At 40.6% G+C, this 72,089-nt stretch overlaps 1 protein-coding gene across 2 annotated transcripts; it reads left to right on the top strand.

The window, feature by feature from the left end:
• The first annotated feature begins 11,587 nt into the window (after positions 1–11,587).
• Positions 11,588–45,571, top strand: SNX16 (sorting nexin 16). 2 transcript variants are annotated; one of them, XM_075549533.1, is made up of 9 exons: positions 11,588–11,736; positions 13,770–14,055; positions 14,143–14,282; positions 23,070–23,156; positions 26,920–27,068; positions 35,280–35,349; positions 40,653–40,789; positions 41,267–41,386; positions 42,231–45,571. In XM_075549533.1, exons 2-9 carry the CDS (start codon positions 13,908–13,910, stop codon positions 42,325–42,327), a joined length of 948 nt encoding a protein of 315 aa, XP_075405648.1. In that variant the 5' UTR covers positions 11,588–11,736; positions 13,770–13,907; the 3' UTR covers positions 42,328–45,571. The 2 variants fall into 2 exon arrangements, with proteins under 2 accessions (XP_075405648.1, XP_075405647.1); XM_075549532.1 differs by having other exon boundaries at positions 13,770–14,282.
• Positions 45,572–72,089: the final 26,518 nt, after the last annotated feature.

Genomic DNA, 72,089 nt, shown 5'->3' on the forward strand with positions numbered 1-72,089 from the left:
ACTAGTTTGGGGGAAGGACTGAAAATTGAAGTACAATATAATAGATACAAATAGATACCATTTTAATGGGTTGTGTTTGAGAGAGAGGGAAGGCGAGAGAAGAGTTTGTGCTGTGATGGATCTACTAGAGCCTTTATTCCCAGACTTGACTGAGCCTTGGGAACACCCGGGATCTGGGAAAACTAAAAACTCCTGGGTTCATTTCCTGAGAAATTCTGATTCATTAGGTTGCAAACAGAGCCCAGGGATCTGTATTTTCACCAGGTTTCCAGGTGATTCCAATGACCAGATTTGCTGGCGTCCAATCATGGTCTTGTTCTTTACGATCTATGTAATCTTAAATAAAATAATTTGTGTATAGATACATCATATATGAAATGTACATAATAATCTAGTTGAAAAGAAGATTAAATAATTCAATACAAGTCAAGATTATAGAACAATACTCAGCATAGTTAAATGCTTGGTAAGTGCTAGTATTAATAAGCACGACAATGGATTAGCCCTGGTGGTATAGTGGGTTATGCTTCCGACTGCATCTTGCAAGGGCAACAGTTCAAACCCAACAAACGCTTCCCAGGCGAAAGATGAGACTTTCTGTTCCTGTGGAGATTTATAGCCTCTGAAACCCACAGGAGCAGTTCTCTCTGTCCTACACGGTCACTATTTCAGAATCAACTTGATGGCACTGAGTACAAGAATGGGCTTGAAAGCACATCCTCAAGGTCTTTGACACTCTTCCCATCACGAAATATACTGTCCTGCCTTTTTCGTTAAACATGAGTTGGCCATAGCAAGGGACTTCTGATAAACAGGACACAGTGCGCTCAAAACTATTTAGAAAAGGTGATACTTTAACGTGGCTCTTTCTCGTAGAATGCTCATCTGTAGAACTGAACCATCATGTTGTGAGGAGCAGGGACACAAGGTTAGGTCAAGCTAAGCTTTAATCAAATATTGTGGACTATAGTTCATAAGAGAAATGCAAAATGTATACTCTGAGAACTACAGAACACCGTTGAAAGAAATTTAAAACATCTAGGTGAATTGAAAGAAATCCATATTCATAAATCAGAAGTCTTAAATGTTGTTAAATTACACTGGTCCACAAACACATTTTGGTACCTGTTTGTTTCTGGGTATACTTGACCTGCTGATCCCAAAATTGGCATCAGTTGCCGTTCAGTAGCTAAGGCGCCCCGGTGGCCAACTAGTGAGGAGTCGGTGTAGCTGGGGTATCGTTCAAACCCTTCTGCCTCTTGCTTAGGATTCACGTACAATCCTATTATTGACTCATTTCCCATTATGTCATTAGCTCGCCACATAGAGATTATTACTAATTGATTTTTGGCACTAATTCTTTATTCTCTCTTCCTAACAAGATGAAGTTTTTACTCAATTTTCCACTAGCGCCACTTCTCCACCCACCCCACCACCACCTCCTGTCCTTCAGCCCATGTGCTTTGAATACAGCTTATTTAAAGCCTCAACTTCAAAAGTGGAGACTTTGGTTGAAGCAATTCAGTAAGCATGTTCAGGTCACAGTCGCTTGTATAGTTTTGACCAAGAAACTTAAATGGTCAAGATGAATTCAAAAATACTATCTTAGAATATTCAAATAGATGTCTATTTTCTTAGGAGAACAAACAAAAATAATAAATAGGTAAACAACAAAGACACATTGACTTGGCTGCTTCTGGAAGACGTCCTACAATCATACACCGTTTAGTCTACCATCTCTGAAAGTGGAACATAATTATTAAGCCACTGGAGTAACCAAATCTGTCCTATTTCTAGAGTCTCAGGTTAATGAGCCAGTAAATGTTCTTATTTTATTGGAGTCATATTTTCTGTTACTTATACTCAAATGCATCCTAACAAATTCTGAACCTGGTATCAAAATCAAAATGGGCTAAGTGAAAGAGGCAGGACATAGAGCAATACCCCAGACTAAGAACCTGACAATCCTACTTCTGAGGTGTAAAATTGTTAGTTAAACTTCCATCTATTGAGACAGGAAAGAAAAGCTTCTCTTCACAAATATTGCCGCTCTAAAAGGGCACACCATCCTCTTCCCAGGCCTCCTCTAATATTAACGGTTGATTGGATAGCTCTGTGAACTGGGAGTTCTCAATAAAAATGGTGGGGGAAATTGCTGACCCCAGTATGCTCAGCTTTGTGCCTTACCTTCTCTTAAAATAACAAAAGCCCTTGCAGAGTAGCATAATTTACATATCTATATGTGTCCAAGAGGGGAATCTTTCAATAAGTTCCTTAAATTCTGCTTTTTCATGAACTGTTTGAGGTCCCTTCATATTTCTGTGACCACGCTTGTCTATTTTTCTGTCTGTACAGGTGCCATTTCAGTGTGACGTGCCTTTGACTTCTCACCAGGATTTATAAGGTAGGAATTCCCTGGACACAGGGAGAAGTTCAGATAGTTTGCAGCCAACAAATGTCCACTACAGAGCTGTTACAGAAGCATCTGCCAAATCAAGGGCCCAAGGGGTAGGGTGCTCTCTCGGGAAAACCCGGCTGTGTGAACAAATGTGAAAGGGCTGGCTAGCTAAAGTCTGTAACACTGCAGGATTTGCGCAAATGGGAACGAAGGGCCCCTCCTGCGGGGCTGCGGGTCCCTTGTTCAGCAGAGGTGGCCTAAGCATCACCGGGAGATCTCCAACGCACGTCAGTGGTGTCAGAGTTTGACTCAAGTGACAGGACGTGTCTAATCTCTGCTGAGAGAAGCTCCTGTAGAGCTTGTCAAGCAGGCAGTGACTCGGCTATCCGCCAAGGCAGTTCCAGCAGCTCACCCAGCTACAGTGACAGGGTGCTGACCTAAGGAATTCACTGGAGTGTGGGAGATACCCCCTCGCTTCCCCCAAAGGCATTTAGGAAAGAGAAAATTTAGGAGACTAGATTTTTTTCAAGAAGAAAGTGGAGGCTTGAAACTAGCAAAATCTAAGTCAAAATGTTAAAATCCACTCTCAGCGACATAGAGAAACCTCTGCCATCGCCTTTCCTGGAATGGAAGCTGTTAGGAGAAAGAAAGGGCGGCCCTTCTGCTCACCTGTTTCCGTGTCCTTCCTGTGGGACAGGTGAGGTAGCTTCCCAGAACACTGCCTCACCTGATTGTTAGGAGGCTCTTTTCTCTGAAATACTCATCAAAGGACACCTTCAGAGAGACCTCAATTGATGACTCGGTCAATCATTGCTGTCCTTCCCCCACCCCACCCCCAATTCCACCCCAAGCACTCTGATCACATTGACCTGGATTATTGTCTTCAAAATCAAAAATCTTGCTAAGTTTTGAAAATGCATTTCTTTCTGTCTGTCCCCAGTGTGAATTCCTGTGAACAATGGTACTGCATAGCTTGTTACTTCTTAGAATTATAACTGATACCTTTAATAGGTGCTCAGTTAATTCACATTGAATGAGTATTAAGATTTGGCTCCCTGCAGATGAAGCTATTTGATTTAACCACATAAAAATTTGAATGGTATGCCTGTAAGCCCAGAATTCCATCCAAAGAGTCTGCCTCTTGTTGTTTAATGTGTTGCATATTCAATCTTCTGGACTTCTTCTGCCTGGAATACTTCTCTCCCCAATGACACTTCTAAGATGTAAGCCAGTCCCATATGTCCCTTGTCTGGTTACCTTTGATTCAATCCATCCAGCTATCTGGCTCATCTTATTTCTGTCTTCCTTGTACAGAAGTAACATACCTGAAGCAATACCAGAGATCAAAACAGAATAAAAATAGAAAAGGTGGGCAGAACAGGCTACAAAACACCATCCACTTATCCAGACAGATCTTCTGAAGGATGCATTCATTATGTTAGGACTAAGGAATGGTGCAAGAGAGGAAAACAGGAGCAACGTCATTTGAACAAAATACCATGATGTTAAATGGGAGAGAGAAATGCAGGAGTTTCTTGGATCTAAGTCCATGGATTTCATTGTTTGCAACCAAGTCCTTTCCAAGTATACCTCATAGTGAAAGAGAATACAAGAAAGCTTTGAGAAGATCATGGAAAAGTGGAATTAAAGGATCATGTAATTTCCCCCACAAACTTTCTGAAGCCCTGCCATATGTGATGGCGTTGGTGATCTGAGCTTGGGCTATGGAGGTGACAAAACTGGGGCTAAGTTCAACTCTGCTGAGTAAGACGGAAGAGCAGAGAAAAACTTACCCAGTAAAATAGGCATGCTAACCCTCTTGATCTACAAAACATCAATGATAGTACTAGTATTTTTTCCTGGGATCGTTACGAGGATTCAATAAATTAATGCAGATTAAATGCACGTGATGCCCAGTTCCCTGCTCAGAGTAATTGTTCTCTCAACAAACATCACTGTGGCAGTTACATAATCTCCTGTTAACTTGAGTGACGTTATGGAGTCCAGCCTGTCAATCAGGTCATAGCCAATGAGGCCTCTGTAGGGCATAGTTTTCTCCTGTTAATCCCGGTAACTCTTGTCTTCCTCCCGGGAGGTGGGAGGCAGAACACTCAATCACCTTGTGAGATATTCTTGTTGATAAGACACATGGAGTTATGCTGATGGAACCAGAGCCCTGGTGCTGAAAGAGCCAAGTAGAGACCCACACCAGTACTGAGATGCTTCTACCACCACTGAATCCACAAGACTTTCCACCCACTGGCCTGTGATCTTCCTGCATTCTGCACCATTGTATGTGTTGCGTGAGTCTGAAGAGGAAATTATAGACTGATCTTGGACATATGGGCTAATATTGGAGTTATGGACTTGATCTGGACTGGGCTAGGATGTTTTCTTAATAGACAATTACTCTTTATAGAAAGCTCTTTCTAATACACACAGGAGTGTCTATGAATTTGTTTCTCTAGTCAACCCGGACTAGCACAATCTCATTCAACAAACATCTAAGCATACTGTTATTAATATTGCCTCTCTCTTGTCCAAGAAATCCCTTGGCGGCGCACATGGTCAAGCATTCCTCTGCTGGTGGAAAGCTTGTGGATTTGAACCAGAGCACTCAAAGAAGACGGGCCTACTGACGTGCTTCTGAAAGGTGACCGCTTTGCGAGCCCTACAGAGCAGAGTCCCATGGGTCAGAATTGACTCCACAAGGGCAACTCCCAATAACGCTTCTTTTTAAAGTAGCTTATCATTTCCCGAATAACAATATTAGCAAATGCAAAGCATGATCATTTTCACTTTACCCAACAACGACATGAGGAACGACTATTATTTTCCCATATTGTGCAAGAAAGAGTCAGACAAACAAGAGTAACAGGTAATAGATGATTTAAACACTCCATTAAGAGATAGCAACCTCACCAGGAATATAAGCCAAAGCCCTGGCATTGATGGGTTGAAGCTTTGCTTCCTCCTTCTAAGCTCTATTTTCTTCTAGAAATACTATAATTTGTTTATTATTCATTTTTTAAAGAATGAGCCTGTTTTTCTATGTTAGGTGTTGGACTGCTAATCACAAGATCATCAGTTCAACTCCACCAGTGGCTCTGAGAGAGAAAGATGAGACTTTCTGCACCCATACAGACCTGCAGTCTCAGACACTGACTGGGCACTTCTACTCTGTCCTATAGGGTTGGATGGCAACTCAATGACAGTGAATTTGGTTTGGGGTTTCATGCCTGTGGAAGGCATACCATTTAGGAATAGGCTTTTCCCCTATGTTAATGAAATCATATCAGTGTAAGTTTGAAAATTTTTGAGACATGAAAACTGGAGCTAAAACAAAGGAATGAGCAAACAAGTAAGAAAAAGTTGTCACGCGTAGCTCACCCAAGAACCAAGGAATGTAGGGGCTGGAGAAGTTGACACCACACACACACACACACACACACATATATATACACACACACACATATATATACACACACAAACTCACACACACATTTATATATACACACAAACACATGTGTATATATACAACATAATTATATGTGTATATGCATATATAATATATACATTTATATTTATAAATGTGTATATATTTATAAATGTGTGTATGTATATATATATATTTTTTAATACACACACACAGTATTTTTCCCCAGAGCAGGAAAAAAACCTTCTTTTAAGCTAGTGGTCTGCATTTGTACTTGTGAGTGGAGCTTTGGCGACATAAAGGCTAATCACTTGGCTACTAATCAAAAGGTTCCTGGTTCAAACCCACCAGTCATGTCAAGAGAGAAAGATGAGGCAGGCTGTGTCTGTAAAGATCACAACTTTGGGAAGCCCATGGGATTGTTTGCTGCCACATCCCCAAGGAACTCATATTGCATACAAACTGAGAGGCTGGCATCAGGCAGTGGGACCGAATTGAGACAACTGCTTCATTGTATACCAATGTCTGAGTTTGTACCTGTTTAATCCAGGAGGATTCGTCTTTGGTTTTGCTTTTGTTTTATTTGCGCTTGTTCTGGTGGTACTGTGGGGAGGCATTGAGATGCTCACCACAGGTCCGAAGTCCAGACCCACCCACCACTCCACCGGAGACAGAGGAAGCTGCCTGCTCCCATAAAGATTCATGTCCTCTGAAACCGTATCCAAGGTTGTCTTCGTGGGAATCCAACGGATGGCGATGAGTTCAGTTTTTGGGTTAATAACTTTTATGAATCCTAGCACTACTAAGTATGCAGTGATATCGTGTACTAAACATTAGATCACAGCGAAAAGAGTTGGTTTAAATTTACCTGAGGGAACCAGGGATGATGCTGCTGGTGAGATATTTGAAAGGGTTTTGAGGGATAAGCAAGAGCTCATCTCTCTACTTCCATGTGGCCCTACTCGATTCCATTCAATCACTGAATATTGCATCCTTACTTTCCCCAAGACCACAATCTCTGCTGTCTTCTTCAAGTCGGACTTTGCCTGATGTGCCCTGCCTTCATCTTCCACTTACCCAGTTCCTACTCAAATGCCCACTTCAAGATCGTGCTCTTGCATAAAACCCAAGAAGACTTCCCACGTCATCCACACTGTAGCGGAACAAGGTTGAGAGGAAAGCAGAGGGGTCACAGTGGAATTCAAAAAGCTCAGGAATCGCTTCCCAGAGGAAGGGCCTGCTTGTGTGTGGTAGCAGTTTCCTAGTTTGGGAGTCGGGGATTAATTAACTTCCCAAGCGCAAGCATATCATGTAGCGTCTGTTTTCTTCAGTAGCCTTATCTAGAAAATAAGTGCACATTCGTGTGATCCTCATAATTATGACTCTAAATGCTGGGGAAGGAACGTGTTCTCCTTGTTAAATGTTCAGAAGGATTTCCACGCATACTGTTAAAGAAACCCTTTCTAAAACTTTCATTGGTAACATGACGAGGAAAAAACCACTATTCAATTATAATAGTATTCAAGGTGTCTTCTAGTGCCAGTATTACGCACTGCCATTGAGTCAATTCTGACTTCTAGCATTCTTATAGGTCAGGGTAGAAGTGCCCCTGTGGGTTTCTGAGAATACAACCCTTTATGGGAGTAGAAAGCCTAATCTTTCTCATGAAGCTGGTGGTTATAAATTGCTGCCCTTGCAGTTAGCAGCCCAATATCATGTAATTTCTACCCTGGCTTTAGAAAATTGAATTGGTCACAGGGCTAATTTAATAGTCTGCTGTCAGGTTAGTCTGCCACTACTTTGTTCACTTCCACTGATTCTAAGAAACATTCCCTGTGATTCTCTCTTTGGATGGATCATACACGGCAGAAAGGAAAGAGAGGAGGGGCGGAGGACAGTTCCTAAATAGAAAATGAAAGGCAAACCTGCCTAAACAGAACAATATACATGAGTTAAGGCACTCATTAATTTAAGACAAATGCATCGCTGAAAGACCCCTCGTAAGTTATTTTAGCTATTATAAATGATTGATTAAAATGTTTCTTGGTGTTATGAATAGAAAACACATTATGAAATACTGTGTGCACATATGAACAGTTGGCAGGTATTCACAAAAACGGGAAACGTATTTTACAGCTTCTCTCATTTTCACTTTGAGTCATTTCAACATGCCACCTTAGTCAACAGCAAAGAACCAACGCTGACTACATTGCAGCACAGAGCTAATTAGCTGGAAGGGTAACCGGTTATCACTGAGGTCAAGGAAAGTAATGGAGAAGAGGAACCGCCGGATCAACTCCAGGAATCTCAACAACGGGGCTGTGTAGACCTTCTCATCATAGAACTGCTTTAAGTCTGACTTGATTCTTCTGGCTTCTCTCTCCTGTCTCCTCTTTCCTAAATTTTAAATTTCTGGGAAAGAGAATCTGTTGGGAAGCCACTTCACAGGGTGTCTATTTGCTGCACATGCTTTATTCTGCGGTGGCTGTTAACACACAATCAGCGATGCCTGTGTTGCGCTGGGCACTGATGTGTAATCTTTGGTTCACAGGCGAGCGGTTACACCCACCCATTGCTCTTTGGGAGAAAGAAGGGAAGGATATCTGCGTGGCAAAGATTTACGTCTGGAAACTGTGAGAATCTGTGCGACGGCAGCGGGAGTTTGGCTATAGTCTAGTGGGTTACATGTTAGGATGCTAAACACAAGATCAGCAGTTTGAACCCACCAGTCACTACACTGGAGAAAGAGGAGGCTTTCTGCTCCTGTAGTAAAGATGTACAGCCTCAGACAGTCTATATGAGTCACTGTGAGTCAGCACTGACTTGATGCTGTTGCTAGGTGTCCTCCGGTCAGTGGAAACTCCCAGTGACCCTATAGACAATATAACAAAACACTGACCGGTCCTGTGCAATCTCCCATTTGTTCTCGTGTTTGAGCCCATTGAGGGCAGCCGCTGTGTCGATCTGTCTTGTGGAAGGGCAGCTTCTTTTTCCCTTCGCCTCTACTTTACAGGCAAGGTGTCTTTCTCTATAGACTGCTCTTTCCTGACGGCATGTATGACATGAGTTAATAGCAGTGGATTGTGTGTCAGTGGGGTTTTTTGTTTGTTTTTGGTTGGCTCAAAATGCTTTTCCGTAGGATTAATATTTTACATCATACTAAAACAATAAAAATGGGCAGGAAAGAAGTTTGCAGGTGGTGTAGTGGTTCCCCGTTGGGCTCCTAACCTTGAAGTCAGCAGTTCAAAACCACCAGCCACTCCAAGGGAAGCGAGAAGCTTTTCTACTGCTGGAGAATTAGAGTCTCAGAAATACATGGCCACAGAATCAGTTCTGATGGGAGCCCTACAGGAAAGAGAAGAACTCACCCGCGGTCCACAGTTCGAAACCACAAGCTCCTCTGAGAGAGAAAGATGAAGCTTTCCATGGTCTCAGAAATCCACGGGTCAGTTCTTATCTGTCCTTTGGGTTGCCCTGAGTCAGACTGGACTCAATGGCAGTGAGTTTGGGTTTTGTTGTAGTTACTGTCTTAGTGTAAAAGCATCCCTTTATTTTGACGAGACATAAAGATCCAGGAGCTGAACTAAAACAAAGCATTCCAAGGATGTCCAATATGTCTTATGACCTTGTAACTGACTATCCAAACACAGAATATTTTCCATTTTTTCCCAAGACTGTGAGTTGATTTCCTGAAACCAAGATCTAGACATTTTTCAATACAACATGATATTATGAAAAGTAAAGAAAATGCAAGGGGTTTGAAAAAGGTGGGGGAAAAGAAATCATTCCCTTTTAATTCTGATTTTCCACTACCTTTTTGAATCCCTCTCAGATGTAGTATAGATATTCTTGTATTGTTTACAAAAATGCGTGAAGGACATTCTCCTTAGGCAATTCCAGGGATCTATTTTTTTCTAAGTCTTTATCTTCCTAACTGTGGACTTTTTGGGTGTTTCACTTTCCTTGACTTCGTAGAAACCAAACTCTCAGGTTTACCTCATTACAGGTCTCTTTGCCACCACCTGCAGCACTAACCCTCAAGTAAGGGCGATACTCTAAGACTCACTTTTCTTTGCTCCGCTCTTGTCTATATCCCATAATTCACTTACAGAACTCACAATTTAATTACCCCCTTAAGGCCCATGGGTGTCAAGTCTATTCTGATAACTAGCTGGTAGTCCAATATTGCCATACAAGTCTATTGTATCTCATTTTCACTGGAAGCACAGTATCTTTCGAATTAAAATTGTGTTACAAAATTACAAAACAATATATTATTATGCTCTTTTTGAGATTTTTATTTCCCCCCAATCTTGTGGGTCTACATACTCCAAAGCTTCAGAAATCATGGAAGTATCTTTAAACCAAATCACACAAGGTGTTAATTTAGTCCACATGGAAGCACACAGGCCTGTGCAACCTAAGGATTATAAATGATAAAAATCCAAATCCAGAGGAGGGAACAGTATCAGGGCTTCAGTTCTGACGACCTGGTTGGCAGAAGGTTATGTATGACGGTGGAAGCACATAGCTCATGGATTCAGCCTCCAGTGAATTCCCTCTAAGCATGATCCAAGAATGTGAGTAACCTTGTTATCCGACAGAAAGCACTGGTAAAGGCAATTATGCCAGATGTACTTAGGCTAAACTGTAACACCTTATCATTTGATCTCTCTTTTGATCCATTTTAAAGTCGTTTCTGTTTTTATTGAGGGTTTTCTCTGTTTCATTCTGTAACTGTTGTTGGTTTTGTTGTTTTGTTTTTAATGATTTTCTGTATATGAAACTCAGGACAGATAAATCAACAGAGACAGTAACTGGATTAATAATTACCTCGCGGCATGGCAGGGGAGGTTGGGGGGAAATGGGGAGTTAACAACAATGGGTACAAGAAGGAAGAAAATGTTCTTAAATTGATTGTGGTGATGATTGCAAACTCTTCTTAATACTATTGACTTATTAAATTGTATATCAGAATCGTTTTTGCTTTCTTGTGCATAGGGCCGCTATGGGTCAGAGGCGACTCTGTGGCACCTAAAACAACATGTGAGTTATATATGCCTATAAAACTATTAAAAATAAATATAAAATAAACCAAATCACATCATTCTAATGATAAACAGGCCTGTAAACTGATCTGAAATTTTGTATTTGACTATCAAAAGTCAACTGCCCTGATAATCTCCCTGGTCTACTGAGGTGTTGACCCAACAAGTCTAACATGCAGTATAGCAACCTTGGGGTTAAACACCAAGAATTTCAGGGGTTCTTTGCCAATGAGGACTTCTAAATTATATTTGGCAAGTAGGATATAAATCAGTGATCTAGGTTCCCACTCTTCCAGTCAATCGCCTTCCTTCCACGCGCTGCTAATTTTGGAAAACCATCTACACTCAGTATATTAAGAACCACCCCCAAACTGATGGTGACTACAATTCCCATAATGCAACGCACGGGCCCAAACAGAGGTAGGCTGCAGACTCCTGGGAATGGGACCCTCGGATCACTCCTGTAACAAAGTAGGTATTGCAGACTCCACGCCTCCGCAGTATGGTTCGTAAAACAAAGCTAGCGCGGAGAGGTGGGGTTCGTACAAGACTAGGTTCCGCCAGGAGTTACAAAGCGAGCCGCCGGACTCGGGCTGCCGCTCAGGGGCGGCGCCTGGGGCTGACGTCACGTCCGGGATAGGCGGCCAGCCCCGCCCCCTCGCTGCGCTCGCTGCGCTCGCGGCACCCCTGCCGGGCAGTCGGGGCTGGGCGGGCGGAGGCGGAGGACGCGGTTTTTATTTTTTGCACCGGGATCACGTGAAGCCTCTCGGCGGGGTGGGAGGAGGCGAAAGCCGGGGTTCGCCTGGGAGCGGCTGAACCGTCGCCGAGAAGGGCTCGGGAAGAGCACTGCGGAGGTAGGAACCGGGCGGCGGGCGCTGTACCGGGCGGGAGCCACCTGTGCGGGGGGTTGGGGGGGCTCCCGGCCACCCCCGGGTCACGGACGACCCCTCTCTGAGGGTGGGGGGGTGCAGCCCGTGCCGGCACGCGGAGGGAAGGGTTCCGGGGTCCCAGACCCTCGGGCCGTGCACTCCCCGGGGATCGGCACCCTCCTCCCGCCCCCGCGTTTCTCGCGCGGCGGGGTGGCCGAGGGCCTGCGCAGGTCTCCAGAGTGGCACTGGGACGACCCTCCTCCGAGCGCGCCCAGCCGGGGCCCAAGTCAAAGCCGACGGCCTCGCTCCCCTGGGTCAGTGTCCAGGCCCGCCCTCCCAGTGCCCCGAGTCGTCTAGTGGCAAAGGGCAGACGGAGCTCACCAGCCGGAGGAAGGGTGAGGTTTCAGGCGTGTGACTTACATCTTTTGCCGGGGAGGCCCGTCAGGCGGGTCGCTAAATCAGCATCGTGAGTTTGTTGGATCTTGGATGACGTGGGAGGTTGCCCAAATTCACGTGCTAGGGTAAAAGTCGGTTTTCCGCCTCTTTCCCGGTTCTGGGGTCCCATTCGATTCCTACCTCTACCGCCGGTGGAGTTGCACAAATAGAGTTGGGGAGGCAGACTTGGTATCTGAAGTGTTGTCATTTCATGAGACTCCAGTTAATACAATTTCTCCATTACTTTTTAACAGCCTGGGGAAGAACCGCAGCCGCCCAGACTGTAGACTGAGGGAGACTAAATTTGCATGTAATTTTTCTATTGAGGAGGCTGATAAAGCTTTGCTTTTGTATTTTTATAAAATTACACCATAAAAGATTTACTAATCTTTTTACAAAAGAGTATGAGTTTGAAATATTGATTGAGTTCCCCAGTTGATGGCAAAGGAGAGCTCTGAAGAACATTTAAATCTTGATGAATATTTAATAACATTTAACCTTGCTGAATAATAATGGTTTAGTGTTCATTAGGCCTTATTTGACTAAATTCATTAAAGTTGTTTTGGATTTTTCCCCTAAATCTATTTGATCTTGGATTCTATAAAATGTTGACTTAAAGAACAGTTGCTATTTACCATGTGGCTGCTGAGCTGCTGCCTCATATATTACTGGGTATAAGTCTCTTGAGTTTCACTAATTCAAACGAAAGGTAATGCCCCAAACCCACTGCCATTCAATGGATTCTGACTCATAGCAACCCTAAACAGATTTCTATCTTACTGACCTCTGCCCTAGAGAATTCTCACTCTTTGGGCAACCTCAAGAGACTTATATTCCTTTTTAACTGTTCTCTGAGTTTAGGACACAAAAATAAGTCTAGAGGGGCAAGAGTAGAGCTGGAGGGTGAAAGCAGTAAGGTTTCCCAACCAAGTTCTCGTGACAGCCATTGATGCCCTTGGTCAATGAGCAGGTGTGTTGTCATGATGGAAAAGAATTCCTCAGGACTATATTCCTGGACTTTTTCTCACAAATGAAGTTTTCAGTAAGTCCCCATGATCTTCCTCCTTTGATACAATCTATCAGTATGAGTCCCCATAACCTGTGTTGACCTCTCTGCCATGTGGTTAGCTGTCCCATCAGATCTCCTCTGATTGGACCTTTTCTGAAGGCATCCAACGGAGACTAAGATGTGTGTGTTACTGAGATATTGAGAGAGTCCTTGCAGCCATCCACTGATTACAGATATGTTTAAATGCACTTGGAGGGGGGTGTGAACTCATGCATGTATGTACTGGAACCCTAGTAAAAATGTATATTTACTTCTTTGTGTGTAGACAAACATCAGAGAAACCTTTCATGAGTAATAAAGTAAAACAAAATAATAATAACATGTGACACAAGACCCATAACAGGGTGTGTAGTAAGTAGCTCTTGTCTTTTTACTAAGAAAATAGGAGACCTTAGAGTTGGATTTGAGATTAAAGGATGATTGACATTTGTCCATTCCAAAATGAACGAATGTTACACAAAACTAAAAATATAATTAAATGAATATTTTATTTTATTTTTGGATCATGTTCCAGGTTAAAGATTAATTTTTCATGATGTCCCTCTCGGTTATAGAGAGTGCATTCCTAAGAAGAAAATAATGGATTGCATGTTAGTTCTCTGAGTGCCTGGACCCACAGTGTGCGGGCCTTTGTTGCAAAGGCTGAAAGAAGATGGCAACTCCGTATGTCCCAGTTCCTATGCCCATAAGAAACTCTGCCTCCAGTTTCACAGCCAGCAGAAACCAAAGGAGTTCATCGTTTGGGAGTAGCTCAACAAGCTCAAACTCCTCGAAGGGCCAGTTAGAAGACTCAAATATGGGTAATTATAAACAGACAAGTGTGCCCGATCAAATGGATAGTGCTTCATCTGTCTGTTGCAGTCCCCTCATTAGGACTAAATTGACAGGTACAGATTCTTCCATTGAGTATTCTGCTAGACCAAGAGAAAGCGAAGAACAACATCCTGAGACAGCCAATTGGGAAGATAGACCATCTACACCTACTATACTTGGTTATGAGGTGATGGAAGAAAGAGCTAAATTTACTGTAAGTATTGGCTTCTGCAGTGCACCAATAGAAAGTGAAATATTGTCTGACCTATTGTATAACCTGGTTGTGAAATGTGTTACCAGTGGCCTGCTAGCCACAAAGTCAGTAGTTCAAAACCTTCATAGAAGAAAGATAAGGCTTAAGGAACCGATTACAAGGATCTACATGTGACCTCCTCCCTGGGGGACAGACAACAGAAAAGGGGGTGAAGGGAGACGTTGGACAGGGTAAGATATGACAAAACAATTCATAAATTATCAAGGGCTCATGAGGGAAGGGGGAGCGGGGAGGGAGGGAATAAAAAAGAACCTGATGCAAAGGGCTTAAGTGGAGAGCAAATGCTTTGAAAATGATGAGGGCAATGAATGTACAGATGTGCTTTACACAATTGATGTGTGTATGGATTGTGATAAGAGTTGTATGAGTCCCTAATAAAATGTTTAAAATAAATAAATAAAATTTTTAAAAAAGAATGATGAGGGCAACAAATGTGCTTGGCACAATGGATATATGTACGGTTTGTGATAAGAGTTGTATGAACCCCCAATAAAATGATTAAAGAAACAAAAGGAAAAAAAATAAAATGATAAGGCTTTCTATTCCTGTAAAAATTTCATCTCAGAAACTATCCTGTAGGGTTACTCATAGTCAGAATGGACAAGATAGCAGTGATTTTTTTTTCAATAGGTAGCCTAGGGCTACCATTATAAAATGCCATAAATTGAATTACTTAAAACATGAAAAATTTGGCCTTTCACAAAGCTGGACGCCAAAGTGTGACACACAATGTTAGCAAGGGTTCTTTCCTCTGAGCCAGAATCCGTTCTATGCTTCTCTCCTTGTTTCTAGTGAGGACCAGCAAGCCTAAGCTTTTCTTGACTTGTGATAGCATAACTCCAATCTCTGCCTTCACCTCCACACAGCTAAGTTCTCTCTATGTCTTTCTTTTTTATTTTAATTATGTAATAAGAAATCCAATTATATTGGATTAGGAGCTGCCCTACTTCAAATATGACTGTATTAACCAACTTAGTTATTATATCTACAAAGACCCTATTTCTAAATTACATATAATCGAGTATAAACCAAGTTTTTTCAGCACCTTTTTTTTTTTTTTTAATGAAGGAGTGGATGGCGTCTGTTGAGGAAAGGGGTGCCTTCTGGGAGACACTGTTTGAGATGAGTCCAAAGGAATGACTAAGAATGTATGAGACCGCGGTCAGAATTAGGGACTGGTCGTGTGGAATGTGGTGGTTGGAGGAGTAGGATGTGTGTCACAAGTCAATTCTGTAGCTGGAGCAGATGGTGAGTGTGTGGGATGTGTCCATAAGGGGTCTGGAGAGGCAAGACAAGGGGCAGTACCTGCTGGGATCTGGGCTACCTAGAGCCTGACTTTGCTCAGGCTGGAATGGGACAGGCTGTCAGTAGTGCTCATGGTGGGCGAAGCAAGCAGTGCCCAGCAGAGGGGAGTCTGGGGAGGAAGTGATGAGGGGTAGTGGGCGTGTGGTCCAGGCCAGGGCCGGAGGAAGAGTGCTGAGATGAGAGTGGTCGGTGCCTGAGGCAGTGTGAGGGCTGCAGGAGGAGGGAGGGTGATCCTGTGGTTACTGGCTTGTGTTCCCTGTGGACAATGGAGCGGGTCACCAAGATGAGGGCTCGGGGAGAAGCAAGCATGAGCAAAAGGAAGTGAGTTCTCTTTGTTCTTATGATCAGGCTTGGGAATTGTATGTTGGAAGTAGCTATCAGGTTTGGGGGCAGCTTTTTGAGGGACCCATTGAAGGTGGGCCTGGGAGGGGAAGTCAGAGCCAGTGGTCTGCTGGAACCAGTCCTATCAGCTCCAAGGAGCTAGTTGTTAAATTTCCAGAACTGAGGGAGTGGTTCAGTCTAGTTATTAAAACTCATCTGCTACTGCACCAACTAAGTCCACATGGAAGACACACACTGGCCTAGGCGATCCAAATCAAAAGCAAGGAACAGCATCATACTTTAAATGGTGAACACTTGGTTTGCATAAGGCTGTGAATAACAGTGGAGCCCCCAAAACCCCATTTTCAGGGTTCACATATGGATGAAGCCTCCCGCGAGTCCCCTCTGACCATAGTTAAGGGGGTATGAATAGCCTTGTTAACAGTCAGAGAGCACAGTAAAGTCAATTATGACAGACAGAGGTTCAAAGGAAATGTCTTATCATTTGACCTTCCCTTTGACCAATTTAAAAGAATAGAAGCAACCTTGTTGGAGACTGTGTGCCAGGACGGGCCCCTCAGGTCCTAGGGCACTTGAACTGTGGGTGAGGAGTTGATGTCTTGGGTGGAGTGGACCATGGCGATGGCAGTCCAGTAAAGCCTGTGAGAGTGGACCTTCAGGGCCTTCATCTGCTGATGGGGCACGACTTGAGGTCTCAGCACATTTTTTATCCCCCAAAAAGCCCCCCAGTTTTTTGTGGTAAAATAGGTGCCTCGGCTTATACTCGAGTATATACAATCAGTCACATTCCCAGGTCTAAGGGCTAGACTTCAACATATCTTTTGGGGAGACATAATGCAATCCATGACATCTGCATATGTTAATGATATTGTTCAAAAATGCCTGCATTGTATTGAGTCACCTTTCTTTGGAATGAGTTCAAATATGAGTCTCTTCTAGTTGGTTGGCCAGGTAGCTGTTTTCCAAATTTCCTGGCATAGATTAGTGAGTGCTTCCAGCGATATGTCAGTTATTGAAACATTTTAGTTAGTAAACTTAAATCAACTCCTTAATTTCCAGGAGTGCCTTTGGTGCAGCTTGGATTTTGCCTTCAAACCATTGGTTCATGATCATATATTAGCTCTTGAAATGATTGAGAATTAAGAAATTCTCTTCAGTAAAGTGACTACTCGGTCCTTCCATCTTTTTATGTTTCCTGTATCATTCAATATTTTCCCATGGAGACTTTCAGTATTGCAGCTCAAGGCTTTATTTTTTTAACCCCTAGTACTTTTGACTTGGGATATGAGAGCGTATCCCCCCTCTCCCTCACACACAAAAACCCAAAGCTCTGCCCAGCAGAGCTTCATTGAACGCATTCTCCCATTAGGCAAGCATAGAGCAGCTCCCTCTGAGTTAGTGCACCCAGTGGCATCACCTGGGAAGCTTCTCTCTAGTCACAGTGAATTTTGTCATGAAAGCAGTTTCATGTCAACCTCATTCCATGCAACTTCTTTTTGTTTCTGCAAATGAAGAAGGACATGAAAGGACAGGATGTGTACTGGTACAGATAGGAACTGGAAGCACAGGGAATCCAGGACAGATGATCCCTTCAGAACCAGTGGTGAGAGTGGCGATAACTGGAGGGTGGCGGGAAAGCGGGGTAGAAGATGGGGAACTGATTACAAGGATCTACTTATAACCTCTCTGGGGCATGGACCATAGAAACGGTGAAGGGAGACATCGGACAGTGTAAGATATAACAATATTGTAATTGATAAATTATCAAGACTTCATGATGGAAGGGGTAGCGGGAAGGAGGGAAGGAAAATGAGCTGGTATCAAGGGCTCAAGTAGAAAGAAAACTAGTTGAGAATGATGATGGTAACAAATGTACAAATGTGCTTGACAATGGATGGATGGATTGTGCTAAGAAGTGTAAGAGCCCCCAATAAAATGATTTCTTTTTAAAAAGAGCTATTGAAGCCCTCTCTTTTTAAAAAAATCACTTTATTGGGGTCTCATACAACTCTTATCACAATCCATACATCCATCCATTGTGTCAAGCACATTTGTACATTCATTGCCCTCATCATTCTCAAAACATTTGCTATCCACTTAAGCCCTTGGCATCAACTCCTCAGCCCTCCGTGTGTGTGTGTGTTTGTGTGTGTGTGTGTGTTTTCTCATATAGATAAGCTCTTGTGACACCAGTAACTTTGCTCCTTTTTCTTTTGGCATTATCTTTTCCATTTTGATTTGTGTTTTTCTAAGCACGTAGATATGTCTCTTTTCAGGGACATTTTTATATTGTGAGTAGCATCTCTTACTGTGTTGTTTGCTTTTTCCTCTCTCAATGATATACTCAATAAACAAAAGTTCTCAACTCTAAGATGGCCTTGATTATTAATTTTTCATTTATGATTAGCACATTTTGAAATGTTTGTGTACTCCAAAAGTTAAAATCATGTTGTCCTTTATTTTCTTTAAAAGCTTTATTGTTTGACCACTGATGTTTAAATGTGTAAACCATCTGAATTAATTGTTGTCCATGGTGTGTGCTAAGGGTCAAGATATAGTTTTTTAAATCTACGTGGATATCAGTTGATCTGGCTTTTCTGAAAAGGCTATTGCTCTACCTGATGTGTACTACTGCCTGTTTCATACATCAAGTGACCATTCAATGAATGTACAAGTGTGCTTTACACAATTGATGTATGTATGGATTGTGATGAGTTGTATGAGCCCCTAATAAAATGATTTAAAACAAAATCAAATGACCATAAATAGATGGGCCTGCTTTTGTACATGGGGTTCATTTTCCATCGCTGTACCAGTTCCACACAGCCTTAACTGCTACAGCTGTGGGTGGGTCTGGAGATCTACTCTTGAGATTCTTTTTCAGCAGCGCCTGCTCTCTTGGCCCTTTGCATCGGGATTGTGCTGAATCTACAGATAACTCTAGGGAGAACAGTGTTGACACTATTGAGCCTGGTAAACAAACGTAACTTATTTAAATGATGAGTTATGGTTTGTAATTTTCCGTGCCGAGGTCTTACATATTTAGTTACCTGTGTTTCCTGGTGTGGATGTTTCTGTTATTCTTGTGAGCAGTTTTTCCTTCTTGCTTTCTATCTGTTCATTGCTAATTGATGCATGTTGACATTGTACCTAGCAATCTTGATGTTTAAGTCAACATTTCATACTCTAACTTTGTGGGAGACCGGGAAGAAGTTCAAGAAAGAAAGATTGAGATACTTTGTTTAAAAATAGATTTGATCTTTGGAGTTATGTTTTCTCAAAACCTCTGATATAAAGGCAAACCTGTAGAACTGATTTTTTTTGAGAGATTCATTTTGGAAATAAGCTTGTGATTCATTTTTTACATCGATTTACCTTTATTAAGGAGAAGTGAATGTTTAACATTAATTGAGGTGAAATGTGTATAAATATAAGTTTGTAGGTATTTAATATAGCTGAATGCCAATATAGTTTTCCAGGACACTGAAGAGGAAGAAGCAAAGAAAGTTAAAAGAATAAGAAATAGGTAAATGAGCAGAGTCTTCTAACGTGTGGTACAAGGAGGATCTGTGCTACAGAGGAAATAAAGCATGGCAGTGGGGTAGGGAGTTTCTCCAACCCTGGGATGGTGATCGCTATCAGCCAAGGGCTCACCTAAAAGATTTTAACACTAAGAGGAAGCTATCACATAGGTTATTTCAGGAAAGACAACTGCAGAAAGGTCCTTGTGGCTGAGAGCAGAGTAAACAGGTGTAGATAATGAGATAACAGGTAAAGGTAAGAGAATGGCAGACCATACTGACCATTCTAGCTTACTGTAAGAACTTTGGATGAAATGGAACTCTTAAAAGGTTTTTTGTTGGTTTTTTTTAAAGAGCCATTTAACTAAATGTTTTAAAAGGCTTTCATGGGGGCAGATGGGACCATAAAGTTGGATTTTGCAGGAGTCCAGGAAAGATATGGTTGTGATTTGGCACAGCAGAGCATGTGATAAGTATTGCTGAATTCTAAGCATATTTTGAAGGTAGAGCCAACAATATTTCCTGATGACTTAGAAGTGGCACAGGAGAAAAGAAACTGACCCCATATTTTGTGCCTGTAGAATGAGAACAATAAGATTGCTATTTAATTAGATGAGGAAGATCGGGATTTGGTTTTAGACATGCTTAGGGAGATGTCTGTTAGAGTGTATTAGATATTGAGATGGTGATGTGAAGTACGTGTATGTATGAATATATGTGGGGTGTGTGTGAACACTTTGTGTATGTGTGTGAGAGTACATGTATGAGGGGGCCTCAAAAAGTTCATAGGAAAATTCCATTATCTTGTTGAGTTTTGTCATGAACTTTCAGGAGCCCCATTGTAGGTGGAAATGTGTAGAATTCCGTGCAGAACACAGCTGGAGACACAAGCTTGAATCTTGAGTTTGTAAAATAATTTCTCCTAGATAGGTTCATTTGAATTGAGCTCTTAACTGGAGAAAATATTCAGATTGACTATTGAAATCTGATAATAAAGAGAGTGTCAAAAGCCTTCCAAAAGGGTTTTAAATAAAATGTGATTGGAAATGGATGGGAAACGGGGCTGGGAAAGAAGCATACTGTTGGTAGGCTTGTGCCATTGATTAGGTTCTGCCTCCTCCTCTGAGTGCTGTAGTGCTTTTGGGGAAATTCATCAAGTGTGATGCTTGTGATTGGTGTGCTTTTTCTGTACGTGTTTTATAATTCACTGTAAGTTGTTTAAAAACCCTTAAAAGTGAACTATATAGAAAGTGCATTATTTAAGCATAGACCAGGGAATAATCAGTACTATAAAGTTTTCTTTTAAAGAACACTACTTAAATAAATAGAATGCTAGAAAGTAAGCTTTCTAGAAAGAAACAACCCAAAAGTCTACATTGTCTCTTGCCAAGTGAAACAAGAACCTTTAGGAGCCACAGAGGTAAAGTAGTCACTTAGTTGGGGGATGGGACAGGGTTTATTTTTCCAAAATGTGAAAACAAAGTGCATATGGATTATTTTTCAATAAACTTAATTATCCTATGGAATTAACTTTTTTCATGTAACAAGCATACATGCTTACAGTTTTAAAGCCAGTACCACCCATCCACCATTGTTTCCCACTAACTTCTAAAAACAATATTTCTTTTGTATTCCTAGTACAACTATTTCAGATCGGAACTTTCTGCAGACTTTAAAGGATATCCAAATAGTCTTGCTCCCTACCTTTTGTGTTAATAAGATAAGTGAGTTGGTGTCTTACTTTAAAGCTAAGGGATTTATTATTACCCCTTGCTGACACTCCCTCCTTAAGAGCTCAGGGAGGAGTTTGAAGGGGAGAAAATTCAAATGGGAAGCATGATCTGTAATCCCTAAATAATGAATAATCCCAAGAACAGCACTGTCCAAAAGAAATAGATGATCCATAAATACAAGGGACATTTATAATTTAAAGTTTTCTAGGAGCCACAAAAATTGGGAAATAGGTAAATTATTTTTATATGTTATTTAATGTATTATATCCAAAGTTTGATTTCAACATTTAATCAAGATAAAAACCATTTTAATGATACCATGAGGGTAGGGTGAAAGTGGGGGGAGAAGGGGTAGGAACGGGTCACCAAATGGCATATAACACCTCCTTCCCCCAGGGGGAGGAACAACAGAAACGGTGAAAGGAGATAGCGGAGGGTGTAAGATGTGAAAATAATAATTTATCAGGGATCGATGGAAGGTGGAAGGATAAAGGAGGGAGGAAAAATGAGCAGCTGATACCAAGAATTCAAACAGAAGTAAATGTTTTGAAAATGATGGCAACATGCACAAATGTGTTTGATATAATTGATGTGTGGATTGTTACAAGAGCTTTAAGAGCCCCCAATGAAATGATTTATTAATTAAAACGATTTTAGTGATAAAACTTTGCGTTTTTCATACGAAGTCTTTGAAATCTTGTGGTGGTTCTCATGCTCGTTCCACATTTCAGTTTGGTCTCCTTGTATTTCTGGTGGTCAGTAGCCGGTGGCTAGAGTACCGCTCTAGGACTACCGTTGCAAATGACCGCGGAGCCACCTTTAAAGAAGTTCTTTTTTCTTGAAGAGCTCCACTCATTCAACAGATACCATATATGTACCATGTCCCAGAATACTGTGCTAAGACCAGCTAGGAAAGCTATCTTTAGTGTTTAGTAGCACTTTCACAAAATCACTCATAGCCGTCAAGTCAGTGCCAACTCAGAGCAACACTCTCGGGCAGGTGGCTCTGCCGCTGTGCATTCCCGAACCTGGCACTGCTGACCGGAGTAGAAAGCCCCTCTTTCTCCTAACAAGCAGGAGGTGGTTTCAAACTGTTGACACCTGGCATCATTTCTCAAAATAAATTTTAAAACTACTTATAAGATAGTTTCTTCATAATTAGCTCTTTAAAAATATAGACTTGTTTCAGCCAAGTTTTTCTGTTTTAATAACCTAGATAATTATGCTTATTTACAGAAATATGTACTTCTTACCTACCATGGTAGCTCTTTTAGTGTGGATTTCAGCCTTTAATATTAAAGTATTGGGTTATATTTGAAAACGGCATCATAGTTACTGAGTGAAAAAGTTAATTATGTAGGAAGAGTGGCTTTTTTTCACAGCGTCAAGCATAATCGAATCTTCTGCCAGCCCTAGAATATTTTGACATCAAGCATATTTGGAAGCTGATGAGTTCACTGTTATTATTACAGACGCATCGAAACATTTTGTGTCCAATTTTTCATATAACGTATCTCTAAAAGTTGGCTTTTAGTGACAAGTAACAATATGTTGATTATTTATGATCCATGTAATATCTATATTCTTATATCACCATTTCAAAAATACTCCTATGTGATTGTCTTTAAGACTAGCATTCACAGATGTTGATATGAAATTAGAAAGCTTTATTATTCAATGCATTCCAAATATTTAAAACTTAAAAGTATCCTAGCTTACAATTCTTACATAAACTGAAAAGAAATTAAGTGTTTTAATCTTAGTTGTCAAAAGATTTTAAAATATTTTGTTTGAATTTTAAATAGCTTTATGTTTTCTTTCTATAGGTATATAAAATACTAGTAAAGAAAACTCCAGAAGAAAGCTGGGTAGTTTTTAGAAGATACACCGACTTCTCTAGACTTAATGACAGAGTAAGTTGTTTAATGAATCCAAACTGACTTTTCCATTTTGGATTACCTGTTCCTTAGACTCATTTCTTGTACTTTTCCCCTTGGTGTTAATTCTTTGAGTGAAAGTTTTTCATTTTGCTCTAGTAGCCTAGACTCCAATCAATAAACATAGTTTTATTTTTACGAAGAAAGCAGTAAAAGTGTTACACCTGGAAATTGGTCAAAGAAAAACGATTATTTAGCTTTGTAGATTTGGAGAGACATATCATAAGACCTCCAAATTATATGATTATAAGAAAATGAACAAAAATTAATTTAACACATTGTGTTACTTTCTTCATGTTGCAAATATCCACAAACTTAGTGGCTTAAAATAACATCAGTTTGTTATTGCGTGGTTTCAGTAGGCTCACTAATTAGGTTTGTAGGAGTCAAAAGCAAGCAACCCACCGAACGTGGCACTTACCTGGCGTCACTGGGGAAGAAGCATCTTCAAGCTCATTCAGGTTTGTGGCCGTCTTCCGCTCCGTGGAGTTTTAGAAAGAAGCAGGGTTCCCATTTCCTGACGGCTGTTAGAGCTCCTAGCGACTACTCTGTGGTCCCTGCACGCGCCTCTCCCGCTTCAGGGCCAGCAGTAGTATGTCAGATCCTTGTTCTTTGAATCTCTGCCAGAGAAAACCCTGCCTTTGAAGGGCTAATATAAGGCTACAGTTAATCTCCACATCTTAAAGTAAGCTGATTAGTCATCGTAATTACATCGAAGAACTCTTTTTTACTGTGTGGCAGGCACAGTGGCTCAGTGCTCGGTTCCTGTCCAAATGATCAGCAGTTTGAACCACCAGCCGCTCCACGTAAGGAATAACAGCAGCTTAAATTGTGAACAGCTGGTGTGCGGAAGGGTTTAGATGACAGTGGGAGCCCAGAATCCATTAGTAAGAGTCACTATATAGATTCTAGGCATTTGAAAAGCCTTGTTATCAGACAGAGCATTATAAAATTGATTATGGCAGATACAGTTAGGTTATCATTTGGTCTCTCTCTTGATCCGTATAAAAGTTGTTTATTTAAGAAAACAAGTACAGGGGAAATGCACATGGGTGAAGTCTCTGGTGAAGCCCCCTAACCAGGGACCAGGCAGGTGAGGAGCCCTGCTCCTGCAGAGTGCGCCGGAAAGTGGGTCATTGCACATGCCGTCAGCTTAAACTCTCACACTTGATTATTTGCTCTTCCTTTTGACCATTTTAAAAATTTCTGCTAGTGTTTAATATTTTCTGTTTTCTCTTCAATTGAGGTTTTTCTCTAATTTGTTATTGTTAGATTTTTGTGTGTATATATTTTCTATGCATAAAATGCAAGATAAGTCTGTCTATAGAAACTTTAACTGGATTAATAGTTCCTTGGGGGTGTGATGGGATATTGAGGGAAATGGGGAGCTCATAACAATGAGTACAAGAAAGAAGAAAATCTAAAATTGATTGTGGTCATGATAGTACAGCTCTTCTTGATATGATTGAACTGTTAAATGTATGATACGTGGACTATATGCTTGCCCCCCCCCCAAAAAAAATGAGAGCCTTGGAAACCCTCTGGGGCAGTTCTTCTCTGGCCTGTAGATGCACTCTGAGTCGGAATCAGCAAGGGACATAACAAAGTTACTTATGGAAAACTAGTGGTAAAGGTCATGGAACATCTGTTTATCTTCTATACATATGAAGCAAATAATGTAAGCGTAAACTTGTATTTGTAAAAAGGACTAAAAAATTATATAGCCAAAAGTGGAAATGCAAATGATGTAAACAGAATAATCCATAGAAGAAATATGAATGGCCAATAAATATGTAAAGTATTTAATATGACAAAAATCCCAGGAAAAATAAATTTTCAGTACATCAAGTTGATAAACATTTCAGTGGTATTTTTACTGAATTGTCCTTTATACAGGACAACCTAACATTTCCCATGATTCTGACACGGTCACGTTGCTGGCATTGAGCCTGTGTAACTCACGGGTACGGGCCAGTTTCAGCCCTAACGATACTGACCAGAGAGCTTTGTTCATTCTCGTTTTGTTTGTGGTTGACTGTGCGCTTCATGGTCAAAGATGGGAACCAGCCTACTCTTCCTATAGGAACAGTCATGGATTAAGGAAACTGCTGACCAGAGAGCCAGAGGAAAATGGTGAGGGAGAGTTGGCAAGTCTTGGGTATTGTGGAAACCAAGAGAAAAATCGGTTTTACCAAGAGTAGCAGTGAGTGATTTATGGGTGTCTTGAGAGACCAAGCAAGGTTACCTTAGAACAGCCAGAGAGATGTCTCTCTCATTTTGACAGACAGGTGCTTAGAATAGAAAACGTTCTTGGCCCTGTTCTTTCCCTTGGAACACCTCCTCTTTCCTCCTCTGGATGAGTCAGCACTTCTTCCTCAGTCTGCACTTCAGTGCTTGATGGTGCGAAACCCTGTTCATGAGAGTTGACAGTGATCGACTGCCAGCCTCAGCGTCAATGTAAAAGTCAGAGAATGCCAAACTGGTTTTAGCCTCTACTAAGGTGCTGTTGAGATGTATGTTTTTGTGGGCCAAGATATTAAAGAGGTGTTTGTAATTTAGTACCATCAAAAATGAATTTTATTACCGGTCCTTAGCTTCATTGGATTAAAAACCTATAATTCTATACTCTTAATTGTTTTAGGTGCTTAAACAGGAAGATCAAAGTCATTTATAAAGTTACCAGATACAAGGAACTTTTAGTTTTCCTTTAAAGTTTCTCTTAGTAGAAAATAAAGTAAATGATGTACACAGAATAATCAATACAAAAATATGAGTGACAAAAATATGTAAAGAATTTACTGTCACAAAAACTTTTCCTTTAAAATTGCCATAATTTTGTATATAATTTTCAAATTTTATACGTTTTTTAAAATTAAGCAGACTCCATTTTTAGTAGTATAAATTTAGAACTAACCCTTTTTATGTAGGGAAATAAAGTCAGTTTAACCCTCCTCCTACACATCCCCCTTTCAAAAAGAGAGATAAGAATAGTAAGCACACATTTCATAGAAAGAGTAGGACAAATACAATAAGTAAGATTGACACCTTTCATGGACATAGATAGTCGGAATTAGGAGTGCTGGTGAATAGGTGTGGGACTCTGAGAGAGAGTGAGTCAAGCGCAGGCCAACTCCAGTGGCTGTGCTTTCTCAGCACAGCGACTTTCTTCTCAGAAATACAGGAGCTGGCACCTGGGACATCTTAAGCCTTTTAGTAGTTAATGGATAATTTCAATACATTCTGTTCATATATAAGGCAATTTCCCCATTTCACAATGAAATGATATAAGAAACCATTTGGCCATGTTGGATATATGAACTCTTCATGATACAGCTAATGTCGTCAAATTCCTTATGCTATTTCGTTAATATAGTCACACATATGTAATTGACGTAAGATAACATTTAAGTATGACTTTTATGCACTAGGAAATAATTTTAATCAAACTGCATGATCTTTAATATCAGATTGTTTGTTATCACGAGAGCTTATTTCACAACAGTTTTCTTTTTCTCATGTAGTTTGTTTGACATAAAATATTGTTTAGTACATATAGTTGCTATCAAAAAACTAGCACTTTTAACTATATGTAACTGATAGAAATAAAAAAATAAAGCCATCAGGCATAACGAGCTGACCTGACTTTAATTTTCTTAAGATTGATTAATGCTTTCTCATAGTCAAGATAACTATTGTAGAATTGATGTAATTGAGTCTCATGTTGTGTTTTCTTTTTCAGTTAAAAGAGATGTTTCCAGGTTTTCGGCTAGCACTTCCACCAAAACGCTGGTTTAAAGATAATTACAATGCTGACTTCTTAGAAGATAGACAATTGGGATTACAAGCATTTCTTCAAAATTTAGTAGCTCACAAGGACATTGCTAACTGGTATGTAACAAATTAAAATAATACTATAAAAACTTTCCAACAACTGACTTAAACTAAGAATAAATCTAGCAACATTGTGTTGAAGCAGAATATGTAGGGTAGATATCACTTGTCTTTTTTAATAAGGGACTACATTGAATTTTCTTGCTTTCAGGTAAGCCCTTTTTGGCATTTGCTTTTTACTAAAAAAAAATTTTTTTGAAGAGTTGTTAAGTCAATACTCAGTTTGTAACAGCCAACAACAAAATTTAAAATAACCAATAGTAAGCTTGATTTTAAAACTAATTTTAACATTTTTTAAAAGTGAGTTCACATATCCATGTTTTGGGTTACTATGGTACTGTATTATTTGAAGGATATAGATCATTCTTTATATTTCTCCATACTGATGCAAAAGCATGGAAAGTCTTAAATTGACTTAATTTATATAGAAGAGAAAGTGAAAACACTAATAATCACTTAGCCTGTCAGAGAACTCCCTCCAAAGTGGAATTGTTGTCACAAGCATAAGAAGGCTAGACTGTAATACAGCACATAAGGGGTGGTTAGAAGGGCCTTACTTAGGAATTGATTCCATCTCAGATGGAAAGAAAACCATTCTGTCTCACTTGTTCTACCTCTTTTTCCTCTGTTTTTCCTTTCTTGTATAAATATAAAGCATATTGTAGATACACGTTTACATTGCAGTGTGGGCTGCCTATGAGAACTACAACCCACGCCACTCCCAGCTTCATCCAATTGCCTCCTCGACATCTCCTTTGAATATGTCAGTTACCTCAGACCAAAAAGAAAATATATAGCTTACTCTCCAGATCTCTTCGTCCATCATTTTTCAGCGTCATCATGCCTCCAGATGTCATTCTTGATACATGCCGCTCAACTGTCTCTCTTCCTGTGCATTTTAAAGGCCACTTCCGTCTGTCTGATTTCTGCATCCCTGCCGTCTCATCTCTGCGCACTCCCTCGTCTAAGCAGTTAGCCTTTCACCACTGCAGATGCCCCCAATGGCCTTTTCGCCATGTAATCTAGTTAATTAGTCTTTCTGACCCCTGCCTAAGCACCACCTTTCCAACCTCGTGTTTTATTGTCCTGCCTGCTCTTTATTCTCTGAATATCACTCACATTGATCTTTATATAATTCTTCTTTATTTGTTTTTCCTCAAAGTCTTCAAATGTGCTGTCCCCCTGTGTCTGGAAAGGGCACTTTTCTCACTGCTACCCCACCTACCCCTGGCCTAGATAACCCCTGTACATTCCCTCACATCTCAACGCAAACTTTACTTCCTTGACCTTACCTCCTGCACTCCTCACCTACCACTCTCCCCACCAAAGACGAGCCAGTGCTTTCTCATTGTGTCTGCCGGCCCTTCTCAGCTCTCCCTGAGCATTGATCCTAACACTGTAAGGTAGTCATTGTGTGTACTGAATGAACTTTCCCTGTGTGCTTTGCCGAAGAAAACAGAAAAGCACTGATCGCTCATCATTGTCAGTAGAATTTCTCTCATAGAATGGCTGCTTGGTATTTTTCTTCCATACCATGTCAGTTTTAATTGTTTCTTCGACTTATTTGTGTTGCCTTCACCAAACTGCCTGATGCATAATTGCAGACCAAACATCTGATTCATTTGTCACTCAGTGTTGCTGCTTAGCATAGGGCCTGACACAGAGTAGGTGTTCAGTTAGTATTTGCTCAAGAGATGAAAGGCTTGGTGGTATCTGCAGTTGCATTGCTTATTTAGAAAAAACAATTGACACAAATATGACAAAATAAATTGATGGCATGCTTTAAATAGTAAGAAAGTGGGTGTTTCCTATTTCTTTCATTTTTCACATCTCTCACAAAAGAATGGTGTAAATGTAGGCACACACAAAGTAGGAATGAAAACTTAACACTCACTAGCATCATAAAGCAAGCTTTCTTATAAAACTACATTTTATACCAACCCTTGGAAATAGACTTTCAGTACTAAGAAGTAAACATATTTTGCCTTTTCTTATCTCTTAAAAAACACAGTAATTTGTGTTTCTATATTTGAAATACTGTAGCAGATTAAAATCAAATTAATTCTATGAATGACTATGCTTTTATTTAATGAAATATTAAATATAAGTCAAGTAAACAAGCTCAACTTAAACTTTAATTTTCCTGAGTAGTGAAAGTGTATTTTGATGGACAGGTCTCGGTGTGCCGTCTCTTGGTAATTACTGACAACAGTTCTCAGTCTCTAAGAGACAACGCTAGGGGCGCTCTGGAGCATCAGAATAGTGGTGCTGGTGGTGCTCAGCTTTTAAAGAGAGGTTTTTCACGGGAAAAAGGTCCCACATTCAAATAAATTGAGCAGAAGTTTCATTTTACATTCCTAGAGTATTCAAGATTATAGAAAATTCTTGAATGAAAGATTCTAGTGTGCACTGCATTCATTTACTACCTACTTTTGTCATATTTCATTACATATATTGCAGGAATGCAATTAAATTACTTAAATTGGACTCAAAACAAAGTTCATGTGCCTACTGCCTTTTTTATGTTTAATGGATAACGTATTTTACTTTTCGCTGAGAGGGGTGTTTAAATAAATTATTGGTCCAAAAATGAGAATAAAGGTAATTTCTCAGTATCATAAGGTTTCCCCTTATATCGTGATAAGAGCATTATAAAAGAAGCTAACGGTATACTCTTTGACCTTAAATCCATCTGGAGAAATTAGGCTTCTGTATGAACAATATAGTTCATAAAATGCTGCATGGGATGATAATGCATTGTAGACCTTCAAGAAAAGGAAGGTTGGTGTTGTTTGCAGTGACCAAGCAATGCTAGAATTAGGATGTAGGATCTGAAAGCATTGAAGGGTGATTGATATTTTGAATAAGAAGATGAGTATGTGTCAGAAACAAATAATTCAGCCATATGTAGAAAGTCTGAAGTTGCCAACAGCCATCTATTAGTTGAAAATTGAGCCATTAAAACAGAAGGTTGAGTCATTAAAACATTATGTGTTTTTGAGATTATATTCTAGGAATACCTCCCACTCCTCAATACAGGGCCTGTTGTTAAAAAGGGGATTAATTATCAAAGTGACAGGCCAAATTACTACGGTGTTCTACCCTCGATATTACTATCGTGCGCTACACAACAATGGTTTTTAGTATCCTCACAATCCAAATTCCAGTAGTTGGTTCATAGGTAGTTCACCCGATAAAAGCTCGATTATATCTAAAAGTGTAAGAGAAGGGAAGGCTGAGTAAAGGTTTTGCATTGATTTGTTTACCGTTGAAAGAGAAGAAAGGAAGTCTCTCCTTACAGAAAATAAACATCCCAGATATTCCTCTGTGAAATCACTGGTGCGTTGTGTCACTGCTCTGCCTCCCGGCATCCTGTGTGTGTAGCAGAGAGAGCTACTCCGGGAGGCTTGGCGTGGCTGATATCTGTACGAGCAGGTCACCAGACGGTATCTTCTTTAGCAGTGCTGTAGTCTCAAACTGCCTATCTTTTGTTACCGTTACCAGGGAGCATGAACCACTTGAGCCGCCCAGGGTCCTTTATGTGAGCATCAAGCTACATTTGAGAATACTGGTTGAAATGACAACACAGAAAAAATTCTGATCTTTATACTGCCAAAAATGTCATTTAATATCAATTCATTATATATTTTCCCCCTTTCTGATATCCTTAATACTTCACAACAGAGTTATTTAACTTCTATCTTGGCTTGCAGCCATTATGCACTTACGTGACAGTTTATAAGAGTGATTCTTTAACTGTATGAAGAAAGAGTGGGAATAAGATGTGAGAAGATGTTAAGGATTGTGGGTTGAATGTTTTCAGATAATAATTTGAAATGCATTAAGAAAATACTAATTACCATAAAAACCAATATTTCACCAATAAAAGTTTATTAGAGGCTTTAATTATTAAACAAATACTTATTTCAAACTTGCTGCCATCAAGTCGAGTCTGACTCATAGCATCTGAACAGGACAAAGTGGGTCTGCCCCTGTAGGTTTCCAAGACTGAATCTCTGTGAGAATAGAAAGCCTGCGTGTTTTCCACGGAGCAGCTGGTAGTTTCAAACTGCTGACCTTGGGGTTCACAGCCCAGCACTTCACCACTCCTCTACCAGGGCTCCTTAACTATTGGTTCAGTTTCTCCTACATGGTGGTATAACTGTTATACACATATAAATTAGATGCTGATCCTGTTTGGGACAAAAAACTGAGTAGGCAGGAGACTTGCTCAAATAAGAAAGAGAACTATTATTTAGAGAAATTCTTAGAGTGACATTTAAGCCAGATTTAAAGAGCCAGTGAGATTTGAACTGCAGGAAGAATATAAAGAAAGACTCTCCAGATGAAATGGAATGTTTTCACAATGCACAAGAAATAAACAATGGTCCTATACTAAGAATCGCATTGAAACTCAGTGTGTCAGGGTGAAAGCTGTGTAAAGATGGATAAAGTCTTCTGGTGCATAGTTGTTATATTTAAAATATTTTTATTTTATGGTATGTCTTGTTTTGTAACAATACATTTCAACTTATCTTTGTACATGAGTGCTACTCACAGCTTTTACTCTGGGCATGTGTTTGAAAAATATAACAGTACAAGATTGAATGAAGTTAGCCAAAGTCAAGAAAAGGAAACCAAGGAGACAATACGCCTTTCTACCTTCACTTACGAAAGTAGAAGTAGCTGTTGAAAATTAAAATCCAGCTCAAGTTTGATATTTGTAATGTTCCCAACATTGGATTTAAGTTAGTTCTGATATTCTCAATACTGCTATTTTTTCTAATTGCTTCGATTTAAGAATTAATTAATTGTTAAATACTTATGCTGTGGGAGAAGATGAGCAGGCATTCTATTCCTGTAAAGATTTACAGTGGTAAATTCATAGGGGCGGTTCTAGCTGTCCTGAAATGTCACTGTGAGTTGGAACAAATTCAGTGGCAGTGAGTTTGGTTTGTTGGGTGGCCTAACACTGTGCCACTTAATTTGGGTGACGTCTGCATGGCCTGGTATTTGTTTCTTACGGATAGCACTAATAATTGGACTTACTACATCTTAGAAAAGGGATCTTCTGTTAGGTGCTACCGTAACACCGAGAAGACTGCTGAGCCCATGAGAGGGGAAAAGACAGGGATTTAGTCAGAGAAGGCTTCCAGGAAGAGATAGTAGTTGAACTGAGTCTGAATCGATTAGCCTGGTATCCTGGGACGGGTAGGCAGGTACAGTAGCACCAAGTATGAGCCAAGGACAGAGCTGAGAACAGGGATGAAAGGCCTGGGGATGGAGTGTTAAATACATAAGGAAGTGAAAATCTTGTTAGGTGCTGTCAATGAGGATCTAGCTCGTAGCCAACCTACAGCCAACAGAAAGAACTGCCAGTATCTTCCTCCACCATCTTACCGTGCAGGGAAAGGTTGTTTGCTAAGAGTTAGAGACTTTGTCTACAAGTCTCTACTAACTCACTGCCCCTGCAGTCCTTGCTTTTCAACGCTTCAAAGTCCTGTGCAGCAGATTTACCCAGTGCATCGCATTGTTTGATTTCTTGCTGCTTCCATGAGCACTGATTGTGGAAACAAGCAAGACAAAATCTTCGACAATTTCAATCTTTTCTGTGTTTATCATGATATTACCTATTGGTCTAGTAGTGAAAATTTTTGTTTGTTTTTTTTAAATCATTTTATTGGGGCCTCATACAATTCTTACCGTAATCCATACATCCATCCATTATGTCAAGCACATTTGTACATTTGTTGCCATCATCATTCTCAAAACATTTGCTTTCTACTTGAGCCCTTAATATCACCTCCTCATTTCCCACTCCCTCTGCACTCGCCCATCCCTCATGAACCCTTGTTAATTTATAAATTATTATTATTTTGTCATGTCTTACACTGTCAGACTTCTCCCTTCACCCACTTTTCTGTTGGCCTTTCCCCAGGGAGGAGGTTATATGTACATCCTTGTACTCGGTCCCCCCTTTCCACCCCACCTCCCTTCAACCCGCCAGGTATCACCACTCTCAACACTGATCCTGGAGGGATCATCTGTACTGATTCCTTGTGTTTCCACTTCCTATCTGTACCAGTGTACATCCTCTAATCTAGCCAGATTTGTAAGATAGAATTGGGATCATGATAGTGTGGGGAGGAAGCATTTAAGAACTAGAGGAAAGTTGTATGTTTCATCGTTGCTACACTGCTCTCTGACTGACTCATCTCCCTGAGACCCTTCTGTAAGAGGATGTCCAGTTGCCTACAGATGGGCTTTGCGTCTCCACTCTGCACTCACCCTCATTTAAAATGATACGATTTTTGTTCTTTGATGCCTGATACCTGATTTCTTCAACACCTCGTGGTCACACAGGCTGGTGCGTTTCTTCCATGTAAACTTTGTTGCTTCTGAGATAGATGGCCGCTTTATCTTCAAGCCTTTAAGACCCCAGATGCTATATCTTTTGATAGCCAGGCACCATCAGCTTTCTTCACCACATTTGCTTTTGCACACATTTGTCTTCAGTGATCATATCGGGAAGGTGGACACCCACTGATGTGATATTTTTGTTCGAATTTTAATACATACTGAAAGCTTCAATCCTTGACATTCATCAGCAAGTGCTTCAAGTCGTCTTCACATTCAGGAAGCAAGGTTGTGCACCTGCATATCACAAGTTGTTCATAAACCTTCCTCCAGTCCAGACACAGCATTCATCTTCCTGTGATGCAGCTTCTCTGAGTATTTGCTAGGATACAGATTGAATAAGTATGGTGAAAGGATATAACCCTGACACACACCTTTCTTGATTTTAAACCATGCAGTGTTCCCTTGTCTGTTCTCACAACTACCTCTTGATCCGTGCACAGGAAGTGTTGTGGGATTCCCTTTCTTCCCACACCTATCCATAATTGGTTATGGTCCACACCATGAAAGCTGTAGTCAACACCATTGAATGCCTTTGCATAGTCAATGATAATATATAGCAAATCAACCAGCAGAACCATATTACACATAGACAATCCATAAGTATTTGTTGACTCTAAATAAATTTCAAGCCAGCGTTCAAAGCAGGGGTGATAGTTTCCTTCTTGGGGCTATTAGGGGGAAATGTGTCAATATTTTTTTAACGAAAAACAAACATCAACAAAAAAAAGACAAACCAAACGCACTGTCATCTAGTCAGTTTCAACTCACATTCAAACACTTCTCCCTCCACAGATTTATGTCTGTCCTTGGATTGGAATAACCTTTGGGCCATTTTCCTCTACCGAGTCCAACTGAAGCAGAAGAATCTACAAAGTTTTTTAAACCAAAGTTGTAAAGCCAGTTTTAAGTACTTAAGAAACATCCAATAAAAGAAACAATGAAGTACAAATTATAAATTACCGTATATACTCGTGTATAAGCTGAGTTTTTCAGTACAAAAAATGTGCTGAAAAATAGGGGTTCCGCTTATACACGGGTCAGTGATACCCCAGCGAGGTGTAACATCTCACGGGTGAGAGATTGCCGTTCCTCCGCTGTTCATTCAAAGCCAGGGCTTTGAATGTTTGTTTACTCACATCTAACCAATCAGAGCCGTCCTATGACGTGGACGGCTCCAATTAGCAGGAGCACCCTGAGTGATTCACTTACACCGGCAGCTGAATTGTTAAGGATGTGTCTGTGGCTGCACTGTCTCTCCCCTCTGGTCTCTGTGTTAATTCACATCCTGCATTTCCCACCCTAGGCTTATACTCGAGTCAATCCACTTTTCTGGTTTCCCAGGTCATAATTAGGTACCTCGGCTTATACTTGGGTCGGCTTATACTCGAGTATATACGGTACATTTATTCACAACAGAATAATGGCTTTGTTAATTTGTTAATTTCAGACTATTTCTTTGAGAGTCATTTTCTTAAAAATAAAGGTGTTCTTTACCAATTAGATTGGTCTCCTGTGTTCTAAATTTGTTTTATACCCTATAGGTTTTTATGGAATAATGAACTTCAAGTCTCTGTATTTACAAGACCTTAGAAGCTAGCTTGAAATCTGTATATCTTTCATAAATTGGATATTTATATTTGATCACCTTATGAAAACCAGCCTGCTTAGTTTATTTTGGTATAGCCCCAGAACCACCTGGATTAAAACACTAAGTAGCCTCACTCACCGTCAGTGACTTGCTTTCAGCTATTTCTTGTAAACTTCATTTTTTTCCCCCCCTTTGAAAAGCCTTGCAGTGAGAGAATTTCTTTGTCTGGATGATCCCCCGGGTCCATTTGATAGCCTGGAAGAAAGCAGGGTAAGTGCCTATTATGTGTCACCTGAAAAGAGAAACAAGTAACACAGTACAAAAACAACATGTGTCTTTTTTGAGAGCCTAGCAGGATATTATAATTTCAGACTCTGGTAATTTTGATCAGAATGCTTTTAATGTTTAGGTCAGGGGTTTTATTTTGGTTGAAACACATGGAGTTAAGGGGAAAAATAGAATTAAACACATGTAATGTAGTCCATAAGCCTCTAAAATCCTTCATTGTGTTCTCTTTACTATATTGTTGGGAGGGGGTGGGAAGAAAATGAGCGTTTATTTTATTACATTTTAAAGTAATGTGTGAAATATGATTCCATCTAAGTGTCAGAATAGAGAACCTACCCTTACAATCAAATTTAAAAGTTGATTGTTTTGTTTTCAGGAGAGGTAGAAGTGATTGTCCATTCAGTTCATGGCTGATTGCTACTCGTATTACGTTCATTGACGTATTAAAGTGGCCTAGCCCATTGACGCAATAGGCTAGATTCACTCACAGATTTGCTAGCAATAGACCGGCTATGACCGTGTGCAAGTGTTTTCCTAAATAATTAATCGTATTAAAATGAAACATATAGTTGGTGAGTTTGTGATGTCTTTCAGATTTTAAATCTTACTGACTACATCATTTCATTTCTTCACTTTCTGTTTCCCTTGTTTTTTACATTATTTAATTTGTATACCTTATTTTTTAATAGGTCTTTTAAATATATTTTCAAGTCATATTTCAGTCTTATGGTCTTTGTCTGACACTTCTGTGATCTAGATTCTATATGATGCTGATCTTCTGTTTGCTGGATCTGTTAACTTTCTTTCATGTTGGATTGTTTCCAGTGTGCTTTGTAAGTTTGGACTGTAAATTAGCTTTTAGTACAACTGTCAGCAGGGATCATAGGTTGAGGGAGTATCATTTCATAAAGTTTGTGTTTCTTTCTGATGGAATAATTTAAGTGTCATTGGACCTGGGCTTGCTTGCGTATTGGCTTGCTTGACTTGTTTGTTTGTTAGATTCTCAGTTTGGGTGTTCTGACAACTGTAATAGAGTAAATTCATAATTCGCATGGACATTGAATAATGTTTATAGATTTTTCAGAAGAGACTGCCTTACCCATCTAAAAGCCATGATGAGGTAGGCAATCTTATATTTCTGTGCTGAAGAATGCCTTAGATTAATGGTTTCTTTCTTTAAGTTCCTTTTTTTCTTCACTAAGTATTACATTTCTGGTCTCGCTAGCCCCTGAAAAGGAATCTAATTGACTTCTCTCTTGTGCCATCCTGGCGTTCCAGCCCAGCTCTGAGATAACCAAATCCACATCTGCTATTGGTCCCTGCTTCACTCTCTCACTTCTGTTGCCAATGCTTGTGTTAATGACAGTGGTTTAAATTGCCTTCATCTTAACCTCAGTAATTTTCCTTTCTTATCTGAGAAGCTCTCTAAAAAGTTTAGGCAGTTTATAACTAGAGGAATTCATATTTCTGGTCGACCACATTTTTAGTAATGGAAAATGTGGGGGTTTTCCTGTTTTATATTCTATTTGTATAATGATTGAAAACTCTTCCTTATTTCATAATGTTGTGAATGTACTCCAATTTTTAAATGTGGAAATTTTTATATACTGTATGTCTTACGTAGTTAGGTGAAAAAACAAGCCAGATAATTTTATGTGTTCCGACTTGTATTAACACAGGTACTAAGAAACTGAAAGTGGTTCAATTTGCTTGAAACATAGGTATGCGGAAGAATAGAGGAAAGGGAAGGTTAATAGACCACGCTGTGAAACTGGAGTAGACAACATAGCCCACTATAAAGTGCTTTGGGGCCAAGGCAAAGATTTGATCATGTTCTGTAAGCAGTATTCAATTACAAGTAACATGATCTGATCTATTTTTAAGAAAACGAGCTTGGTGGAGAAAAAATTGGAAGGTTGCCAGATAGTTTACTGGTGTTATAATTCAGCTTAAAGCCGAACCTCCTTCAGTCTCAGTAGAGAAAAGGAGTTTCTAACTCCGTATCTGGCCAAGGCAGAAATCAGACATGCCGCTACTGCCCAACTTTGTTTCCATCCCAACAGTACCTTTCTTAACCCCCTACCGTGCTGTTGGCCCAATGACCGCTTGCAGTGACCACGCAGAGCTCAGACAATACTCGGGATTATGGGGTGTAAGAAAGCCAAGTTACAAGTCCGGGTCAGAAATACTACGGATTTAGCTCCTTTGTCCATAGCACCTATTCTGAGCCATCTGTCCTCAGGTAGCTGGCCACCTACCCTCTTCTCTCCTCTGGCAAGTGTCATCAAACTCCTTTTGGGGGTTAGGCACCATCAAGTCAGCTCTGACTCACAGCGACCCCATGCACAACAGAACAAAACATGTCCAGCCCCACACCATCCTCACAGTTACTCTTGTAGTTGAGCACATGGCTGCAGCCATGTGTCCGTCCATTTTGTGAAGGGCCCTTCCCTTTTTCACTGCCGCTTTTCTTTACCAAGCATGATATCCTTCTCCAGGGACTGGGCTCCTACCAGCATGTCCAGAGTATATCAGATGATGTCTCACCATCGTGGCCTCTAAGGAGCTTTCTGGGCATACTTCTCCCAGAAAGATTTTTGTTCTTTTGACAACAGCCCAGGGTATTTTCAATATTCTTTGCCTTCACCATACTGCAAATGCATTGACTTTTTTTTTTGTCTTCCTCATACGGTGTCCAAATTTCATGTGCATACGAGACCATTCAGAATAGCACGGCTTGGGTCTTTAGTCTTCAGAGTGACATTCTTGCCTTTCAGCACTTTGAAGAGGTCTTGTGCAGCAGATCCACCCAATGCAATGCATCATTCGACCTCTTGACTGCTGCTCCCATGAGCACTGCTTGTGGAACCTTCATTAGTGCTGATAGGTGTCCTTAGAACCCCCACTCAGTGAGCCAGTCTCCTGCCTGAAGGCGGTCGAGTCCTCATTCCATGAGCTGCGCTGTCTCATGCTCCGGGTTCCACTTCTAGTGCCGCCACCGCCGCGGCCACACAGGGATTGCAGGGCCCCAGAGACACGCTCCGCTCATGGCTTCCTTCTTGATCGTCGTGAGACGCCCTCTTCATGCTTCTGAGATGGCTCACTTTATACCCAGAAGGATGGCAGAACCAACCAGTTCCCCCAGCAGAGTTTCACACACGCTGTTATCTGGTCCCATGCAGTTGTTCTGTGGGAGGTTCAAAGAGTACTGTGCGTAAAAGAGCCGTACCATGTAACTCCACTGTGTCACAAAGGAAGTATGAGAGATGCTCATGAGGTTAGTGGGCAGTTTTGCCCATTGGGCAGTTTTACCCTGCACTGAAGGTACATTGAGTCAGGATTGATTCAATGGCGGTGAATTTCACTGTATTTGATAATGTATTTGGGTGATGTCTCTATAATTACAAAAGTTTGGGACTGGCGACTAACCAAAAACAATTAGTAAATTGAAAATCAATTACACATCGAGTAGAACATAGCTAAAGTGCTAAGATTAAGTGTAATTGTCCAGGCGGCATGTATAGCAAGAGAATATAATCAAGGATAACTCACTTTTAAGGATAAAACATTTATAAGTGCCCAAGATCAGCTCTAAGGCTAAGAATTAACTGTCAAAGTTAGAAAGGAACCAGGAAATTTTACAGAGACGACAGAAAGGTGATTGGATTGAAAGATGATTGGATTGAAAGATGATTGCATGTGTTATATGTGTGTGTGTGTGTGTGTGTGTGTGTGTGTGTGTGTGTGTGTGTAAAATCCACAATGACAGGATACAGAGAAGTAAGGGGAGAAGGTAACAGAACAGTGCTTTACTGTTGGGAATGGTTACGTAACTTGCATGAATGTGCATCTACGTGTTCGTGCTATGTCCCCTGTTTCTGTGGGGTATGTAGCAGGTAGAAGGAAGGAAGTAGTAACTGGTCATTTGGTATTTCTGTTGCCAGTTGCTCGAGGAAGGGCCCTGGTGTCTTCCTCAGTGGTTGTCCTGTTTGATAGTCCCACTAGCAGTGTTTGAGGGTTCTCCAAGCTGTCTCCAACATTTGTTACATTTTGTTCTTACACTGAGACTCCTGCTGGTGGTTAACCAGGGGTGGGAGAGGAAGGAAGAAACGGATGTCATAGGTTAGCAGGTAGGGAGGGATGAAGAAGATAATATCCAAAAAAAGGGAATGGGCAACAACAACAAAATGGTGAGCTGCTCTGTGAACCCTCACCTAATTCACAATGAAAAGTTACAATATCAAAAAAAATCTAAAATTAAAATAAATTTAAATTTTTTTAAAAAAGAAAAGTTATAATATCAAGATTACTTTGGATTTGATAATTAAGAGGTAATTGTTTGCTTTTGCCAAGGTATAATCAATCAAAATCATAATACTAAATTCCTTAATTTAATGGTTTGAGTAACGGATGGGGGTTAAATTTAGGGGATAAAAACACATTTATAGTTCGTTTTGTAAGAAAAGGAAGAGTTAGAACGACTTAACAGTCAAGAAAGTAATGGTTTTGACAATGTGAGAGATTTTTAGGGTTTATGTAACAGGCTTCAGAGCTGAAGCCAGGCCAGTGAAAAGGATTAAAAATTCGGGAGTGTATATTCAGCTCTTCTTAACTTGAAGAATCGAGTGATGGAATTAGCCTTGTAAGCAAGAAGGCGGGATAAACATGGATACACACCTAGTTAGCTTTCAGAGGGTCTGTGATGTGTCGTTTTCTGGCGCAGAGAAGAGGCTGAGCTGCAGGTTCTGGGGCAGTAACAGGGACAGTAGAATGGGGAGGCGGAGGGGAAAGGAGGGAAGTCGCAGTGGAGAAGTGGTAGCTAATAGGGGCAGTGAAAAAGTTGATCCACATTCTTCATGGTATGATTTTGTTTTCTTTGTTTTAACCCTTATTTCATCAGTGTTCAGCATCCTGGATATAGAACCATTGTTTGTTTTTAGAGTGTTTTTTACATCTAATCATGTAGGGCTGAACAAAAATAGATAAAGTAGAAGAGAAATTATAGCACAGGGTATTAATCCCCCCCACCCCTACCCCAACTCAAACAGCGGGTGAGGGATACAAACCATCCCTTGCAGGCTTACTATTACAGTCATTCTTAAGAAAGGTCTCTCTGGTCGTTGGGGAATAAAGGAGAATCAAGATACCAGGGATGAAAAGAGGAGAGAGAACAAAGTACTGAGTTTTATACATATGACTTTGGTCTTTAACTCTTGAGTAATGGTCTTGAGAAAAATACTACATAACTAATTCTTTTCTGCATGCATTTTGTGTTTTGTTTTCAGGCTTTCTGTGAAACTTTAGAAGAAACGAACTACCGCTTACAGAAAGAATTGCTTGAAAGACAGAAGGAGGTGGAATCCCTGAAGAAACAGCTCAGCGAGAAACAACTTCATATAGACACTATAGAGAACAGAATTAGGTACGCTGTGCTACTTGCCATTGTAGTCTGACTAATTCAGCTTCTGATGCGCTGGGCTTGATGCCCTTTGTACTCTAATGTGATTTAGGAAAGTTCTGCTTCTCTTTTGATTATTTTTTAGCAGATCAAACATTTGAAGAAAGGATGAGAAACATTCCCAAAATTAGTATCTAGCCACTTAACAAAATACATATTGCATATTTTAACCAATTTAAAGTATATCTCTGGTTCTGGGGACTTCTGCCAACGTTTCACATGACAGCTGTAGCTTGCCTTCTCATCAGCATGCATTGAATTGAGGCAAGAATTAGTGTGAGTGAGTCATAAGCACTAATTTCTCTGCTAACTCCCTCCTGTACTTTATTACCTATATTACAACCTTAACATAAATACTACTGAATCCATGCATATTATCAACACTAAACTTCTACGTGTTTTAGTCATAGGAAATAACTTTTTAATGTAATTAACTTTCAGAGCGTTGTCTTTAGAACCTGAAGAATCGCTGTACATAACAGGAACAGAAAATGGGCAAATCCTAAAGGTGGCTTCCTCTGTACTTGAGTCTGACCAAGTTACCGTGGATGAAGAATCTGGGTATATATCATGTTCTGTTTATTCTAGCAGTTTCAGTAATTGCAAGGAAGTGGCCCTATCTTAGTGATTTTATCCAGGCAGTTTTATTTTGTCATACAGCTTCTGAGCAAGCAAGGAAGGGCAATAGATATCTAGGACAGCAGTTCTCAACCTGAGGGTCGCAACCGCTTTGGTGGTGGAATGACCGTTTCACAGGGGTTGCCCGATTCATAGCAGTAGCAAAATTGTGTTAATGAAATAGCAACAAAAATGATTCTGTGGTTGGAGGGCCCACAACATGAGGGTCGCGGCATCAGAAAGGTTGAGAACCGCTGCTCTAGAGTCTTCCTAAAACTAAGTCTTTGGCATCCATGGTCATGTTAGCCATGACTTCCTGCTGACTGAGTCTGAAACTGAGTCTGTGTTAAGTGGATGCTGACTCCTCAATTATTTATATAAAGCTTGGCAAATTGCTTAATAGCAACTACCCCACCTGCCTCAAAGGACTGATGAAAAGTTACTGTTTTTGACAGCTCGTGGACTTTTTATTACATATATCCAAGGCAAGTGTTCCTTCTTTAGTGGTAAGGTTAAGCTACAATTATGAAAACAAATGTCAGGCTGGTAAGCGTAGTTACAGAGGAGATGGGGTTTATTGCTAAATAGTAGTTTGGGCTTTGAGAGTTAAAAATATCTCTCCAGAGATGTTCTTTGACAGTGATAAGATAATAAAGATTAAATGTTTGCTTGAATGTTGAAACATCTGGTTCTTGTTATAAGGTAAAAAGATTTCTAAAAATAACAGCGTATGAAATAAGTATTCCATTCTTTCATTAGACGTGTTTCTCACACTCTTTTTTGGTAGAGCTGATAATGAACCGTGCTCCGATTACAGTGAACCTGGAAATTGTGTGTCCGAGATCGAAGTGGCGGAAGTGGCATATACCGCTGAAGACGACTGAGACATCTCAGGCACAGCCACCTCCATTTTGCCATTTCAGTAAAGTTAGAAATGAGTGGCAAACATCTTTTTCAAAAGACTCTGAAACATTTGCAGATAAAAACCAAGAATGCATGTGTATAAAGTTTACATAAGAAAAAATATTAAGTTATTGGAGTAGGAAATATACTGACTTGCTTTTTGATTGTTCTTTATCCAGCTTTTGTGTTCGATGCAGTTAAACAGTCCAGTTAGAATTCTGTTACCAAGCTCATATTCTTAAATGCTGTACATAAATGATGATGGTGTTTTGTCAGTATATTTTGCTCCAAATTAATGTGTATCTGTTTTTCAAATTAATTTATTTAAATGATCAATTATATTAGTCAAAGAAAAATTAATTGCATGTTTCTAGATGGGTGACATATATTTCTGTGTATCTCTGACATGATATATTTTCATTAATGGCCTAAATTAATGAGCAGCACAGTAAAGATGACAAGTTGAATAGTAAATGTTGACATTTTTACCATTTCTAAATGGAGAGTAGAGGAAATGATCCTCTAATACCAAAGGAAAACTATTTGAAAGAGCTGTAATCAGAGCTAAGTTATAAAAGTAGCCTTGATTTAAAAAGCTAATTCATTAATATCAGGGTACTATAATACCATGCCCCAATTTATTGTATGCATTACTGCACTTCTCTGTCTTCCCCAGAATCTTAATCTTAAATCTTTACCTACAGCATCCGTGAGTTTGCCTTTTTCAGAACACTACCTCCTTTTCGAAGCAAGGCATACTCTTGAAAATGTAGATTCTAAGCAAATAGGAAGAAATTCCAGATCAGAAAGCCATATGTGCTACAAAGTTCCCGCTCGGCGGCTCCCGGGCATTTCCTCTTTATTTCTGTCTATGTGAAGATGTTGCTGTACTGTACTGTGGCTGACTTTCTTTTTAATATATTTAGTCAAATGATGCACTTTATGATAATTAAACTCTTTTGTGCCAAGTTTAATTGGTGAATTCCTTTAGTAAGGGGGCTTAGCAGAAAGAATTACGTAGTGCCTTTAATCTTTCACATTTTACACAATTGTCCTAGGGTCTGTGAGTCAGTTTTATGAAACTGTTTTATGCATATTTCAGCTTTGTCTTTAGTTATTGAAAGTGCCTTGTTTTATTTTTATACTATGATGTTACTCATTTTCTATTTCTGCCGTTTTACCTGTTGTTATTAATATGCATTGCAATTATGCTAACCTTTTGAAATCCCGTGTGGTATATTGAACTGCATATGTTTTCTAAAAACTGAGGGGAATAGAGGAAAACAACCTCCAATTGTCTTTTCTTCAGTATGTAAAACTTACCGGTAATCAATCAACACTTAACATCCATGATGCATTCTGTGAAATATGTAATTTGGACGTTGTGCAAACCCCATATCGTATCTGCCCCTATTTGTCTTGAAGCATCTTGTACGAGCTTTGTACCTTAGCAGTGAGTGTCAGTGTGCTCAGAGGGGTTCTCTTTTGTGTTTGATCCTCAATTCATGTCATTAGCCATCTCTCCTCCAGGTTGGATAATGCTTCCTCTCTTGCTTCCTTTAGCTTTGTAGCTTTCAGTGGAGCTGATCCTGTAGCCTCTTGGACAATTTCTTCTGTATTCCTGAGTCTCATTGTGAATGTCAAAGGTGGCGTACCTATATTACGAGCCGTATACCAAAAACAAAGAACAGCCCCACTGCTTTCGTATTGGTTGGGACTTGTAGTTCCACCCTATGGGGCAGGGTAAATTGCTCCCTAGGATATCCACGTCTGCAGACAGCTGCATCTTTATCCCACAAAGCAGCTGGTGGATTTGAACTGCCAGCCTTGTGACTAGCATACCACCAGGGCTCCTTGGACTTTCTACCTTTGTCTTGTTTCACTTCCAAGTTGATAGCTGTTTTTCCTCTTGCTGCTGCTATCACTAGTGCTGTTTTGCTGCATTTGGAAGCCAGGTACTTCACAGTAATATTTTCAAAAGAAAATCCCATAGTACTATAATACCCAAGAGCCACATGATATGTGAGAGTTGATGCTGCCGATGAGTCAAAGCGTACACTCTTAACATGGCAAGATTTTTAGTTAGAAAGTGCAATACAATAAATCCATAAGCCAGTAACCTAGCATTCATTATGACTATCGAGACCCATGTGTTATAGGTTGTGTTACATGCTTAGTGTATACAAATATACGCCTGAAAGTGCAGTCGCTGTTTATTCCAGAGACAGGAGAAACACCTGTTGCTTGCGGGAAGCTGTGGTGGCATTTGCTATATCCAATGCTCATTTCAAGATTGGTGAACTCTGTTAACAACTTTATGGGACCACACATACACTGCCCACATGGATGTTATGGGGCGTGTGACTCTTGATGTACGTATTAAGATCTGGTTGTTTAAAAGTCTGATGTAGATCAGCATGGCCAATAGCTGTTGTTAACCTTTTATCTAAGAAGGAAATGACGTTTTATCAAAGTACAAAAATTTTTTAATTCTTTGTCAGAATACACACATGCCCTGTCTCAACGTTTTCCACAAATTATATATGAAAGGGCTCCCAAAAGTTCATGGGGAACAAAGTATCTTTCAATTCATTTTTCCACAAACTTTTTGAAGGTCCCTCCTTATCTCATAAATATGACTATGTTTGGAGACAAATGTATATAATAAAATGATCTACTTGATAATATAAAAAGTACTGTTCTAGACCCTAAAAATGTTTTAAATGAACAATCACTTAAGTCAATACCATTCTCACTCTAATAAAGCAAGCTGCTATTTTGACAAATTCCAGAAAATATGTTCTCTCTTTGTCTTAAAGTGAACCACATACTTTTAAAATCTGGCCTTTCAAAAGATGGTATTTGACGTTTTGGGTGGGGGGAGAATAACTATTAGGTAAACCACTTTTGTTCATAACTAGAATTTTGTTTCGTTTTGAACTTTGATAATACATTTTGATCCCACTATTGCGTTCACTTAATAAATTATTTTTTCAGTACAACCCAGGCTATTTTTCAGATAATGGATACTCAATTGCTATGTTCTTCTCCCTCCTGCTATTTTTATGAATTAAGTTATATTTAAGTGCTAGCTGCTCTCACAGATGTGTAACGAATCTTTGGTTTTCTTTTTACATCTAAACATTGTGTCACTGAGAAGATTGTCTTTGTCATTAAGTACAGTGTACTTTGAATATAACCAATATTTACAACAAAAATTAAAAATAACTGAATCATGTAAACCCTTTTGTGGATAATCTTTTAGCTTGACATTGTAAGTTTTAAGTTCCCATATAGGAAGTTCAAGCATAATACATAGCATTAGAAATTTCATTTTTATATATTCTTTCTTTATTCAAACTGTATTTTATCTCTTAAATCCTGTGTGAGCTTAGCCACTCAAAACCCATTTAAAAAACCATATTCCTCAAATAAATAATAAATGTAGTCTAGTGCAACTGTCTGTGACATAAGAAAGGAACAAGTGTTCTACTTCTGAAAACAGTACCTGCCTGTGGTTTGAAAGTGGGTTCATCACTAATGAGGATGGAGGAGTTTTGAGGATGTGTTAAAACTAGTGCATATTCTCAATTAGTGGATAAAGGAATGGAATATAAAGTTTATCCCCTGGAAGATCTTCAGAGAGCTGCTAGTTGATCCACATTTTGCTGTTCATCGAATTACTATTCATCCACTGCACTTAACTGTGAGGCTTTTATATTAGGAAACAAAACAACACAACAAGTATCTTCACACCCGTCTTTTTGAGGCTGCTGGCTACTTTTTTACAGCAAACCTCTGTCTTGGAGTTGATTCTGACTCATTGCTGCTGAAGCGCACAGCCTCATCTTTCTCCCAGGGAGTGTCTGGTGGGTTTGAACCACCTGCTGGTTAACAGCACCATCCTTTCTAAGGACCCATGGGAGAAATTTCATTCTCAATACCAATAAAACTCTCCTCCTAAAAATTTGATTTCTTAGGCCTTAGAGACTCAGTTATTTGTGGGGGCTTCACCAAGTTTGTGGGAAATGAAATTACAAGATTATTTTCCATACAATGAATTTTTCATCAACTTTTTGAAGCCCTCTCGTGCAGGGTGTGTTTGCCTTGCGAGCACCTTAAAGCCAGACTGTCGGTCACCTCTAGCAACTGCGGTCTAGAACCTTCTGAGGTGTGCTGTGTGCCGTGACACTGGCTGGATTTTCAATCTCAGCTTCTGAATTTCTGCTTTCCCTCTTTTTCGTTTGTCTTGTTAAAACGTATGTAATCTGATAAGATATCAGAATTGAATGGTATCTTAGACTACATTGAGGTGAGAATTTGCACTTGGTCTAACACAATTACTGTCACCACCAAAACAGTTGTGCCAGTAATTAAACCCACTTTCTCATACATGGCATTAAGGTCGGGCGATGTGAAAGCAAGCGTACACATGCTAGCTAATGGCAAGATAGGGGTTGGGTTTTTTTGCCAGCACACATGACTTTCATTGATAAAAGGAAGTGCCTTATTGTAAGAGATACTGGTGAGATACAAACCTTAACTATCCTGTATAATGTTTCCAGACTACCGAATGTACTCAGAAAGGCAATGGGATTCCTGAGATGATGTCTCCAGTCCTTGGCTAAATGTGCAATGTAAAGCCCCACCTTGACACTGAGCCTGTAACTAGAGGACGGACTGACTCCACCACGTGGGTGACGGCCAGTTCATGCCTCCGCTTATCTTGTACAGCAAACACCTTCCACTGCCCACCCTGCAGGCACTTGTAGTGCTCCTCTAGTTAGAGATGGGAAAAGCTAAATACTTATTTCCTCGACTCTAGGTTTAGACTTAGGACACAGTTATGACTAGTGCAACCGGTGGAAGCCATGGCTTCTGGAAAGCCTTGCTTTTCTAGAAAGAATGTCAGCATATTGCTGATGCAGTCCCTCCGTCGTGTTTTGGTCTCCGATTTGCTTTCCAGGTGTACGATGGCAACCATCTTGCAGACTTGAGGAGTGAACGGCTGGAAAGAAGAGGGGAAAAATGAGTTTTTTTAAAAAGGTTTCGTTTTGGTTTTTTTTAAAGGGACAGACTACTTCTTGACACTATACGTTTTGGGGGGAAGTTTATTTTTTACTAATTGTAACCAAAACCATACTTAATTAGTAAGCCAAAAATATATCTATTTGAAGTATAGATTATTTTGGAAACAAAATATTTGCAAAAAGACTTTCCTGCCTGTATTGATATTGATAGTTTAGTTCTGAGTTACAGGGGGAGAAGCATGGTTAGACATATCAAAGGCTCTTTCACTTCCAGACGCCTCTGACAAATCAGATATGAAAAGAGGATATGAAAAATCAGATATGAAAATAATTTGTGTAAATAATTTATGTGTACTATGGATGTAACACCACAGAACTGTTTACAAATGTTCGTCACACTTCAGAAATTAAAATAGATAGCCTATGTATGCAGTCAGCAGACATGTATTGTGCATCAGTAGTGTCTTGCCCTGGATTATAAAAATGAGCGGACGTGAGTCTTGGCCATCTTTTTAGTGAACTGTGTTCCTGATTCTGTGACAGGCTGTGTGGTTCTTTGGCGTGGAGACTCAAAACTGCACTCAAGGACCCGACCACAGAGCTGCTCAGTATTTAGTTACCATCTCGAAATAGGTGCTGGCACCTAGCTGTCCTCTTGCCAAGTCTTTCCAAACCATCTTACCTACTTCTCCCCCAAATATATTGCACTAGTATTACTGTGTTTCCTTTCAATCTACTTTAAATTTCATTTTAATTATAGCTGTTCCACACAAATGTGGAAGCAAACATTCTTACTAAGCACACAGCACACTTGGAGCAGGGTGCCGGAGTTCTAAGAAGGAGTCTACTAACCAGGAGCATTCTGGACACCGTAGGCATCACTGTGTTTTACAAAGTGTTTCTGAGAGGAAAGATGAAAAACCCCAGCATATGAATCTCATGTGTATTCCATGGATGAGAGGTAAATTTGATGTAGCTTATACCTGAAACCTGTCCAGATCTCTTCATCTCCATTACCCTGGGCCATACAAGTCAAATGAATCTACAGCTATTTGTCTATTAATCTCCCTGCTTTCACCCTGCCCCCAGTAACCACCTGAAATCCATTCTCGATAATGACCAGTTTTTGAAAACCTAAATCACATGTTTTCTCTGCTTAGCCCTCTCATGAAACAATTATGTGCCATCTTGCATTTTTTGTTAATACCATATGGTTTTCATTTACGAAAGTCTCACCGAATCAAGTATTTCTGACATTTTGTTGAAATAGCAAGTTGTGGGGCATATTTATGTGGGATACATATGTCCCTCTGGACTCTGCCATATTTGACACCCCTGACAGATGCATACCTTTTAAGGCACCTGGAATGTGGGATTCAAATGAAATTCTCACAAGAAACACCCGCCATAAAAGAGCATCTCCCAATTACTGTGCAAACCTGTTACGAAAACAACCCACTGCCACTAAGTAGAATCCACATAAATATACTTACAAGGTTTATTGCCAAGTAAAAAAGGCCAAAAGAGAGAGGTTTTGCAAAAGCATACTTCCAGGATGCATCACCTGTAAAAACAGTAATTTGTTGAGAATGGCATTCCTACAATCCTCGCTGGCCGCATCCTCGTTAAGACTTAGATTAACTGTCACCTGCAAGCAAATTAAAACAATCCTCAAAAGAAGTCAGCTGAGTGTCAGATGTCTCATTTACTTTACTTATTGCACCTGCCCTTTCCCCAGCCCTGCCCCTCAAAGGCCAGTTTTGTGTTATTTACCTCAAATCCTTGTGTCCCTCAGCATAAAAGAGGACCTGGCACAATAATGGTCAAAAATATTTATTAAGTGAATAAAATAAAGATCTCAATTAGAAGAGTGTTAGAGGCAATAGAGGTCAATAGCAAAAGCAGAATATTTGGAAGTAACTTCAAATCCTAGGGATTGGTAAGAGTACTAAGTGAGCCAGAGACTAGTGAAGGAGATAGGGCACGGATTCAGTTGGCGACATGCTGGGATTGAAATGCCATCTGCAATGTAGATAAGAGTGTCCCAGTACACGCAGTTGAATACAATAGTCAAAATTCCAGGGAGTTAGAGAAGAAGCTGTCTCAGAGAACTAAAGTCACATTCATGAGATTGCCAAGAAATCAAGTGGCATCTTGGGCCAATCCGCTGCCAGAAATGTCTTTAAAATGTTGACAAGCAAAGACGTCACTCTCAGACTGAATTGCCTGGAGAGTGATTTAGACCAAAGATAAAGCCATCTCTTTGAATTAAAGTGCTGATGAAGAATACTGAATATGCCAAGAACTTCCAGATGAATGAACAAACCTCTCAAGAGAATGCTGTACTTAATCAAATTTCAACTCGCAAGATGGTGAGGCCACATCTCGCGTAGTTTGAACGTTTAGTAGGAAGGACCAGCTCCTGAGGAAAGGTAAACGACTTGGTAACATCGAGAGTCATCAAATAAGAAGAGGAAGATCTGAAAGAAGGATGGACACAGTGGCTATAATACAGGGTTCCAACATAGCAACAATTGTGAGGATTGTGCAGGGCTGGGAAGTTTTTTATTGTTACAAGCAGAGTTTCTATTAATTCAACACCACCTAACATTCTCCTAATTTCATATTCCTTGTACATAGGACCTTGGTCAAGAACAATACCAAACTCATTGCCATTGAATCTCTTCCAACTCATTCCATCCCTCTGAACTAGAACTGCCCCTGTGGGTTTCGGACACTGTAAATCTTATGGGAGTAGAAAGCCTCATTCCTCTCCCAAGGATCAGCTGGTGGTTTTGAACTGATGCCCTTGTGGTTAGCAGCTCCACTGATAAACCACTGTACTACCAGAACATATTAGGAATTAAAATCTTCACAGCCTTGAAATAAAGAAGCCCAGAGATGCTTGGCTCCTTGTGTGCTACAGGCACAAGAACCCTGGAAATACACCTGAAGGGCACAGGTGGTGCATCCAGTTAATTTGTTTTTCATCCCGTAAGTAATTTGCTATCACCAAAGGTCATATTTAATAGCAGAGATATAAATAGTACAAAATCACAAAACTCTGTCTTTGCTCTTGGGTTATTTGGATAGTTTTGGTGTTTAAAGCAATGTTTTGGGAAAAAATTCAACAATAAAATGATTTAATTTTTTTATTTAATAAATTGAACAGATTTTTTTCTTTTTCACAGTTATGTACTTAAATTTATTTACAAACTAACCCTAGCACCATCAAAATACCATTCATTACACTTAATACATTTGTCAAATCAGCGATTCCATTCTTGGAAACATTTTTCAAACTTATCTATTTAGTTTGCTCACAGCACCTCCCTCATTTTTTCTTCACCTCTTCTAAGTCATCAAATCACTGTCCTTTCATGCCCCTCGTCATTCACAGAAACAAAAAGTTACACAGAGCAAGGTCAGGTGTGTGGGGTAAAAGAGGCATTGCTGTTTGTTGCCAAAATCTGGCACACTGAAGGCTGCATGACCAGGTGCATTGTGACTGCCACAAATCAGGCCTTTGTTTTTAAAAATGAATTCATCTTTATTGATCACCGATAAATCTACTTCCTTTATCATGGATAACCCTAAATGCTATTGGTTATTCATTTTTTTATATAAATGATTGGGGCTCTAACAGATCTTATAACAATGCATACATCAATTGTATCAAGCACATTTGTGCATATGTTGCCATCATTTTCAAAACATTTTCTTTCTACTTGAACCCTTGGTATCAGCTTCTCATTTTTCTCCTCCCTTCCCAACCCTCCCACCCACATGAACCCTTGATAAATTATGAATTACTATTTTAATATCTTACACCATCTGCTGGCTCCCTTCACCCATGTGTCTGTTATTCATCCCTTCAGGAAAGTTGTACATCGATCAATGTGATCAGTTCCCCTTCCTCCATCTACCTTCCCCCAACTGTCATGGTACTGGTATTCCCATTATTGTACCCGAGGAATTTATCTGTCAGGGATTCTGTGTGTCGAGAGCTTTTATCTGTACCAGTGTACATGGTCTGGTCTAGCTGAATTTGTAAGGTAGAACTGATGTCATGATAGTGGTGGAGGGAGGGAGGGAGGGAGGAAGCATTAAAGAACTAGAGGAAGACTGAGCATCCAAGGCACAGAGAGGCCCATAGGGCCGGCCCCACCAGGAGACTTGACTTCCCCTCACTGACCCACCGTGCTGCAGTGGGCAGCAATGGAGTCAGTGCAGAAATTGTGCCTGGTCTGACACCACCACCACCCACCCACACACACACTGGGGTGAAGCATGCAGGGAGCACAACACAACTACAAGGGGAGCAAAGCAACAAATTCCCTGAGAAATCAGAAAAATACTTTAGACTCAGAGGACAGGGCTTAGCACCTCATCAGACTCATCGGAAAACATACATAAGGGTCAGCAGATAGACCTGAAACTATTCATAGACCCTTTCTACTACTACTATTACTACTACTACTACTACTACTACTTTTCCCTCTCTTCCTCCTCCTTGTCTATATAAAACAACCAACCCAACAGGGAAGAGAGGACAGGGAAGAGAGGAAGTGGGGGAGCCAACAAGCCCAGGGACAAGGAAACAACAGATCTAAAATCAATGGCAAGGCGGGTCTAGAACATCTAGTGGGGTTTGATCAAGCACAGTGTAGCCAAGAGGAAATGCAGAGAGCCAAATGAAGGTGGAGCATGATCGAGGGACAGAGGAAAGCAAAAGGAAATAGAGGAAAGAGCTAGGAGGCAAAAGATATTCACAGAGGTATAAATATAGGCATGCATATGTGTAAATATATTAATATATAATAATAGGGATTTAAGTATGTACATATATTCACATGCTAAGTATCAAGGTAGCAGATGGACATCGGGCCTCTACTAAAGTCCTCCCTCAAAGCAAGAACACTTTCTTCTAATAACCTGGCATTCTGTGATGGCCATCTTCCCCGACACAATCACTGAAGACAAAATGGGTGCATAAACTAATGTAGTGAAGAAAGCTGATGGTGCCCAGCTATCCAAAGTTAAACAAGTAGCCATCTAGCAGGCAAGCAACAAAGCCCACATGGAAGAAGCACGCCAGCCTGTGTGATCACGAGGTGTTGATGGATGAGTGATCAGGCATCAGAAGACCGAAGAAAAAAAAAACAACAGTCATATCCATGAAAAAAGTGGGGTCAGAGTGGAGACCCAAAGCCCATCTGTGGGATATTGGACATCTCCTCATAGACAGGTCACAATAAAGAGATGAGCGAGCCAGGTTGCATTAAAACACCGCCGAAATCAGGCCTTTTTTGTAGCACACAATGCTACAGAACCTCTAAATCGAAAGCTTGCTTAACAGTCTAACCTGGTGGAACAAACCCCAAATGCACTACAAGTCAACATTTTCATCTGTTTGGAAAATTGACAGACATCCAGAACAAGGTTTGTCATGGATCAACATTTAATCTTTTGTGAAATGAGAAAAGCACCCGTACACTTGAGATTTTCCCACAGCACCATCCTTGTAAGCTGTGTGCAACATCACAGCAGTTTCTGTGGCATTTTTCCCAAGCAGGTAACAAATTTTCACAGCCGCACACTGTTCTCTTAAATTGGCTATAAAATAAAATGAGGTTGGAGCAAACTGCTTTTATGAAAAGATTCACCATGACCAGCGGTGCATTAACTCAGAGCGAGTTACTGAATGCTCACCTTGAGGCCAAAACTGCGTACTAAGAAAGCTCTGCCCTACCCAGTGCAATTCAAGTTTTGTGGGGGGTACCCACTCGTAGTAAGGCTGCAACAAGAAGACACTAAACTGACAGATTGATTTTTCTTTTTAAACATTTTGACAGATTTCTTTATGAATGATGTTTACACTCAAGTGTGGGGAATGAACTCTGCCTTCCATGTGGAGTATGCATTAGTGGAAGAGTAATATTTCTGGATGTGATATGACTTCATATAGCAAAACCATTAAAAAATATGAACAGTCTTTAACCAGCAGTTACCCTTCTAAGAACTTAAAACTGAGAAATTATAAATGGATGTGTTTCATATTTATGATAAAAATTTTCCTGTACTAGGAGATTTGTTAATAAACAATAGCAGGTTGTTTTTTAAGGCTTCCATACCCAGAAAAATGATGTTGCATAAGAATAATGGTGTTCATTATATGCTGCTATGTGAAAAAAAATAAAATTACAAAATAGCATAATCTCACATTTAGAAGCGCAGTATGCATTTGTATAGAGAAGATATAAATATAGCAAAGTATTAGTCATGGTTACTAATAGAATTATGAAGAAATGTTACTGACTCCTTTTCATAAATCTGTTTTAGTTTCCTACATTGAGCATGTACTACTTTGTATGTTTTTTTTTAATTTTTTTTACTTTGTATGTTTTAAATATGATTTTTCATCTATTTGATTTATGACAAATCCCTCAACCTTTCAATCTCATCTTAAGAAGGAAAAAATGCTCCTAAACTACAGCATTATTATAGCCAAAAATAACATGTGAAAATGCTACACTAAATCTTTCATACAGTATAAACCAATTGCGGTTAACTCATGGCAACCCCATTTGTATCAGAATAAAGCTTTCTGACGTAATCACCAGGCCTTTATTCTGAGGCACCTCTGGGTAGAAGCTTTCAGTTTAAAGTTTTTCTGATGTAATCACCAGGCCTTTATTCTGAGGCACCTCTGGGTAGAAGCTTTCAGTTAGCAGTAAGTGTGTTAAGTGTACTGTGTTAGTCTGGGTAGATTAGAGAAACAAATTCACAGATACTCCTGTATATAAGAAAGAATTTTTATATACAAGAGCAATTGAATATTGGGAAAGCATCCCAGCCCACTGCAGATCAAGTGCATAAGTCCAGTATTACCCTATATGTCTGATTCTAATCTATAAAGTTTACTTCAGACTCATGAAACACACACAATGATGCCAAATGCAGGAGGATCGCAGGCCAGTGGGTTGGAAGTGTGGATCTAGCGGAGTTGTAAGCATCTCAGAGCTGGCAGGGGTCTCCACATGGCTCCTCCAGTTCCCAGGGCATGGGGTCTATCAGTGTAGTGCCATGTATCTAGTCAGTAGAGTGTCTCTCAGGGAGTGAGCAGAGAAAGAAGTGTTTCCTGCCTCCAAGGAGGAAATACAGGAGTTCCCAGAATTCTCAGGAAGGGGCCATGCCCACACAGATGTCTCATTGGTCATATCTTGATTGACAGGCCAGACTCCACCCCTTCACTCATAATCCTCTCAAATTGACTCCAGATTATGTAACTACCACATGTACCATGCAGGAACTCTGTCCACATAATAAACCCAAAGCACTCGACAGCCTTAAAGGACAGAGGACAGACTGCTCCATAGAGTTCCCAAGAGTATAAAGCTTTATACAAATAGACTGTCATATATTTCTCATGCTACACAATATGCACCCAGTGCTATTGACTCAGTCCCCACACTTAGCAACCCTATGCTGGCAGCCATTTATAAACAAATCAAGGACATCCAACTTCCTGTACTCAATACCACCATCACAGGCCATTCAGAAGCAATACCTTTTTATACCTAAAGTACATCAGGGATTGTTCATTAAACTGGTATTGGCGAGCAGACCTACTCATATTCATTAACTAATATCACTGCATCGCTACCAGATATTTTAAGGTTCATAGGTTTGATATAGGTGCTTGCTACCCAGGTTACAAATAGCTTTGGCTATACCTACATTTCCAAATGATGCATTCAGTAAATGGTAGTTTTTACACAATTAAACTTTAAAGGTTTTTTTCATTTATAAAGTACTTGAAATTTATGCAATGTTTGCAACGAGGCAAAATGGTTTTGAGTTTATTATTCTTACTGAGGTAGATCGTTTATTGCTCCAACCTGGCCGATAAATACATGTGGGGTTAATTGAAGGGCAGAGAGATAAATGGCTCAGTGAGGCTTGCCTTGCTAGGTCTCTTGCTTTCTGATGGTCGGACCAGGGTGCAGATGACTTAGCCAGTTCCCTGCTTCAGCTGACAAGGCTCACTTCCTGCAAGACATCCCTCAGGAGAAGCCACATGGACCTACCCCCATGCAGCCCTGGGTGCTGGAGCAGCCGTGTGGAGGCCCTGCAAGTGCTGATATGTTTATATATTCACTGACTCGGCTTTCCCCCTGTGGTCAGCATCATAGTGTGTGTTCCATGAGATGGAGGAGGATTTTATGGATTGGTGTTGTACTTGTGGACTTGGGTATTGGGTTGGGATGTTTTCTTGATGTGCACTTAACCTTTATGTAAAACTCTCTCTTATACATGAGTTTCTGTGGATTTGTTTCTCTAAAGTACTCAGACTAACATACTTATTAATAAGAATAATAAAATAATAGCTATTTATCTGGACATATTTCTTCTTTTTACTTTCATTCACAGCCATCAAGTCTACTTCAACTTATAGTGATCCTCTAACTACTCTAAATTCAAAAGGAAATTTTAGAATTTATTCTGATATCTATTTTTGATCTTGTTATTGTTGATGACCTTTTGCATTCTTTGAGGTGAACCATACCCCTCTGGTTTTCTATCACTTGTGTTCACTGTGTCAAACCTCTTCTTGAGGTGCTTTCTAAAGGCAGGTAGCTATAGTCCAAATTTTGGTGCTCAGAGTTGTTTTAATTTTTCAACTTAAACTTACAACTGAGCAATTGATGCTCTCTCTGTGCCACAGTCAGCTCATAGGCTTGTTCTAACGAATGATGTTGAGCAGTTCCCATGTGTCTTCCCACAGATGTGGTCAATAGTCATCTTTGTGCTATTGAAAAAAAGGCATTTCAAATGAACCACTTAAGTTCTCCTGTAAAACTCTATCATGCCATTTCTGCCCGTGTTTCTATCACCAAAACCATCTTTTCCAATTACAGACTTGTCCTCTTTGTTTTCAAATTCACATTCCAATAATCAGTAATTATCAACTCACCTTGATTGCATATTTAATCCATTTGCGACTTCAGAAGTTGCACTAAGTCTTCAGTTTCTTCCTCGTTGGCGTTAGTAGTTGGTGATTTGATTGGAGTGACCATTATACTCGTTAGTATTCCTTGTGAATATGTGGATATGGCCCTATCCCTGGCAACTGGAACTTAGGAAGAGATCTTTCGTTAGATGTTCCTTTTGACAACAAGCGTGACGCCAAGTTTCTTTGATTTGTTGTCTCTGGCATAGTAGATAATCTGATTGCCCAGTTAGTCTCTGCCCTGCTGCTTTATGCTAGATGTTATTTGAAAATCCACGTCGGTCATTTTCTGAGCCGTTCCTATCTGCAAAGCATGTCTCAGTTTGCTTTAGTTCTTTCTATGAGCCCCAGAAACTGCCCAAAGCACCTGCTTCTACATGGAAGAGTAAGGCATATACTTTAAAATTAGACAGACCTGAGTTTGGGCCCAGCTTTTTGCCAATCAAGTCAAATTACTTTGCCTCTCTGAGCCTCGGTGCTAATTTTAAATGGAGCTAATAATAGTTTCCATGCGTGCGGTTTGTTGAATGATTTGAATGAACACCGAGGCAAAGCGCTCTGCGCGGTGCTTGGCACCCTGTGGTTCAGGAAAAGCACGTGGCCCCAACTCAGCATGCGGACGTTGTACCGGTGCTAGGCGGTACACTGCCATAAAGATGTGTGCCAGTGTCGGGCATGTACCCTCACAAGCCCACCCACTACATTAAACACCACATATAACGCCATGGTCTTGTGTTATTAAAAAACAAACAAACAAACACCAGTCTGAAGACTTAGGAAGAAAACAAAGCTAATTTCAATGCTGAAAACAAAGCTATCACAATGCCTACGTTTTGTTGTCATACTCAGTGTTGGTGGAGCCATTCTCTGATTAGATATTTTCTTGGAAATATATTTCACTGCCCTAGAATGCTCTTTAGAAGTGGAGCTGGTGAGACTTGGTGTCGCGGGAGGGGCCAGGTCCTGGGAAGGGACATCGTGCATGCTTGGTAAAGTAGAGGGTCAGCAAGAAGAGCCTCCATGAGAGGCATTGACACCGCGACTGGAAGTATGGGTTTGGATATAACGGCAATTGTGAGGCTGGCACAGGACTGGTCGGTGTTTAGTTCTGTTGTACAAAACAGCGGCTTGCTATGAGTTCTAAGTGACCCAACAGCATAAAACAACAACACATCGACAATAAATTGGACCCCACTGCTTTATCCTGACTTCTCTCACAGGTCCTCTCACTCATTAGCCATTTTCAGTTCACTAAATGCAATGAACATTTTGTTCTCTCAGAACCGACACACACACCATCCCCTTTTCTTTTTCTTTGTGTAGAAGAACAAGGTCAAAACTTAGCTAGAGAAATCTCAACCTTCTCCTCCTATGGTCGTTCCAGTACATCTAGTGATACCAACAAGTTGATTACGAACAAGATAAAATGAAATTTACAATGTAAGTGCATGAAAGAAACATGGCTATAATTTCTGGGCACAAAGAAATAGGGAAATTATTTGAGTTTATCTATTTGTGATCAAATATCAAATTGCCTTCAGTTTCTTGGGAACATTGTATTTTGTGCTCATTCTCACCTTTCAAATATGTCATAAAAATAACACTGACTTAGTGTCCCATTAAATCATAAAAAGCTGATTTGTAAGTCGCTTGCCGAAGCAATGAATTCCCCGGGGAATACCAAAAATAGACTTTGGGGGAGTAGGACGTGGCACCTCATCAGACTCCACCTGAAAACAATCATAAAGGTCAACAAACAGATCTGGAACTATTTATAGGCTTTTCTGTGTGTGTTCTTGTTTATGTTTTGTAGTGTGGTTTTCTTTTGCTTTGTTTTGTTTTTGTGTTTATTATTGTTTTGCATGTCTATCTAGATAAGATAGGCATGATAAACAATCCAGAGGGGGAAACAAACTGCTGTACTGGAGGACATGGGAGAGGGGAAGGCCGGGAAAGAAGGGGGGAGCCAAAGGCAAGGGAACAAGAATTGCTCTAAATTTGATGGCGAAGAAGGCATAGGATGCCTGGTGGGCTTGATCAAGGACAATGTAGCCAAGAAAAACTACTCAAAACCGAATGAAGGTCAAACAGGATAGTGGGACAAGAGGAAAGTAAAAGGAAATAGAGGAAAGAAAGAGGAGGCAAAGGACTTGTATAGAGGTCTAAATACAGGATGTATATATTTATATATAATGATAGGGAAATAGATCTATGTACATATATTAATATGTTAAGTATTAAGGTAGCAGACAGCCTCTACTCAAGTACTCCCTCAACACAAGAACACTTTGTTCTAATAACTCAGGATTCTGTGATGCTCACCTTCCTGACATGATCACTGAAGACAAAATGAGTACATAAGCAAATGTGATAAAGAAAGCTGATGGTACCTGGCTATCAAAAGATATAGCATGCTATCTAGCTGAGAAGCAACAAAGTCACAAAACACTAGAAATGCAAATTATGTGATCATAACCTAATATGTCAATACATAAAGGCAAAGAGTAATACAATTCTAAGCTGAAGAATTGCCACATTAATTGACACACAAGTATATAGTTCACAAAGAAATCATTGCAGTAAACCACTATTATACTTAATGAAAATAACATCCAATAAAATTTTTATTTAAAAAATATTATTTAAAGAGAACATTTATTAAGTCTTACATGGGACAAGGACAAGATAAGTTAGACATATCATCTGGATGAAGAGGTCATTACCCCGGGAGTACAATGAAACCCAAAGTTTGCTGGGATACAAAACTTTGAAAAGGACACAGGAGGTCAAAGAAAGATGATTGGCAGCCGATCAATACACCCTAGTTTCAGGAGTAGGTGCTCTTGAAAGCAGAATAGGAAGTCATGATTGGGATAAGTGCTTTATGTTAAACAGAGAAGATTACAAGATTAGTGTAGGTAGATTGCATGGAAACTATCCCTCTCATCTCACAAGATGAAATTTCACACCTGATAAAGTTCTCTTAACACTGACCCGAGTAGCTGGCACACCCAAACCTACCACAGCAATGTCATATAACTGGGGATATTCTTAACAATTTTCTCCCCCAAATTCAAGTATATCTATTTTTTACCCTTAACCCCTTGTATACCTTAAAGCTTGCTAATATTGAGTCAGTAGTTGTTTGACTTCACTTTCTTTCATTTTGAGAAATAATCCCAGCTCATCAGCATTTAAAATGAAAGGTATATCCTGAATTGTTTTCCTTTGTTACACTCTCAATATTTCTCCTTTTCATATTTTCTACCATTTCCCGATTACTTTGCCAATGTAGCACAGTCTTTACCTTAAGCTCAGAACTAATTCAATTTTGAGAAGGAGGCTCTAGATAAAGTCTTCCTAAAACATTATCATCGTCTCTCTTTTTTTAACCATTTTATTGGGGACTCATACACCTCTTGCCACAATCCATACACCCATTCATTGTGTCAAACATTTGTACATTTGTTGCCATTATCATTCTCAAAATATTTGCTTTCTACTTGAGCCCTTGGTATCAGCTCCTCATTTTTCCCCTCCCTCCCCGCTGGCCCTTCCCTCATGAACCTTGATAATTTATCATTTTTTTCATGTCTTATACTGTATGATGTCTACCTTCACCCACTTTTCTGTTGTCCATCCCCCAGGTAAAGGATTGTATGTAGATCCTTGTGATCGGTTCCCCCTTCCTTCCCCCCCCCCCCCCCATTCCCCTTACCCTCCTGGTAAGGGTTTGACTGGTCCTGAGGGTTTTATCTGTCCTGGGTGCCCTGTATTTCCAGCTCTGATCGGTACCAGTTTACATCCTCTGGTCTAGACAGATTTGTAAGGTAAAATTGAGATCATGATGGGGGGTGGGGTGTGGAGAAACATTGAAGAACTAGAGGAAAGTTGTATGTTTCATGGTTGCTATAGTACACCCTGACTGACTGGTCTCCTCCCTGAGACCCTTCTGTAAGGAGATGACAAGTTTCCTCCGGATAGGCTTTAGGTATCCATTCTGCACTCCCTCTCATTTACAATATGATTTTTTTTATTCTTTCATGCCTGATAACTGATCCTATCGACACCTTGTGATCACACAGGCTGGTGTGCTTCTTCCATGTGGGCTTTGTTGCTTCTCAGCTAGATGACCACTTGTTTTTCTTCGAGTCTTTAAGACCCCCAGGTGCTATGTCTTTGGATAGTCGAGCACCATCAGCTGTCTTCACCACATGACCATGTAGGGAAGGTGAGCATCATGGAATGCCAGTTTAATAGAACAAAGTGTTCTTGCATTGAGGGAGTACTTGAGTAGAGACCCAATGTCCATCTGCTACCTTAATACTAAACCTATGAATATGCACATAGATCTATTTCCCCATGCCATATATATATTTACCTTTGTACATGCCTATATTTAGACCTCTATAAATGCCCTTTGCCCCCTAGCTCTTTCCTCTATTTCCTTTTACTTTCCTCTTGTCCCACTATCATGTTCAGCCCTCATTTGGGTTTCAGTAATTCTTCTCAGTTACATTTCCCTTGACTAAGCCCTGCCAGGCCTCCTACACCCTCCTCGCCATTGATTTTGGATCACTTGTATTCTTGGCCCGGAGTTTGTTAACACCCACTTCCTTTTCCCCCTGCCTCCCCCTCTCCTATGTACCCCCACACCCTGAACCATCAGTCCCATTGTTTTTTCCTCCAGATTGTTTATCCTGTCTATCTTATCTAAATAGACCTGCAGAGATAATAATATGCACACACAAGAAGACAAAACAAAACAAAGCAACAAAAGAAAACAAAACAACACTCCCCCCACAAAAAACCAAGAACAAAAAAAAAGCCTGTAAATAGTTCAAGGTCTGTGTGTTGACCTTTTGGAGTGTTTTCCAGTTGAATCTGATGGGGTGCCATGCCCTGGCCCCAAAGGCAATTTTTGGTATTCCCTGGGGACTTCCTTGTTCTGTTCCCCTTGCTGTTCTGTTGCATGCCCTTAGTGCTTTACCTCAGTGTAGTGGGGTCAGATCGGGCGTAATTCCCACACTGTGTCTCCAGTCTTGTCCCCCCATAGTGCTGTGGGTCAGCGAGACATGTGTCTTATAGTGCGGCGGCCCTGTGGTCTTCTCTGTGGATTGGCTTCTCTGAGCAGGAATCTCTTCATCAAGGCTTGGTGGGCCAGGTTGTGCTCCACTCTCTCTCCCTCTCCCTTCATTTGCTCCTGTGTGCTCTGATCAGAAGTCCCTCCCCCTCAGCTGTAGCTTCAGTGCTATCCTCTGAAGTGAATTCTTCTTCAGGGAGGCGGGGCTGTCCATGTAGTTGGGATTGGGGCCATCCCTTCAGATCTCTCTATTGGTTCCCTGCTTCATGCCGGTAAAACATTATCATCGAAGATGATAACTTTTCCCCTGGCATTAAATGTGTCTGTGTGTTCCCAAATGTATCTACCAAAAAACACCACTCATGTTTAATTGTCCATTTTGCAATCTGATCATGTTTTTTAAAAAAAAAGGTTTTCTGACACTTTTAAAAATAATTGTTTTCTTCTTGTGTTGCAGTATATTGGATTCATCCATGTATATAGTGTTTTAAGTAATACTTTAAGTGTGTCTCTAAATTCACTGCCTGATCTTCAGCCATACCTGTATTGCAAATGTTATATGTGCTTTTATTTAATTTTGCATATGTGGAAAATTATCAGCATGATTTGTCCCATGGAAGCATTCAAGGAGTAGAAAATAATCCTCATATTAGGGTACATATTATAGTCACCATATTACATTCCAAACGGACCCTGATACCTTGAGGTTAGAGGTTCAAACTCACTAGGCAGCCTGCAGGACAAAGAGGAAGCTGCCTGCCTCCATATAGCTTTATGTTCTTAAAAAATAGTTGGAATTGACTCGATGGCAGTGGATTTGGTTTTCCAGTTATTATATTACAGTACTAAGATCCCTAGTTGGTGCTGTGGATTAGGAATTGGCTGCTAACTGCAAGGTCTGTAGTTCAAGATCACCAGCTACTCCATAGGAGAAAGAAGAAGCTCCAAAGACGCACAATCTAGGGAATCCTATACAGCAGCAGCTCTCAGCCTGTGGGTTGTGGCCCCTTTGGGATTCAAACAACCCTTCACAGGGGTCACCTGATTCATATAAATAGCAAAATTATAGTTAGGAAGTAGCAACGAAAATAATTTTATGGCTGGGGGTCAGCACAACCCGAGGAACTGTGTTAAAGGACTATGGCATTAGGAAGGTTGAAAACCACTGCTCTATAGGGTCACCATTACGCATGAGCAGCTCACTGGCAGCAGGGTTTTTTAAAATATTACATTACAGGACAAGTCTTACACTTTGATAGCATAAGCAGAATATAATGTACACTTACTTCATTAGAAATGAACTAGAACTAGTGTGTAATAAAATGCTTCTAACCAGTGGTGGTGTTCAAATAATTTAGCAACTTGTTCACTACCATAAAGATTTTTTTAAGTAAAAAAAGATACACCAAAGTCTATTACTTGACACAGTTAATGCTTAAATAAGAACAATGAAAGGGGTACACAACTAGATTATTTTATAAGAATTTTAAAATGCTAACAAAAATATTAAATACCTGACAAGAAACTATGAAACTGTTATTTAAGATATTTTCATATTGCTGTTTGATTGGCATTCTCACTTGAAATATTCTTTGCTTTTATCTGAGCATCATCAGCTGTGTGATTTATGCTTAACCATATTTTCACTATAGTCATAGGACCCTATTCCTAGAGGAAGGTAATCAATAATAGCTGTTTTTGATATATTAGAAATAGTTGGGCAATGTCCCTTTTCTAAACATATTATGTTCATCTTTGAGAAGCCCCTTTCTGCTTTTGCGAAACTTACAGCAATTGTTCTGACAGTAGTTTTAGCTCTTTGGACACTTCAGGAATTGCATGATTCATTCATCATATCTTCTGGGAATTTGGGGTGTAACACAAAGTTGAAGCGAGTGTCAGTGTGTCACCCTGGTGGTTTGACACTTTTTCTTCTCCTTATGTTCTCTGTTTACAGAAGTAACAAACTTAAGGGAACAAAAATGTAGAATTTCATGTAAAAGTATAATGAATTTTATGAAATAAATATTACAAGCATATTTCATTTTAATTTTGTATACCTATAGATGGAATGAATGTTACTACAGAGGCTTAGAATATGCTGTTATGCCGATGAACATTAAAAAAGACTAAGGAATGTAAATTTGTCGTTCCCACATTGGGCAGCTACCCAGCAACCAACCTCAGAGAGAACTCTGATTACATCACAGCCAGTTTGCTGAACTCATCCAAAACTTAGATATCGGTTCTGACAAACTGGTGTTACCCAGCTGGATCCCACCACTGCTTCTAACCATTTATCATCAGTGTGCTAAGTTTTGTTGTCAGCTGGGTTGGACCAGAATTCTGAGTGGTTTGACAGTGAAAGCCTAGTAATTCCCCATGAAGCAATTTACAACGATATAATCAACATAATGGGATTTGCAGTGAGCAATCAATTCATTGTAAGAAGATTAGGGTGGAATATAATCCTCTTACTCAAGTTGTAGGCGTTCCAGTGGCACTGTGGGTTATGAGATGGGTAATGAACCATATAATCAGCAGTTCAAAGCCATCAGCTGTTTTGAGGGTGAAAGATGAGGCTTTCTACTCCCACAAAGGTTTAGAGTCGAGCACCCACCCAGGCAGTTCTATTCTGCCTATAGAATGGTACGAGACAGCTACTTGATGGCAGTGAGCTTGATTTTTTGTTTGTTCTTTTTTGGTGAGACTTGGGTCACAGCCCTGATGCAATTGAAAGGAAGTTTTACCGGAGAATGGGTGAGTGTCCTATAGAAGAGTGCACTGTGCAAGAGCCTGCTTGGGTTTTGCTACTTTCAATCCTGCATCCATCTGGCTATTCAAGCTCAGTTTTTTGGACTTGAGCCAACAGCCTTCCATCTCATTTGCAGACCGTAGAGTCATCCGCCCCTGCAGCCACCAGCCTGTGGTCTTCCTGCTGATCTTTAGCTACAGAAGTCAGGAGAAGCCTACGGCTTAACATCTGGCCCCCGGACTTAGAAACTGCCTTGATTTGGATCGGTATGATTCTATAACTACATGAGTTATTTTCTTGATATAAACTTCTATCTGTCTATACAGATAGAAATGCCACTGGTTTTCTTTCTCTAGAGAACTCAGCCTAAAATAATCAGTATACTAGAAAAAAATAGAATGACAATTTCACATTTGCAGAGAATGTTGATTTCTTCCATTCAAACTCCCATTTACAATATTCTTGTACATTTATCCAACACTTTTTCAAGAAAAATTGCACTTCATAGTGATGCCATCAAGTTGTTTTCAGTGAATTGCATATAGAAATGGAAACATTAATTTTCCTCCCCCTAGTTGCTCATGTTTTCTAACACTTTGATTTGTGAGAAAAATATAAAATTTAAATGCATACATGCAAACAGTGTGTAATAATATATGGAAATCAAGATTGAATATAAGAATGGAATTATTAGAAATGTATATACTTCGCTATTTCTTGAATTTAAACATCACACTTTGAAATATAATGAACATACTTTTAAAATGTTTACACTCACCTCAAAAACATTTCATTCACATCACACGAAACTCTGTTCAGGCCTCAATGCTATTTCACGAGCTCGCTCGGGTTTCTGGTGAGGAGGGGTCTCTGTCACCTACATTTCTCACGTTTTCGGCAGGCACAGCTCGAGGTCCCGTGAGAGAGGTGGCGCGGTGTGGAAATGCCGGGTTCTGACGGGGCTGTCAATCATCTCATGCAACAGCAGTTAGCCCCAAGCTGTGGCTGCACCCTGTCACTGGCCAACCTGATGAACGGTGTCCTTTCCAGTCATGTACCCAACACATGTTCTGCATACACGGACTCCCGAGGCAAAATATGTTGAACTGGGGAAAATGGAGCAAAAAAAAAAAAAACCCAACAATTTTTCATTTTGGTTTGAGTTTAGAAAAAAAACAAAAAGCTTTTTTTTTTCCTATTTGGATTTCCATTTCATCCTGGCAAAAATTGTCAGTGTCGTGTTGTTTGTTTCTCCTTGAATCCAGTCTAGTGTGAAGCCCTGGTGGTCAGTCATATTCTCGGTAGATGTGGGGTATGAACAGCAATGAACGAGGTCCTTTAAGACCTACCGTATATACTCGAATATAAGCCGACCCGAGTATAAGATGAGGTGCCTAATTATTACCTGGGAAACCAGAAAAATTGATTGACTCGAGTATAAGCCTAGGGTGGGAAATGCAGGATGTGAATTAACACAGAGACCAGAGGGGAGAGACAGAGCACAGCCACAGACACATCCTTACCAGCTCAGCTGCCTGAGTAAGTGAATCACTACAGGTGCTTCTGTGAATTGGAGCTGTCCACGTCATAGGACGGCTCTGATTGGTTAGATGTGAGTAAACAAACATTCAAAGCCCTGCAGTGTCAGCGGGGCTTTGAATGAACAGCGGAGGAACGGCAATCACTCTCCCGTGAGATGTTACACCTCGCTGGCGTACCACTGACCCGTGTTTTTCAGCACATTTTTTGTACTAAAAAATTCGGCTTATACACGAGTATATACGGTAGCTACTTCTCCAATCTCCTCTGCCAAAAAACCTGTTCTAGGATTGTCCCTTGGTGATGCAATATTCCCACTGGAAGGCCCAGAAAGGATCTCACACCTTCCACTGGCAGAGCCCTTACCACGTTAGGTTGTGAGTATTTGCTTTAAGCTCAGACACCCCACTGGACTCTTAGCCCCCTGTGTTCCCTGTTCATTTCCTCTTGCCGCCAAGTCAGTTGCGGCGCGTGGCACCACACATGTGCCACTGCAGCGCTGCTTTGGGTTGTGTAGTCGAGTATTACATCAATGACGAATCCTAGAAAATATCATGAATGATGCCTTTAGCCGTCAGTGGGGGGTCTATTTCTGAATCTTGTGCCTGATTCTGAATGGCAGTTCGGTTTCCTGGGCTCAAGTTGCAACGGGGATTTGTGAGAAAGAGTCGCCCATCACACGTTCTTTCTATCCACCGAGGAGCAGCAGCTGCCAGCTCGAGGGAGCTACAGGCTTTGTATTAATCTTCCTAAACGTTTTGAAACTTGCTACCGATTCCAGTCGCATTAATGCATAGACAAACCCCACAGCCTCTGGATGAAAAATTACCCTAAGTGCACTGGAATGAGCTAAGTGTGATAGGTTTTCATCCGATCGGCCCTGGGGTAGAGAAAGGGCTGCCATCCAACCAGAGTCAGCAGAGCAATGTTTTCCACTTGGCGTGAGAGAAGATGGACCTAAACTAAACCTCAGAGTCTCCTTTGAAGAAATCATAGTCCCTCAGAAAAGGGGTTCTCTCCTTTCACTTGATTCCAGTCCCTGATCAATTTTTAGCCCCTCCCTTCAAGGTTCAGAGAGCGTGAGGCTGAAGCAAACACTCGTCCTCTTCTCTATGCTAGCCCTTAGGAGAAAGTCGAAGTTCCTAAACTATTCCGTGCATGGCTTTCTGGTCATTTGACAGGAGACGGTGCAGACCCAGAGATGCGTAGCCACCACCAACCACAGCCTAGTTGAGGTCCCATGCTTGTACTGAACAGAATAAAGACCAACCCTAATCCATGTCCTCATCCCTGGACTCTAACTATGTTGCTATCCATGGCAAAATTCGCATGCATCTGAGGTGATTGGAATGCCATAGCACGGGTCAGGGGCATGTCAGTGCTCAAAGAAACATCCTTGCTCTTCAACTCTTTAGAGCCTTCTCCACTGCAGTGTGTCATTTGATCTCTTGACTGCTGTTTTCATGAGCGTTGATTGTGGATCCAAGCAGGATGAAGTTCTTGACAACTTCAGTCTCTTCTCCATTTATCAGGAGTTGGTCCAGTTGTAGGAGTGTTTTTTCTTGACATTGAATTGTAATCCCTACTGACGGCTGCAATCTTGATCTCCATCAGCAATCCCCTCGTGTACATGTGAAAGGTGGACAAAATAAAAAAGGCAAAAGAAGCATTACAAAGATTGGAGTCATGGTGCTGGGATGAATGTTGAAAGTACCACGTGGACTGCCAAAAGAACAAGCCAATTATCTGGGAAGAAGTACAGTCAGAGTGCTTTTTTTGAAGCAAGGATGGCAAGACTTCTTCACAGGAGAGACCAGTCCCTGGGGGTGGGGGGTGGGGGGTGAGGGTGGGAGAATCATGCTTGATAAAGTAGAAGGGCAGCAAAAAAAAAAAAAAGAGGAAGACCCTGAAGGAGATGGATTCACACAGTGGCCGTAGCAATGGGTCCAAACCCAGCACCAATCCTGAGGATGGCACAGGGCCAGGCACTGTTGTGCTCTTGTAAACAAGGTCTCTGTGACTAGGACTGACCCAACGGCACCTAACAGCAACCACAACAACGTGGCAAAGGGAATTCTACAAATGTGGGGCTATGAAGGATCCGGAGACGGAAAAATGGTTCTGGGTTGTCTGCATGGACCCCATCTCCAATCTCACACGTCCTTCAATGCATGCTGGCAAGTCCTTCAACGTATGCTGGCAACGTCAGAAAAGATGTGGCCACGGAAGGGGCGTCTTGCTGGCTTTGAAGCTAGAGGAAAGGGGCGAGGAGCCAAGGAATGCAAGTGGCCTCTCAGAGCTGGAAATGGGAAGGAACGGGGTCCTCCGGGGGACTCAGCACTACCAGCACTTGGATTGTACGCCAGTGAGACCCTTGTTGGACTTGGGAGCCCCACAATTGTCAGACCCTAGATTGGCCTTAATTTAAGCCACCGAATCTGTGTAATTTCATAGGACAGCAATCAAAGACCAAGAGTCTAATTCCTACCCAACCACGGATACGCTAGACTAAAGCTGCTTCTCCGTGTAGACAGGGACAGACAGGAATGCTCACCCCGGAGGACTCCGGTGGATCAAATGCAGAGAGGAATGCGGAACCCTTAACGCCAGCCCTGGAACACCCTCAGTAAGGAGAGCCATTCTCTCAATTAACTGCCCTGTGAGTCCCCGCGGTCACTGAGGCCACCAAGCCGCCCTGCTGCTTCTCTGCCTCATTAGATCATCTTGGAGGCCACTTGTGGGCCCCTGGCGGAGCCCGATGGCTGGGCCATGCACATTCCTGGACACGCGGGCCGCTGGTCTACGCAGGCGACCCAAACAGCCCCGGTTCGCACGGTGCGGGCCACGGGCTCCCGGGAAAGAGCGGCCCGATCAGCAACCTTGGCGTTGCTCGCTGTCCGCCGCCCGCGCTGTTCCGCAGGGTGCCGCGCGGGAGGGCAGGTGTCCAAAGACGACATCGTTCAGGCTTCGTTACCCGATACGGCTTGCCTTGTTGCCTCGTTTTTTATGTAAAGAAAATTTTCCGTTCTAAAGTTTCAATTAATATGATCCAAACTGTTAGCATTTTCCCGCAAATGGAGCTGCCCGCCGCAGATTTTCGTGGGCACGCTGTGCCTCTTTATGGCATCTACGGCGGGCTTTGAGTGCCGCCTAGCGGTGTGATGAGGTGTAGCACCTACCATCTCAGGGCAGGAAACCATCCTGAGAGATGCCAGCGTGCCTGGGGATCTGCGGGGGAGTTTGGGGGAGTGGGGAGCTACTAACGAAGAGAACTAGATTGAAGACAATGTGCTAAACTAATTGTGGTGACCAATGTACAACTGTTCTTGATGTGACCATTGAATAGTATGATATACTGATCAAACGTCTAGTTGGGGTGGGAGATGGAGAGAAAAATGCCAGGAATACCGAAAATGGAAAATTCCACGGCCCCATGCGATGTTATAAATGTGACCTAAATGAGACATATCCCCAGAAAGTCGGCCATCTGGAGTGAGTGAGTTGAATCTGACCAATTAGGTTGCAGATACCTAACTTTGGTCCAAAATAGCTAACGAGGCATTTATTTCATTTACCGTGGAACATTTGGGTAAAATTTCCCTTTTGCCTTCATAAGGAAGAAATGAGTCATAGACTTTTGTCTATCGACCACTTTTGAACTTTGACTCCTCAATGTAGTCATTTCTATTATCTGCCATGTCTTTCACTAAGTCGTCAATCAGATAATGTTGACATGTGTCATTTTCTAACAGGTTTTAATAATTCTGCGCCCATTCTCCTGATTTTTTTAATGAAAGATGGCTTTCTTTTTCTTTTTATCTTAGTGAGTCTTCTGAGATTTTGTCAACCTGTGTTGAAAAATGAACATTGCTACTCTTCTCTCCATATAGTTCCCTGGAAGGAGGAGCTTGCTTGCTGCTTTGAGTTTGTCAAGTTCTGTGGCATGACTTTGTTCACAGAATTTATGCGGCCTACTGAAAGTGGGGCATACTTCCATTCCAAGATATTTCACTGTTTCTCCAGTTTCTCATCAGTTGCAGTTCCCATTATGGAATGGTAGCCAATTCACATTCACTTGATCTTTATTCTCTTTCCTGTTTGCTCGATGCTGGTCCCAAGCTATGGCAGAGAACAACTGTGACCCCTACGATTCTAATGGCTACTTCTGATTTAAAAAGTAGATTTCCAGCCTTTCGGCCAATGTACCTATTATTCTGAAGGGGTAGGCAAATTATATTTTAAAGCCCAAGATTTTTAGGATCAGGTCCATAAATGATAAGTGTTATTACTTCAAGTAGTGTCCAAACATTTCTTTAAGTTTCCTTTTATTAAGACGATTTCCCTAAGACTTCATTTTATGAACAGATTTTCTTAGAAACATCCAGTTTTAGCAATTATTTTTATCTGTCTAACACAACCTTGACCCAAATCTTATTTGTGTTATCTTATTAAATGCCCTCAAAGTATTGAAAAGCAAACCTTTGTAAGAGAAGATGCTGACAAATGCATGAGGACACTGGGTCATCTGGAGATGTCCCCTTCACACGTTGAGCTTCCTGCATTTTCAAATTTTCATTGGGTGACTTTAAGCACTGAAACCATTTGATGTTACAGCGCTAGATAGATATAGATATTCTGTCAACAAACATCTTCAGACAAGAACCCAGAAGAGTAAACACCATTTGCATTCCATTAAACCTTAATCTAAGAACAGGATCTTAAACCTGTAGATCTTGATGATAAAATACACTACTGAAACACTGGCCTCTCACATGGAGGCTGAATGTATAATGCTTGAAATTGGCTTAAACTTTTGGGCTGGGTGTTATTTTTTTCTTTGCAAATGACAAGAATGGTCTCCTTTAAAACCCTGTCGATAGGATCGCTGAAGACAAATGGGTGCATAAGCAAATGTGGTGAAGAAAGCTGATGGTGTCCGGCTATCAAAAGAGATAGTGTCTGGGGTCTTAAAGGCTTGAAGGTGAACAAGCGGCCATCTAGCTCAGAAGCAAATAAGCCAACATGGAAGAAGCACACCGGCCAGTGCGATCACGAGGTGCCCAAGGGACCAGGTATAAGGCATCATGCAAAAAAAAAAAGATATAAGTGTGTATGTATGTGTATATATGTGTATATGTATATATGTATGTGTATATATGTATATATATATCATATTAAATGAAGGCGGAAGTGCAGAGTGGAGACCCAAGACCCAAGTGTCGGCCAATGGAGATCCCCTCATAGAGGGGTTTAGGAGAGGAGATGGGTTAATTAGGGTGTGAGGTAGTATCGATGAAGAACACAGCTTTCCCCCAGATCCTGGATGCTTCCTCCCCCCAACTACCATGATCCGAATTCTACCTTGCAGGGCTGGATAGGACAGAGGCTGTACACTGGTACATATGAGGGTTGGAGGTACAGGGAATCCAGGGTGGATGATACCTTCAGGACCAAGGGTGTGAGGGACGATGCTGGGAGAGTGGAGGGTGAGTGGGTTGGAAAGGGGGAACTGATTACAAGGATCCACATGTGACCTCTTCCCTGGGAGAGGGACAGCAGAGAAGGGGGGAAGGGAGACTCCGGATAGGGCAAGATATGACAAAATAACGAGGTATAAATTACCAAGGGCATATGAGGGAGGGGGGAATGGGGAGGGAGGGGGAAAAAAAAGAGGACCTGATGCAAGGGGCTTAAGTGGAGAGCAAATGCCTTGAGAATGATTGGGGCAGGGAATGTATGGATGTGCTTTATACAATTGATGTATGTATATGTATGGATTGTGGTAAGAGTTGTTGGAGTCCCTAATAAAATGTAAAAGAAGAAAAGAGAAAAAAATGATTAGGGCAAAGACTGTACAGATGTGCTTTATACAATTGATGTATGTATAAGTATGAACTGTGAAAAGAATTGTATCAGCCCCAATAAATTGTTAAAATAAAAAAAAAAACCCTGTCGCTGGGGCCCACTTTCCCTGAAGCTCTTTGTATCATTTTATGCCTATACGAATGTATGTTGTTCAAATTAAACTAACTTCCTGGGAGAGACGGTAGCAGAGAGGGTAGGGTGTGAATGCCTGTGAGCCGCCCGCTCCTCCCAGGACTGTCCCACCGGCTCTCTGCTTCCCTCTTTAGTGAGGAAAGGAACACTCTCCTTAAGGATTTGATGGGTGTCATTTTGTGGCGGAAGCACCGGCACCTGCAGAGATGCAGGGAAGCTGTTAAATATACGAGTTTTTAACTCAAGGTGGCAGGGAGTCAAAGCCTGTGCCTGGACTTTAGTAACTACGTGTCCTCTTTGAGCCATGTTCAATACACTGTGAATGG

Source organism: Tenrec ecaudatus, chromosome 5, assembly GCF_050624435.1.
Source record: "Tenrec ecaudatus isolate mTenEca1 chromosome 5, mTenEca1.hap1, whole genome shotgun sequence".
NCBI classification, from domain to species: Eukaryota; Metazoa; Chordata; class Mammalia; order Afrosoricida; family Tenrecidae; genus Tenrec; species Tenrec ecaudatus.

What these genes read in the sequence shown, in the direction of transcription:
- SNX16 (XM_075549532.1), top strand. Translation starts at nt 13,908, where the DNA reads ATGGCAACTCCGTATGTCCCAGTTCCTATGCCCATAAGAAACTCTGCC. An exon ending in TCTCTAGACTTAATGACAGA is followed by an intron (nt 23,157 to 26,919) that starts GTAAGTTGTTTA and finishes TTTCTTTTTCAG; the next exon opens with TTAAAAGAGATGTTTCCAGG. An exon ending in ATAGCCTGGAAGAAAGCAGG is followed by an intron (nt 35,350 to 40,652) that starts GTAAGTGCCTAT and finishes TTTTGTTTTCAG; the next exon opens with GCTTTCTGTGAAACTTTAGA.